Below are 72,089 nucleotides of genomic sequence, written 5' to 3'. Positions count from 1 at the left end.
AGTCCTCTGCCATGCGCTGCGTTTTAGGAGGAAGGAATATTGCGCTTTTGGTCCCCCAGAGTTTCCCGCGTGTTCATTTTGGTCCTTTGCCCTTTATTTCTTTTTAAATTTGCCCCAAAATTCTGTTCTTAGTTCGATTTAGTCCTTTTCCGTTTATTTTCATTTTTTTACATATTATTAATATTATTACGATTATTTTATTTCTATTATTATCTTTATTATTACTGTTAGTATTATTTTCATTACTATTATTTTTATTAACATATTAATTATTTTCTAACGTATTATTATTACTAATTATTATTTTTCTAGTTTTATTATTATTAATATTAGTGTATGTATATTATATATGTATGTATATATATTTACATATAGTACTATTTTAATTACTTTATTTTAATATTACTATTATATTATATTTACTTTTTATATACTTCATTATTATTTCTAATATTATTATTATTAGTCGTTATTTATTTCTAATATGTATATATTATGTAAATGTTTAAATATTATATTATATATATTCTTCATGTATGTTATGTATATATGTTTTCAATATTATATTTTAATATTATTAGTTATATATTTTTAATACTATTATATGTATATTTCTAATATTATATTGTATATTTCTAATACTATTATTTATATATATATATGTGCGTGTGTATATATTTGTGTAGTGTACAAAGTAGTTTATTATTATTATTATCATTTCTAAGGTATGTATATATTGTATATGTTTTATATATGTTATGTATATATTTTTAATATTACTAATTATATATATTTCTTATACATTTCCATGTACATATTTTTATACCATCTTATGTATATATTTTTAAATACTATATTGTATATATATATATATTCTTAATACCATATTGTGTATATATCATTATTACATTTATTTTACTCCTACTATGTTTGTTATTAATATCAAGACATATATTTTATTATACTTGTATGCATATTTTATATATAGTATTATTTTCGTATATCATTATAATTATTATACCCATTAGTTTCACTATCATCACTTATTATTTTATATTACTATGTATATATTTTTCATATACGTCATGTGCACACATTTGTCTTTATGTATACATGTATATATCATGTATATATTTTAACATTATTAGTTATATTCTCACTATCAAACATTATATATAGTTTACATACATACTCTTAATATCATGTATCTATATTTATTATTTCCATTTCATATTTAATTATAGTATCATATATATCTTTATTGTTTATAATATTATTGTCACATTTATATTCGCTTCAATGTACCTCTAGATTTGTCTTTTATTTATTTTTATTTATTAATTTGCTTTGCATTACTTCGAAAACCATATTCTTGTCTTCTAATTAACTTCAATAATCAAGGCAACGTACCGATTTAACGTTAAGCCATCGATTTCATCGCTATGTTGGGTAAATATCAATCGACTCGTGTTAAAACGGTATATCCTTCTCAAAAGAAAACGAAACTTGAAATTTCTCGTGTTTTACTTGGTCACGATTCAATGTTACTTTGAACTTGCAATTTTGAAAATTAAGACAACACTTGTTTATAAGATACCAATTTTGGGCGTCGCGAGGGTGCTAATACCTTCCTCGCGCGTAACTGACTCCCGAACCCTAAATTTTCTCTGGATTTTAACGTAGACCTAAACTCAGCCTTTTATTTGTTTTAATAAGAGATCTAATAGGTGTCCGATCACACCTAGGAAAAAGGATCGGTGGCGACTCCCTGTTTATTTCAAAAATCAAACGTCAAATTTCAAACTTTTTTTCAATAAATTGCCACAATTAGCGACCAAGCTAAGCTAAAATTTTTACGTCGCTACAAATAAATTTGAACAAGATTAGGATATGCTAGCATGAGGACGTCAAAATCCAATGGATCCGGCGTTCAAACAACATGGAAGCTCATAAACTTGTTAAATGTTCTTTGTCTTTTGATTATGCTAAGATTTGGGATGTTGAACCAAATTATCTTTTTTATTAGTGATTAATAAAACCGTGTTGCTCTTATAATTATCCTTATTTAATCTTTTTTTCAAAAATTAAATTAAATTTAAAAAATTGATTGTAGTACTATTTATTCACGTGAATTTTTAAGAATTAAAAATATAATATGCTTTATTACTGCACCTAAAATTTATTGATATTAAAAATATATTATAGGAATATATTGTTTTTTATTTAAATTTAGTTGTAAAATATTTTAAATAAAAAAAAGGATTTAAACCCTTAAATAGGTGTACTCGAAAAAAATGGACTCTCCGTGTGAAAACGTTGGTCTTGGAATAGCCATTATGGAGGATTTGATTCCTAAGAAGGTTAGATTTCGGGATAAGGAGGAGGAGGCGGGCAATGGCATGATGATCGATACACCCTCAGGTCAATCCACTTTTTGGAGAGAGAAGCTCATCAGACACTCGTCAAAAGATGTCTACAACAACTTGGATGATAAAGATGCTATTGATATTTTGGAAGGGGACATTCAGAAGTCTATTGTGAATGGTGTGCCCTCTATAACCTTCTCGGGCAGGATCCACCAAATTCTCATACAGGGTATGGATAATACTATGATATTAAAACTTCTAGGTCGTAATGTTGGATTTTTGGTTTTGCAGAACAAAATTTACAGCATGTGGAGATCCATAGCACCCATTCACATGATGGATATTGAAAATGGCTACTTCATAATCAAATTTCAAAATAAGAGGGATTGCGAAACGGCTCTATCTGAAGGGCCATGGATCATATTTGGTCAGTATTTGACTGTTCAGCCATGGACGATGGCTTTTGACACTTCACAGGCTTATCCAAATGTTGTGATGGCATGGATCAGATTCTCTGGCTTGACCTAGTTTCTTGTATAATCGCAAAATCATTACAGAAATCGGGGAATTGGTTGGTAAAGTGGTTAAGTTAGATATGGCACTGACTGTAACACCCCTAACCCATAATCGTCACCGGACTAGGGTTAAAGGCGTTACCGGACTAATCGGAACATTTTACAAACAATTCAATAACTTCATCCACAAACATAGTCAAACATCATTATAGAGTCCCTTATATAGGTCATCAAGACCTTAATCATGCTTTAGAAAGGGGTCGAGACTAGACCAAGCTCATACAAAATTTTTCAAAACTTAAACATTTTACAAAGTTGTACAGGTCACACGCCCGTGTGAACTGGCCGTGTGCCTCACACGGCTTTAGACACGCCCATGTGTCTAGGCTATGTCAAAATAGGGCATACATACTGACTTGTCCACACGGCCATAAGATACGCCCGTGTGCCAGGCCATGTGAAAATTAGGGAGGCTACTGACTTGGGTTACACGGCCAATCACACGCTCGTGTGTCTAACCTGTGGTTGAAACTGACTTGGCCATATGGCCTAGCACATGCCTGTGTGTGCGACCGTGTGGTCTGCCCAGGCTCATTTCGAAATGGCCCTCGAGCAACATGGCTGAGACACACACCCGTGTCTCTGCCCGTGTGGACAAAAATAGGCCATGTACAAGGCCAACTTGCCACCCATTAAGGGTCCTCCCTACAATCATCAAATAGGCACAAATTGCACATCAAATTTCAACCATTTCACAACCAAAACATACACCATTTATACCAATTCATTATCCATATATTTCATGATTGAAACACATGCCAAATCATATCATTCCATAAGCCAAATACATACCAAAACATATGATTTATAACCTTAATATCCATCATTCAATCTCATGCCATAACCTTACTCTTTTTTTTCAAATAAGCACAATTCAAAAACTTACCAATTTGACCACTTTCTTTGGCCATTCATGAACACATCAAACATACCATTATTGCATCACATATTATATACCAAAATCAAACCATAAGTTCAACCATAATTAAGCCATACCACATGGCTAAATATACACTTCACAAAACATATTCAACTACCTCTAGCCTATATATGCCATACTTTAATATATACATTTTCAAAAGGTACCATAATATAGTTTGATAGTGTGGTGACGATCCTCGACGATCCCCGAGCTCCCGATAGCTACGATATCTATAAAATAATGCAAACACACACAAAGTAAGATTTCAAAAGCTTAGTAAGACATATACAAATAAACTTAATAATATAAACATATAAGCATCATAATGTACATATAATCTTTAACCACATGCTATCACAAAACACATAGCTCAAGTACATTTCACATATTCTCCATTCATTTGCACATAATGCATATTTTCTTATACTTTTGTCACATATAATCACTTGATCATAAAGATACATATACTTACCTTTCAACATCAAATATGATATACAACTTCAAACGTACCTGAATCGGATACACATTTCATATTATCATTCATTTCTCAGAATGCCCGTTGAACCGTTTGGAATCATAAGGATACGCAGATAACTCGGAAAGCTCGTACAATACCAATGTCTCAGACGTGGTCTTACATGTAATGAAATATCGATGCCACTGTCCCAGACAAGGTCTTACACGAAATTAAGTACGATTCCAACATCCCAGACGTGGTCTTACACGATAACACATATCGGATCCTATGTCATGGCATATGTATTCTAACTATTCCTAAGGTTCGTACGGGGCTTTTCGGACGTCGGAACTTTGTCGATACTTTCTCGGATGTCTCATATTCAAAGCATAAAGCCATTCATCATTGTTCAATAACATATAAGCATAAATAAACCATTTCAAATACATATAAATGTATATAGACTTACCTCGTACGGATTCGGATAGACAGAATCGGCTACTCGATGACTTTCGACTTTCCCTGATCTATTTCTGTTTTCTTTAATTCTTGATCTATATAAATTTAAATTTAACTCTTTTATTTACCAAATCATTCAAATCAATCCACAAACACACATTTAGGGCATTTTAAAAATTATCCATCATACTTTCATAGTTTGACACTTTAGTCCTTAATTCACAAAATCACAAAATACACAAAATTTCCTTTTACACAAGCTTAGCTGAATATACATAGTATTCATACAAACCTACATATTTCATTTATTTCACATTTTAGTCCCTCAATTTACAAATCTCACAATTTAGCCTATTTTACTCAAATTCATCAAAAATTCAAAGACAAAACTTAGTAATCTAACACATATCTTTCATTTACTATTATCAAACTTCATAAAGCTCACATTATCAACAATGGCATAACTCAAAATCATCAACAAAATTAGAAATTAGGGTATGGGCTTAATATATTACTAAGCAACGATTACAAAAACGTAAAAATTATCAAAAACCGAACAAAATCCATACCTTAATCACCAATCAAAGTGTCGAAACCTAACTTGTGTTTTTCTATCTTATTTTCTTTGATATATTCGACCATATGATGAAAGAATGAAACAAATATCATGTTTTGTTTAATTAATAAACATTAATACTTAGTTTACCATTTTGCCCTTACATTAAAACATTAATAAACATTAATATCAAGGCCATTAATGTCCACTCATATGTTCAATGGTCAAATAAAAACATAAGGACCTCTTAATTATAAAGACATATCAAATAAGCACTTTAACAATTAGAAGGCCACTTTTACATTTTACGCGATTAGGTTCTTTTTCAAAATTAAACACACAAACAATCAAATTTTTATACGAAACTTTCACGGACATAAATTCACATATTGTAAGCACGAAAAATACTATTAAAATATTTTTCTAACTTGGATTTATGGTCTTGAAACCACTATTCTGACTAGGGTCTAAACTAGACTGTTACACCGACAGCAGGGCAAGGGGACATTTTGCTAGATTGGCGGTGTATGTTAATCTAGAAAAGCCTTTGGCCTCCCAAATATTAATCAATGGTCGATTGCAAAAGGTGGAATATGAATTCTTATCTACTATCTGCTTTCATTGTGGGAGGTATGGCCATGTGGAAAATCTTTGTAATTTTAGAAGTCCTAGACCCAAGGTTGAGGTGAACCTCTATTCGTCTTCTACATCACCGAAAAATTAAAACTTGGCCGTGGATGGTTCAGAGAGGAAAGACAATAGCTACAGTTCATGGATGATCATTGAGAGAAAATTAAGGCATAAATTTAGAGATAATATTTTGAAATTTTCTAGTAATCAAGAAAGGGATAAGGAAGGCTCCCATTTTAATAACCTGAATAATAGGGATTTAAAAAATGAAATTCATAATAGAGATTTGGCTGATTTTCGAAGCTCTAGAGGGAAATAAATTGATTATGGGGTCAGCATAAAAAGGATTCTGGTCTACATCCTAACAGTCTGAATGAATTAAATAGGAAAAATTATAAAGGCAACCATAAGGCAGCAGGCCCTAAACCTAGTCTAGGCCTGGTTATCAAAGAGAATGTTGGGCTTTTATTGAGGACCAACCTGGGCACTAATGGGGGTAATGAGAATGAGTCGGCTTATGGACTTACCTCGGGATTGGGCTTTGAACAGGCCCAGATGCTGATGGACCAAGGCGACCAAGAAGTAGGGCGAAAGAAGTCTGCTGCTCCTGGAAATTGTAGTCGATCTCTTACAGCAAAACGAATGCTTAGAGATACTATCAATGCGATGGTCCTTCCGAATAGGGGGAGTCTTAAACAAGCCATCAAATTTAAAATCATAAAAGGAATGACAGAGAAGCAGAAGTGGTGGAAGTAGGTAGTCTTGACTCCGACAAGCACTCGGTGGTGACTTTTCCTGGGGACAAAAATGGCCAAAATAATGTGCTTCCTTTGAATAATTCGCTGGTGTCGGTCCCGGTGGGTTTTTTCAGATCGGCAAACGGGAACAAGTTTATGGGCCGAAATTCTATTAATAGGCATAATAAAATTTTGCATGGTAGCAATGTTCGTTTCAAATCTGCTGGTTCTCAACGAGTTTCGCTTGAAAAAATCCATGAAACTTTTGGCAGAAAGTATCTCAGCTCTATCTAAGGACAGTCTTGATTCTAGCAAAATTACCAGTAATAATAAGTAGAAGTAAGGAGATAACCTCTATGGACAGTAAGGCTATTGGTGTTTGGCTGTTTGTTACGAGTTTTATTATTGATATTTGGGTTTGTTTTATTTTATTTTATTTTATTTTATTTGCCTTCTAAATTATTTTATGGCTTCAAATTTAAATTTTTTTTCATGAAATTGTCAAGGGAGTGCTAGCAGGAATTTCATTCGAGACTTTTGGGAATATAACGGGGATCATAGTCTGGATATTGTTTGCTTGGTTGAACCGAGAGTGAGAGGGAGAAAAGCCAATTTTATTATTGAGCAATTGGGGTTTAATTATTCTCATCGGGTTGAAGCTGCTGGATTTTCAAGTGGCATCTAGGTGGGATGGAAGGATTCTATTCGAATTCAAATTATTAAAAATCATCCCCAATTTATTCTTCTTTGTGTTGAAAATTTTATTCCTAATAAATTTGTTCTCACTTCTTTTATGTATGGTAGCCCTGACAGGTTGAAACGAAAGTCGCTTTGGGAGGGCCTAAATTCTATCTCCCCAACTTATAATATCCCTTGGTTAATTATGGGGGACTTCAATGTCATTTTATCGCTTGTGAATAAGATAAGTCCATTTACCGTAGGTAAGTGCTGTGAATTATTTGGTAATTTTGTTGAGTCTTGTGCTTTGCAGGATTTAGGATTTAGCAGGCCCTCTTACACTTGGCAACGAGGTGGGACTTTTGTCAAATTAGATCGGGCTTTAGCAAATGACGAATGGATGTAAACGTTCCCGCAGTGTTTAGTTCAACATCTTACACGTATTAAGTCTGACCACTGGCCTCTTTTACTCTCTACTAGACCGAACCTTGACACACCTAAAGAAAGACCTTTTCCTTTTTTAGCAGGATGGATGTAACATAATACATTTCCCACTTTTGTCAAGGAAAAGTGGAATTTTGCAGGTAATATGGTTGATTCCCTGTCTAATTTTACTTATGATATTAAAGCCTAGAACAAGAATGTGTATGGATTTTTGGGTACTCGCAAACGTCATCTTATGAGACCGTTGGGCAATATTCAAAAGGTCATTGATCATTTTCCCTCTAGTTAGTTAGTCTAAAAAGAGTTGGAAATTTGGGATAAGTTGGAGAACGTGCTTGATCATGAAGACTTACTTTGGAGACAAAAGGCTCATTGTGACTGGCTTCAACTAGGTGATAGAAACATGAAATTTTATCATAGTCAGACGATTAAGAGAAGGAAATTCAACCGTATTACAACTCTTCGTATTGACAATGGGAAATGGTGTACTGATAAAGATATTTTGTGAAATAAGGCGGTGGAGTTCTTTGAAAGGCTCTATGGTAAGGTTCCCTTTACTATTGGAACTAGACTTACCTTTGATTTTCCAAGACTTAATTCTTCGGAGATTACTATTTTAGAAGTTGATATCACAAGTGAGGAAATCAAAAAGGCGTTATTTGATATGGCACATCTGAAAGCGCCTGGTAGTGATGGTTATCATGTTCATTTTTTTCCAAAGTCAGTAGGACACCTTAGATGGTGATGTGTGCCAGTGGGTTAAAGGTGTCTTTTTTAGAAGGCCTATCAAGCAAGAGTTAAATAACATGCTGATTGTTCTTATTCCTAAAAAAAAAAGAGTCTTGAAGACTTTAGCCAATTTTGGCCCATAAGTTTGTGTTCTGTGCTATACAAGTTGGTGATGAAAGAATTGCAAATCGGTTTAAGGTGATCTTTCTTAAGCTAATTTCTCAGAAACAAGCTGGTTTTATAGCTGGTTGTAACATTTTTGATAACACCATCCTTGTGCAAAAAGTAATTCATTCTATGCGATGTGCAAGCGAAAAGGGAGAAATTGGATGGCTGTTAAGCTAGACTTGGAGAAAGCTTATGACAGAGTTAGTTGTGATTTTATTTCTATCTTGTTGAATGCGGCAGGGATTCCTTTCTTTTTATGAAGAGTGATTATGTCCGCTATTTATTCCTCTTCTATGCAAGTCCTGTGAAATGGTGTGTCTACTCAAAGGTTTAAACTAGTTAGAGGAATTCATCAAGGATATCCTCTATCGCCTTACCTTTTTGTCCTTTGCATGGAATGGTTGGGGCATATCATTCAGACTGAGACTGATATTGGTAAATGGAAGCCAATTCGGCTATCTTGTACTAGCCTTCCAATTTCACATTTATTTTTTGTTGATGACTTGGTGATCTTCTGTAATGCCCATTTGGAGCAGGCCCAGTTGTTAGAAGCCATCCTTAACCAATTTTACGAGACCTCGGGGCACAGAGCTAGTGTTAGGAAAAGTAACATATTCTTTTCCAAGGCTACTGAAGATGCTAATCGTAATCAAATTGCTCAAATATTCGGATTCCAGGAAGTTCAGAACCTTGGTAACTACTTAGGTGTTCCCCTTCTCCATGAAAGGGTTACCAATAACACTTTGAGTTTTGTTGTTGATAAAGTTAGGCAAAAATTACAAAATAGGGATGTGAGGAAGCTTTCAATGGCCAAAATGATCACATTGGCGCAATCAGTTCCCTTCTCCATTCCTAATTATTTTATGCAATCATTAATTATTCAGAAAGGGGTGTGCTCGGATATTGAAAAATTGCTCAAACATTTTATTTGGGGACATGCTGAGGGTCACCCTAAAATGTCATTAATAGGGTGGGACTCTATATGTCAGCCACGGGCTTGGGGTTGTAACATTTCGATTTTGGGCCTAGGCGGAATAGTAGTTTCGGGACCACAAATTCAATGAGGAAAATTTTATTTCTATTATATTTTTATGGTCTAAAATTTCACGGAATGATTTTGTGAAAATTTTGTTTGAAAATTTTGACATTTGGGCACTCAATTTAGTTAAAAGGACTAAATCGTAAAAAGTACAAAAGTTGAGTTCTACATGCTAGAGGTGTCCAATTGTTATGAAATTTTAAATTGGAGGTCCTTATATGGTAATTAGACCATTGGTTAAGTTGATGGACAAAAATGGACGTGGTTAGGCATGTTTCCAAAAAGTTTTTCATTAAGCGTATTTTGGTCATTTGGTTATTAAAATGAATAAAAAACAAAATTAAAAGCCAATTTTTGTCCATCTTCAACCTCTTGGCTGAAACTTGTATGGAGAAACCATGGATAGGGTTTTTCAAGCTTCTAAGCTCGATTGCAAGTCCGTTCTAGCCCTATTTTTAATGATTTTTACATTTTTACAATCCCTGTAACAAGATCTATCTATTTCTACCATTAATTTGAGCTAGGGTTCATGTTTAAAAATTGACTCATGTGTGACATGCATGCATTTTGATGTCTAATGGTAGAAAATGACTATTAGTGTAATACCCCGAAAATTTTTACAGTAAGATATTATCCTCGATATAATAAAATAAGAAAATAAAGTAACAAAAAAAGAAAATTTTGAGTTGTGTCAACCTTGGGAAGTATATTATGATATATTAACTCAAGAAATGACTAAATTGTAAAGATGAGAAAAGTCATGTTGCATAAGAATAAATACTCAAATTTTGAGGGGTTAAAGTGTAAATATGAAAATGTTGAAGGACCAATAGTGCAAATATTTTAAGGGTAGAATGATCTAGAAACTAAGGAAAATGGATGAATTAGGACCAAATTGAATAGGTGAAAAATTATTAGGGACTAAATGGAAATTTTATCAAATTAAGTGATAACTCAAGGATGGAATTCTAAAAGATCATGAAGGGCAAAATGGTCAATTAGTAAGAGAGAGAATTCTAGAATGTAATGATTATGTTGATGATATTTTAAATTAATTAATTAGATAAATATTATTTTATTAATATTTTAATGAGATATTTATTCTTATTTTATTCTTATTTATTTAGTATATAAGGAAGGAAAGATGAAGAATTCTCATCATCTTTCCATGCATGCAAACGTTAGAAGAGAAGAAAAGAAAGAATGTTTTCTTTTCTTTTCTTTACAATTTGGTCATTCCACCAAAAATTCATTATTTTCACCTAGAAATCAAAAGAATTTCCATAGCTACCAAGAGAGAAAAATGTTAAGAAGACTATGGGGAGTTAGAATGTCAAATTGGATTCAAGGAATAGAAGTTGGAGGACAGAGAAAATCAAATTAAAGATTGGAATCAATAAAACAAGGTAAGTACATCAAGATTTTAATATATTTTTAAGTTGTTATTATTGAGAAAGCATGGAAATAATGTTATAGTATAGTTTTCTTACATAAGGTCCTATGTCCTTGATATGTTAGTGAAGAGAAAATAAGAGAAAGTGATGAGAAATATTGTAGAAAAAGAAAATAAGGGTGTTATAAACATGGTAATTAATATCTTGCACTAAAACAGTTTTGGACAGTAGCAGTAGTCTAATTTTGAAAAATCACCATAAATTGTAGAAATCGAATTAGAAGATGAAAAAAATATGAAATTAAATCTTTTTGAGTCTAGTTTCTCATAGAAGAATCAATGTAAGCAATGGATTTGTAAATCATGAGATGTAATGAATTTTGTGAGACAAGGTCAGAATGATTTCGAGTTCCCCTATTCTGACTTCAGAAAATCATCAAAAATTGGATAAAAATAATTATGAGCTTAAATTTATATTTTTAGAATATTTAATGAGTCTATTTTAAATAGAAATCAACAGGAACATCATTTGAATTCTGTACAAGGAGATAATTAATTTTTAGTGAAGAAGGGACAGAATTGTCAGACAGCAGAACATGGGTAAATTTAAAGAATAAACTATACTTATTGGCTAAACCAAAAATTCTGAAAATTTTATGGTAAGAATATATATGAGTCTAGTTTCAGGGAAAATTATCAGATATTAAATTGGAGTTCTATAACTCCAGATATAAATAATTTAGTGACTATGACACAGATGGACAACTTGAATATTCATAAAAGTAAATAATAAAAATTATAGATAATGTTACTTACAAGTGTGTTTTATACACTAAGGATGTGGAATGGAGAGGAGGAGGAGGAAAATATGTTTGAATATTCATCTAGCATGACTAATTTGTATGTTTTAGTCTCAGGGACTAAATTGAATAAAAGTAAAACTTTATGGGCAATTTTGTAAAAATGTCAAAAATGACTAAATTGCATGAAATGGATTAATTTTATTATTTAAATTACAAAATTGAATGAAATTATTAATTTAGTTCAAGATAGGGGGAAAACATGTTTTAGGGATTAAATTGAAAAGTGTTGAAATTATGGAAAAATTCTGATATTTTATAGAATTCATGGATTGTTATCAATATGTATGAGAATAATAGCTGGAAATAAGGATTAAATTGCAAGAATTTTATTTTCCTGCCCCTAAGGATGAAATCGTCATTAATTAAAAGTTTAGGGGCAAAATGGTAACTTTTCCTAGAGCATTAATTAAATGCATTAGAATATGAAATGAATGAAAATGATGATCAAATTTATTTATAAAGATCCAGACAACTCAAATACGAGACTTGATCGTGGAAAAGAAAAGATATCAGATTAATGAAATTATAAACACAAACAAGCAATGAGGTAAGTTCGTGTAACTTGAATTATATTCTTAAATGCTTGAAATGTATGTTATTAATGTGAATATGATTTGAATGTTCATTGTATGAAAATTGATGAAACATTGATATATTTGATAAAGAGGAAGAAATCCCGGTTAAATGAAAGGAAAATTTGATAGATCTCTAAGAAGGAATTGACGGTGAAAAGGATCTAGCCCGGACGGGTGATCCTATCCTGATATAGCCCTCCCGAAGAATATGTGGAAAATGGATTTAGCTCGGACGGGTAATCCGAATTAGGGTCTGAATTTAGCCTGGACTTGTAATTCAGATCCAAGCTCATTAGAGTAATTGTCGTTGCAGGGAATTTAGCCTGGACTGGTAATCCCACTGTAAAGATGAGGTTCGCGGGAGTGTGCTCTCTGATATGAAATGTGTAAGACCATGGTTGAAAGATATCATGGCAACCTGATATGAAATGTGTAAGACCATGGTTGAAAGATACCATGGCAACATGACATGAAAAGTGTAAGACCATGGTTGAAAGATACCATGGCAACATGACAGAAAATGAGTAAGACCATAGTTGAAAGACACTATGGCATCATGTCAAAGATAAATAAGACCGTGGATGGGAGACGCTATGGTATCTATTGAACAATTGATATTCAGGTAATACGTATTAGATGACGAATGGTTACATGAAATGGTTGTGTGAAATGTTTACAAGAACTGGTCATATGGAAATATATGTACAAAATAGTTGTATGAAATAATTATGAAGATAGATAAACGAAATAAGTATAAGTACATGGAATATAATTTATGTTAAGTTTGATATAAACTATTATCGGAATAAATATACATAAAATATATGGAAATGATGGAGCATGAAATATTGATATAATGAAATGAATGGTATATGTTTATGAAGAAACGGTAAGAGAATGGTATGTTTCATGACATGTACATATATGATTATCTTTGATATATTGATACAAGGAAATTATGAAAGTTGAGACTATTATTAAACTCAAGTGCGATATGTCGAGAAAATAAGTATACTAATGTTGAATTTAGATGAAATATGTGCAAGTATACTAATAATGATGTTGTTTGACGCTTAGTCAAGTGCCAAGCTATTGATTGAATGGTAACATGTTTAATTATAAAGAGCATTGAAATAGTAAGTACTTAGATGAAAATAAAATTTAAGATTTTGCAAAATTTTTTTTGATGATCCCGATTTAATTTCGATTGGTTTCTAATGTATGTTTGGGGCTTCGTGGGCCCAATAGAGAGACGTTATGATTATTTTCAAAATATTAATAATAAATGACTCGGAATTATCTGAAAATGTTCAGTAAACTCCAGTAATGCCTCGTACCCTATTTCGGCAATGGATACGGGTAGGGGGTGTTACAGTTAGGTGTTAAATAAAGACTTTTACTAAGCGATTTTCGATGAAAAGTCCAAAAGGATCATTTTGTAAAACTTGTAAAAATGGAATAAAAGTGTGTTTTTATGAGAATTGTGGTTTGCTATAGTTATGAAAATGGTTCGACTAGGCTTAAAGAGTGAGGAAATTGAATAAAAATTATTTTACAAGCCTAGCGACAAAAGTGTAATTTTGACAAAGTTTAGGGGCAAAAATATAATTTTACCAAAATATTATTTTTGGATCACATTAAATAATGTGAGTAATAATTAGACTAAATGTGATATTATAGATCAAGGAAAACAAGGATTGGACCTAGATTGGGTGAAAAATGGAAAATCGACGGTTAGATTCTTTTTTACTATTTTGGTGCCGAGGTAAGTTCGTGTGTCAATAATATTGCAATGCTATATTTGATTTTAAAATTTTATATTATTATTGCATGAATGGCATGATTTAATATATTGAAAGGTGATGAAAGAATGGTATATAAAATTTGTGAGAACAATGATATGACTAGTAGCACATGAAATGTTTGATGGTTCAATCATTGATGGCTTGCTATATAATAGCTGAATATATTGAGAATTTGATATAAAATGATGTTTTATTAAGCTGGATAACTTGTGAAAGAGTGAAAAGGAAGGTAAGACCATTTGCAAGTAAATACGATATGTGAGGTATGTTAATTGCTTAAATGACAATTATATGATAAATGTACGCTCTTGACAAGGATATGATTTGAATGCTCAATGTTTGAAAATTTATGAAACATTGACATGATTGATAATAAGAGGAAGATAAATCTCGGTTGAATGAAATAAGATATTCAATGGATTCTTGAAAATGAATTGATGGTAAAAAGGATCTAGCCTAGACGGGTGTTCCAGTCCCTATATAGCCCTCCCGAAGAAAATGTGTAAACGAATTTAGCCCGGACGGGTAATCCGATTAGGATATGAATTTAGCCTGGACTGGTAATTCAGATCCGAGCTCATTAGAGTATATGTCGTTGTAGGGGATTTAGCTTGGACTGATAATCCCGACGATACTCTATGAGTTTATATTACGGGGGATTTAGCCTGGACTGGTAATCCTGCTGTAAGAAAGGAGGTTCACAGGAGTGTGCTTTTTAGAAAGGGAAAATACGAATTGACGGACATGAACTTGTAAAGTGATCTAGCCTCCCGAAGAATATGTGTGCTAAAATGGATTTAACCCGGACGGGTAATCTGATTAGGATCTAAATTTAGCCTGAATTGGTAATTCAGATCCGAGCTCATTAGAGTATATGTCGTTGCAGGGGATTTAACCTGGACTGGTAATCCCGACGATACTCTATGAGTTTATATTACGAGGGATTTAGCCTGGACTAGTAATCCCGTCGTAAAAGCGAGGTTCGCGGGAGTGCATACTTGAAATGATCACTTGTATGAGTTGACGGTGAATGAGGTATCCATCGAGATTCCGAGAAATTTAACGAGATTAATATGAGAAATGAAATAAAATGGTTCTTGCCATGATAAACTTATTTATGTTATATGATACTATTATGATACATATGAATTGTCATGTTTGGACGAGTGTTGTGCTAAGTGACAGCACGGGTAAGTACTCGAAACCCATGAACTTGTGATAAGAATGAAAAGGAATGAGTGATACTTATGAGAGTAATTTCATGAAAATCTTGTGATGGTATCATTATATTGTACTAAAACAGTTTGGATAGCCGCAATAGTCCTACTTTGAAAATCCACCAAAAATTGTGGAAATCGAATTAGAGACTGAATAAGATATGAAATTAAATCTTATTGAGCCTAATTTTACATAGAGAAAATGATCTAAGTAAAAGAATTTTATATTATGAGATATTTAAATTTTTGTGAGTCAGGGTCAGAGTGATTTCAGGCTCCCCTGTATTAACTTTGGAAAATCATTAAAAATTTTATGAAAATAATCATGGGTTATAAATTATTACATTTTTAAAATCCTTAATGAGTCTATTTTCAAGGGAAATAGACGAGAGCATCATCCGAGTCCCGTACTATGAGATAAATAAATTTTAGTGAAGAAAGGTTGAAACTGTCAAACAGCAAAATATGGGAGAATTTTAATAATAAACTGTACTTATTGGCTTGACCAAAAATTATGAAAATTTTATGGTAAAAATATATGTGAGTATAGTTTCTGGGGAAATTATCGGTTCTCAATTTGGAGTCTCGTAGCTCCGGATATAAATAATTTAGTGACCGTGACTCAAGAAAACAGCTTAATTGGACTTTGAATAAATAGAGAGGAATTGAAAATAGCATGTTAATACATTGCTTATTATTTTCATGCGAGCTTACTAAGCGTAAAGCTTAATCCCTCATTTTCATTTCTTTTAGTGTCGTCAGGTCGGCTCGGTGTTGGAGATCGTCGAAGGCAGCATCACACTATCAAGCCAATACCTTTGGAATATTGTTACATATGTTAAAATTATCAAGTGAGTGGCATGTATAGGGACCTAGTTCTATGACATGTGTTATTATGATTTGGCCAAATGCGTTGGCCCATTTTGAGCTATTGTATATGGCCATGAGATGTGGCTCATATTGATTATGGCTTGTAAGTCTAGCTAGTCATGTTATGAATATTGCTTATGATGTGAAGATATGATTATGTTTATTTGTCATGCATGGTTGGCAATATGTCATGTGTGTTGAATGCATGTTTTATGACCATGAATTAAATGTGTAATATGGAGATAAAATAATAATGCTTTGAACATGGAAGTTTGATGATAAGTTGAAATAAATTAACACAAAGATAACTATGGTATGACTAGTCTTGGTTTAATGTGGGGATATGTAACACTTGCATGTTGATAGGTAAATGATATGTTTGTATCATAATTGAGGATGTTGAATGCCATTGGATCCATGTATATGTGTGTACATGTAAGGGTAATAAAAAGGATTGGAAAATAACCTAAGCGTTAACTACACGGGATGAGACACGACCTTGTGTCTCCACCGTGCGAGGGATATGGCCTGGGGACACGGGCATATGGCCTGGCCGTGTGATTCAATTTATTTGCTGACGTCATAAACAGAGAGTTACACGGCCTGAGAACACGGGCGTGTTGATGGCACACAGGTGTGTGACCCTGTTTCATGAGAAAAATATCTAAGTTTTTCCCAAAGCTTTCCAAAGTTCTCGGTTTAGTCCCGAACCCTTTCTAAAGTATGTTTTAGGCTTCATAAACCCAAATAAGGGATTATGTGCATGTGATAGAATGATTTAAAATATGAATGAAATTTTATGGCCCGGTTTTCATGATTGTTTGTGTTTAAGTCCGGTAATGCCTTGTACCCTGTCCCGGCGTAGGACACGGATAAGGGTTGTTATAGGGGTGGACTTGGTTTTGACATCTGAATGATCAGAACAAGTCTTTTCTCATGAAGATTGCTTTCAACCTTGTTTCTAAGAGTGACGCACTCTGGGTTCGTATCATTCGCTCTAAGTATGGATGGAAGGATCAGTTTCTTGACTCTATCAGTAGAAACCACTGCTCCCACTTATGAAGATGTCTTTCTACAATATGGTCGTCTCTTCGTGAGAATCTTATTTGGTCTCTTGGAGATGGTTCTACTGTCTGTTGTTAGAAAGACCCTTGGATTCCAAGTATGGGCTCTTTAATCTCAAAATTCCCTTTTCTTACTAACATTGATTTGAATTGTTGTGTTAGGGAGTTTGTCAACTCGGATGGGAGTTGGAATCTGGACATGTTTCGTGGATGGCTACTCGATGATGTGATTTGTAGGATCACTAGTATCCCTCCCCCACATCTTGAATCTGAGTCTGATAGGGTGTTTTGGGCTCGGTCAACTTTAGGGGCCTTTTTGATTCGTAGTGCTTGTTGGCCTTTAAAAGAAACCACTTGGAATTCTAGAAATAAGGCTTGAAAGTCTATTTGGAAATATTCGGAACCTCAGTGAGTAAGAATCTTTCTTTGGCTAGCCTTTAAACAAATACTCCTCACTAATTCAGAATGTGTAAGAAGGGGAATCGGTCACAATACTTCCTGCACCTTATGTGGACATGTCTTTGAGGATTTGGCTCATGTCTTATTTGGTCTCTTGGAGATGGTTCTACTGTCTGTTGTTAGAAAGACCCTTGGATTCCAAGTATGGGCTCTTTAATCTCAAAATTCCCTTTTCTTACTAACATTGATTTGAATTGTTGTGTTAGGGAGTTTGTCAACTCGGATGGGAGTTGGAATCTGGACATGTTTCGTGGATGGCTACTCGATGATGTGATTTGTAGGATCACTAGTATCCCTCCCCCACATCTTGAATCTGAGTCTGATAGGGTGTTTTGGGCTCGGTCAACTTTAGGGGCCTTTTTGATTCGTAGTGCTTGTTGGCCTTTAAAAGAAACCACTTGGAATTCTAGAAATAAGGCTTGAAAGTCTATTTGGAAATATTCGGAACCTCAGTGAGTAAGAATCTTTCTTTGGCTAGCCTTTAAACAAATACTCCTCACTAATTCAGAATGTGTAAGAAGGGGAATCGGTCACAATACTTCCTGCACCTTATGTGGACATGTCTTTGAGGATTTGGCTCATGTCCTTCGTAATTGCCCGTCTGCGAAGGATGTGTGGAATCTCGTGCTTCCTGAACAATTAAAACAAAGGTTATTTTCTACATCATTTTCAGATTGGTTATTACTTAACCTTTGCTTTTATGATAGAATGCAGGGTAGTGGTTTCACTTGGTCGTGCTTATTTGGATTAATTGCTTGGCGCTTCTGGAAGAATAGAAACCTTTTTATATTTCAGAATATTTCTTGGACTGCTTCTGAAGTACTTAAGGTCTCTAGTTGCTAGGCTCGAGAGTATGGATCACATATTGGTGGATGCAAAAAGACTAGCCCCAGCTCGAATCCAACTTTTATCTCGGATGATACATGGGTCTTTTTATCCACTGATGGAGCTGTGGCTAGAGATTCCAGATACGGTGCTACAGGAGGTGTGGTGAGAGATCATGATGGAAATTGGATAGTGGGCTTCCCCCGCTTCTTAGGAGTTTGTATGCCATTTGAAGCTGAAGTTTGGAGCATCCTTGATGGAATTCTTATTCTTTTGAACAAGGGATATAGACGAGCCATTATCTTGACTGATAATCTTGAAGTCTCCCAAATCTTGACCGACTTGATTATGGAAGACTTCGGGATTACTGTGCTTAGAAGGACTCAACGCACCATGAGGGCGGAAGAGGTATGGAAGATCAAGCACATTCCAAGAAGCCAAAACTTGGTAGCAGATTGTCTTGCTAAACTTAGTTTAAGCTGGAAATCTAGTCTACAAGTCCTCGATGAGGCCTCTAAGGAAGAAATAGATTTCTTACAGAAAGATAAAAACAATTTGTCTTATGTAATTGATGTTATTCATCTTTTTTTCACCAAAAAAATGATTTTAAGGTTAGATCACGTCAAATTATGTTTGATTTGATTGCATAATCATTATATTGGATGTGATTGTTAAGTTTGAGATAAATGTATAAATGCATTAATACTCTTTGTAAAGGGTTTAGTACTCAATTTGGTGTGGTTTGATTCGATGAAAAAATTATTATATTAAAGCACTTTATTGAAATTAGCTATTATCAAAGTTGTAGTTCAGTAACGTAATTACTTTAATATCCTTTCACATTTAAAATCAATTATATTATTTGAGGATATTTTAATATTTTATTTAAGAGAACCAATAATATATATATAATGAGATTTGAACTCATACCAATTAAGTTGGTAAAGCTTCAAATTTACCACTTAATTAATGTTTTATTTTAATAATTTTTTATATTTTAATTTATTATGCACACTTTATTACTTCCATCAATTGTATATATCTATATTATTATTTAAGCTTCTAGCTAAGTTGGTGTCACGAGTCTACTAGGCACCAATTTGATCAGGCAATTTATGGAAATATCCTTATATAATTAAAATAAGTTATATTATTCGAGTGTACTTTAGTTTTTTAATTAAAAAGTAAATAAAAATATGCATATGATGAGATTTGAATCCACACCAATTGCATTAATAAGACCTTAATTTACCACTAAACTGAAGCTTTATTTTGATATATTTATACATTTTAATTTTATTATGCACACTTTATTTATTGCATATTATTTTTACACACAAATTTATATTCTAAATACATAGTTTCCACACGAATACGTGTGTGATAAAGTTTCTAGTACTAATAATGTTATTGATTGAGTTGGTGTCACAAGTTAACTTGACACTGACTCAAGATGATGACAATACCATGATAAACAATTGTATTCATTTAGTATTCTTAACTTGATGTATTTATGTGCCTAAATTTCATTTTACTCAAAATTTAATAAAATTTTTTCATTTTAATATGTATATATTTTATGTGTTATTATTATTTAGTTTCAAACCATACATTTCATTATTTATTGTATGTTATTTTTTAACACATCTTTTTGTTTTAAATTTATAGTTTTCACGTGTGTACGTGTGTGATAAGATTTCTAATTTATTTTATTTGTGAAGGAGGTATTGACTTAATGATATCAACCTACTAGTGAAATATACATTTATCAAATAAAAAGAAAACCCACTAATATATGTTATCTATAATCTATACTATTAATAAAATCTTAATTGATAAGTTAATCGAGCACCAACTTAATTATGAAATGACGAATATACATTTTATTTTTTAATATTTTTATTTAAAAATTTAATTAATTGCTAATGTGGCATGCAACGCAGATGCCACGTCAACAAAGTTAATATATATTAATTTTCTATTCATTTTGAAGTAATTTAACAAACAAAACAAGTTTAAAAACTAAAAATATGAAAAATTAAATGAGGAACTAAAATAATTTTTTTTTTGTAAATTAACCAATTAAATAAATTTAAAATTTAAAATTAGGTGAGGTTAAATTTTGAACAAATACAAATTTTACTTTGATAGGAATAAATATAGACACGAGTACTTTAGTGGTTTCCAAAATAAAATAGATAATTTTATCTGAAAGCCAGCAAATAAATTATTTAGTTAGGGCAAAGTGAGCAAATAAGTATAGTGTTAATTATTTACATTCCTAAAAGGTGATTTTATCATAATCAAATTGTGAGACAAATGGACGGTTGATTTTTTGAATTAAAAACTATATTATTCCAAAGCTCTAAAAATACTTTTTTTTTTCAGATAATTAACGAAATGAAAAGAAAAGCTCTTCCAAAACATTTATTTCCCTAGGGTATTTTGATTTTTGAAACAAAAAAATATTTGTTTTCAATAGATATACTGTTACAAATATTACTTTTGATGGATATTTCGTCAAAAAAAAATCAATTTAAAATTTTTTTATATTTTTTATATCCATTTTATAGTCAATGTTTAAGGTTTGTGATTATCTCTTCTATTATCTCAAAGATTTGAGTTTACTTTCTTAAAAGTATAATTTATTTTACCATTTAAAAATACGATGTATTTTACTATTACATTCAATATAAAAAATTTAAAATTTAGATTTGATTTCGATAAGATTTGCAAGGAAAATTTCTTCAATTTCCTCTGTGAGAATTGTTTAAAATTTTGGAATTTTTTTGAAACTTTGAAATTAAAGTCAACTTCAGTTCAATTTTGGCTAAATTGGTTTGTTTATTTTTGAGAAACACTACATTACTCCTTCTTGTATATGGTTTATAACTACCTCTGTCTTCAATTATCCTTATTTATTTGCTTTTGAACTTATAGCATAATATCCTCCTCAATATTTACTCCTTTTTTATACATTTGTTTGTAATAATTTTTATTTATTTATACAAACTATAGTTAATATCACGAGTTAATTAAGTATTAATTTAATTAAAAAATTATCAAATTATCACACTTTTTAAATAAAAGTCACATATTCAAAGTAGTTTTTAAAAAAAAAAACTGAAATTGAATTAAAAATTTATATGAGAGTCAAAATATAAGTCTTTTTCATTGTAAATTTAAAATTTTATAATATTTAAAAAGACTAAATCATTGTAGAATATAAAATACAATTTTATTATGCATTAATTTTAAAGGAGTTAAAACACAATTTTTATTTTAGGAAGGGTAGTGCCAGCCTTGATTAAAAAAGAATATATAGGTAATTTATTTTATTTTAGATATAAAATGAAAAATCCTTTAAACTAACCCACAAAATTCTAAGTTTCCAACTTTATCGAAACAATTAAAATCTAATTAACAAAATCAATAATTGATTTAATTTCATGGATTTTTTTTTTCATTGTGTTCAACCAAATACAGAGAGTTTAGTGAAGATAAGATTTCCTTCATTTTATGTTAAAAAATTACTTTTAAAACATAAATTAGGAGATTATATTGTATGAAGAAGTTGAAATAGTGCATCATAATGCTTTCTTTTCTTATATCAAAAAAAAAAAAAAAAACAATTCATCCATATACGCCGCCTAGGCGTAGTCTTTAACATCGGAAAGCCATAATTAGGTGTGAAACAAATGGATGCTTGCATTCATGTTTTAAATTTTGTAGAGTTCGCCGTGAATTTACTCCATTTATATCGATATAAAATTTAAATAATTTTATACATTTATATTTTAACAATTTACTTATTATACTTTATGATCTTTTAATGTAAATCATGCACAGGGGTGGGTGTTTGATAAAATCAGGTGAAAATATTTTAAGTTAATCAAGTTGACGAGTCTTATTTTATCATTCTAATTTAATTTAAATTTTTTTCGATTCGAGTTGACTGAAATTATTCAAATTAAATTAGAAAAAAATATTAAACATATCAAATTAAATTTTTGTTACAATATAACTAATTCCATGTTAGAGCATGTAAAAATGAAATCATATATATTTGGATTTTTTTTAAAAAAAAGATGCTTTAATATGATAAATTTGAATTGATAATTTACTTGTATAGGTCCTCAAAATTATTATTTTGAATTTTTTTAATTTTTTTTCCTTTTTTTATATTCTTTAAAATTTGTTTAGAATTTTTATTTTTTATATAATTTTTTGAAAAGTATGATTTTTAATTTTTAATAAATTTTTATTAAATTTACGAAAAATAAAAAAATTTAAAAATATTTTTACCAGATAAATATACATCTTTCGAAAAAATAATGAAATATAATAATATTATATGTATCAAATGAGCTCTGAAAAAGGGTGAAATGGAAGAGGAATACGACCAATCCAAAGGTAATACTTCAACCCAATTTTTTAATTTGAGTAATCCAATTTAAATTATAATTCATGATTAAAAAAGTTAATTATAAATTATAGAAATATTGATATATTTCTTAAACACACTACAGCAAAATTAGTTTTTAGTGGCATTTGGACCAAAAACGCCGCAAAAGTTATACATTAGTGGCGCTAATAGGTAAACGCTACAAAAGGTTAGAGCTATAGCGGCGTTTGCAAAAGGTCAAGCATTAGCAACATTTATGATAAAAACACCGCAAAAGGTCAAACATTGGCAGCGTTTACGAAAAAAATGCCACAAAGGTCAAACATTAGCGGCGTTTATGAAAAAAACGCCGCAAAAGATCAAGCAAACGCTAAAAAAATCATTTTTTTTACTGTTTAGGATTTAGAATTTAATGTTTAAAGTCTATAGTTTAGGGTTTAATGTTTATTATTTTGGGTTTATGGGTTTGTGTTTTAAAGTTTATGATTTGGGGTTTAGTATTTTATAGTTAGGGTTTTAGTGTTTAGGATTTTAGGGGTTAGGATATTAGGGTTTAAGGGTAATTAATTTTGATAAGAATAACAAAAAATTAAATTATTTTAGGTTTTAGGGTTGAGGATTTTTGAGTTAGATTTTAGGGTTTAAGGTTTAGAGTTTAAGCTTTAGGGTTTAAGGATAAAATTTGAAAAGTTAAATTTTATCAAAATCAATTTGGATAAATTCTATCAGTTGCACAAAAAATTAAACTCTTCGTAAGGAAGTTTGGTTTCATTTTTTAAAATTATTTTCATACACAATTATAAAATTTTACAAATTAAATATATTGTTTGAAACAAAACAAACTTAATCTAAAGGAATTTATGAAATAATTAAACTATAAAAATTTATTACTATCAAAGGTGTTGCAAAAAAGAAATTCAATTGAATGGAAACGACGTCATTTTAAGTGTGGGTTTAGTGGAATTAGCGACGCTAGATTATAAATGCCGAAATAGATCAGTATTAGCGGCGCTTTCTGTAAAACACCTAAAAAAATTTTAACTGAATGAAAAGGACGCTGTTTTAATGCTTCGTGAAATTAGCGACGCTAGCTAATAAACGCCGCAATATATAAGAACTAGCGGCGCTTTTTATAAAAAAGCCGTAGTATTTTTGTAATTGAATGGAAACGTCGCCATTTTAATGCTTTGTGGAATTAGCGGCCCTAGCTAATAAACGCCGCAATAGATAAGAATTAGCAGCGCTTTTTAAAAAACACCGTATTTTTTTAATTGAATGGAAACATCGTCATTTTAGCTGTGGATTTAGTGGAATTAGCGGCGCTATGTTATAAATGCCGCAAAAAAAATTTAATTGAATGAAAACGACGTCGTTTTAATGCTTTAAGTGGAGTTAGCGGCGCTAGCAAATAAACACCACAATAGATCAGCTTTAGCGACGCTTTTTAAAAAACGCAACGTCGCAAAAAGATTTAATTGAATTTAAATGTCGTCGTTTCAAGGTGTGGCTTTAGTGGAATTAGCGGCACTTTGTTATAAACGCCGCTATAGAACATCATTAGCGGCGCTTTTGAAGGAACATCGCAATCGTCATTTTTTTATACCAAAACTGCGTCGTTTTAGTTTCATCCAATTTATCCCAAGTGCTCCCCTGATAGCTATTCTTTTTCCCTTTAACAAAATTTCCCCAATACCCTCTCTTCTCCCTTAATCCCTAAATTTTCCCTAAATCAAATTCCCAACCCATTTGCCGCTGAAGACACCGACCGGACCACTTGCTGCATCACCCTCGACTAACCCCTCTGTTGCGTCGCCATCGCCATCGGTCTCTGCTATCGCAGCCAATTAGTAAATGTCACTCCTGTAATAACTCAAATTTTACGGTTATCGAAAAAAGTATTTTTTCGAGTCTCCGTTATTGAAAAATGGATCCGTAAATAATTAAAAAAAATTTAAAAAGTTAATTGAGTGGTTAATTAGAGTTTAATTAAGTGAATTTAGCTTAATTAAGGATAATTGATAAAAGGATTAAATTGAATAAAGTGTGAAAGTTTAATTATAGATTAAAAGAAAATAAAATGGACCAAAATTCAAATTATGTTAATTATAGATTAAAAGAAAATAAAATGGACCAAAATTCAAATTATGCCATTTAGCATAAGTGAGACGGCATATATAGTAAAAATGTAAGATTTTTACGTAGATTTCAAATTATAAAATATATATATTTATTAGTAATAAATAATATTAAATTAATTTATTATAATTATATTATAAGATATTTATATGATAAATAAATTAGTACAAAGACAAATGTATAGTAAATAAAATATACAAGTGTATGGATAAAAATACATACATTTGTAAAACATGTATTAGATATTAAATAGATATTTATTATTTTATAAAAGATATTTATTAATTAAATAATTATATTATAAGGCTTTATATGATAAATATATTAAATAATGACAAATGTATGGTTATAAATGAATACAAATGTACTAATAATATACACATGAATAAATAAATAATACTTATTATTTAAGTATAAATACATATGTGTATATATATATATGAAAAGAAAGAAAAAAAGATAGGAATGAAGAAAACAAAGCAAACGAAACAGAGAGCAGGGGAAGGAAAGAAAGAAAAAGAGAAAAGAAAGAAGAAAAGGGAAAATTGAAGGTGTGATGCTTGGAAGTTTAATAGGTAAGTCAATTCAGCCCTTTTTACTTAATTTTGATGTTTTAGAAGCTTTGTAACAAGATTTTGATAAAATAAAGTTGATATTTTGAAAGTTAATAGATTTCTAGATAATGTTCATGTTGAGTAAAATGATGAAATAAGGGTTTAATTGATAGAAATTCAAGTTAGAAATAAAATAAGGATTGAATTGTAAAGTAATTCATAAGTTTTATGTTGAAGGACTAATTTTTAAAGTTATTATGGATGAGTGCTGGAAGTATATGATGAATAAACATAGAATTGAAGCTTTAATTTTGATATATGATAATTTTTTCAAGTAAAATTAATGGAAATTGATTTTAGGACCTAATTGTGAAAATGTTTGGAATTAAAGTCTAGTGCTGAAATTATGATTTCCAAAAGTTGTAAAGTAGTTTAAAGTGATATAATGAAGTTGAGAAAAATCAGCTCAATTGATAGGCTAATTGAGTGGGGACGAAATTGTTATTTATTAAAGCTTAAGGGAAAAAAATGGTAATAAACAGCTTGCACTAAAACAATATTGGACAGCAGCAGTAGAGTAACTTTGAAAAATCACCATAAATTGTAGAAATATAATTAGAAGATGAAAAAAACATTAAATTAAAGCTTATTGAGTCTATTTTCTCATAGAAGAAACGGTGTAAGCAATGGATTTGTAAATCATGAGATATAATAAATTTTGTGAGACAAAGTCAGAATGAATTAGGGTTCCCCTGTTCTGACTTTGGAAAATCATAAAAAATTGGATAGAAATATTTATGGGCTTAAATTTATATGTTTAGAATCCTTAATGAGTCTATTTTCAATAAAAATAAACATAAATATCAATCTAATTCTGTACAAGGAGATAATTAGTTTTTAGTGAAGAAGAGTCAGAACTGTCAGACAGCAGAACATGGGTAACTTTAAAGAATAAACTGTACTTATTGGCTAAACCAAAAATTCTGAAAATATTATGATAATAATATATATAAGTCTAGTTTCATAAAAAATTATCGGATCTTAATTTGGAGTTCTATAGCTCCAGATATAAATAATTTAGTGACTATGACACAGATGGACAGCTTGAATATTCATAAAAGTAAATAATAAAAATTATAGATGATGTAACTTACAAGTGTGTTATATACATTAAGGATGTGGAATGGAGAGGAGGAGGAAAATATATATGAATATCCAGCTAGCATGGCTAATTTGCATGTTTTAGGCTTAAGGACTAAATTGAATAAAAGTAAAACTTCAGGGGCAATTTTGTAAAAATGTCAAATTGACCAAATTGAAGGGAATGAATTGTTTTATTATCCAAATTAATAAATTGAATGAAATTTTCAATTTAAGATCGAGTGAAAATCGGGAAAATGGTAAATTACCAAAATGCCCCTGAATCTTGATATTTTTGCAATTTCGCTAGGTAAGTTCGTGTAACTTGAATTATATTCTTAAATGCTTGAAATGTATGTTTTTGATATGAATATGATTTGAATGTTTATTATATGAAAATTGATAAAACATTGATATATTTGATAAAAAAAGGGGGAAAAAATCCCGGTTGAATGAAGGGAAAATTCGATGGATCTCTGAAAAGGAATTGACGGTAAAAAGGATCTAGCCCGGACGGGTGATCCTATCCTGATATAGCCCTCCCGAAGAATATGTGGAAAATGGATTTAGCCCGGACGGGTAATCCGAATTAGGGTCTGAATTTAGCCTGGACTGGTAATTCAGATCCAAGCTCATTAGGGTAATTGTCGTTGCAGGGGATTTAGCCTGGACTGATAATCCCACTGTAAGGATGAGGTTCGCGGGAGTGTGCTCTCTGATATGAAATGTGTAAGACCATGGTTGAAAGATATCACGGCAACCTGATATGAAATGTGTAAGACCATGGTTGAAACATACCATGGCAACCTGATATGAAATGTGTAAGACAATGGTTGAAAGATACCATGGCAACGTGACATGAAAAGAATAAGACTATGGTTGAAAGATACCATGGCAACATGACAGAAAATGAGTAAGACCATAGTTGAAAGACACTATGGCATCATGTCAAAGATAAATAAGACCGTGGATGGGATACGCTATGTAACGCCCCAATTTTTGGGAATCCTGTGAATGTTGGCATAGGTTTAATTATGTTAGTGGGCCTCTAGAAGGCCCAAGCTTAAGATAGAACCCGATAATTTTAGTTAATTTTTGTTCCATAAGAAAAAGGGAGTGAAATTATGAAATAGGACCTATGTGAAAATGTTTGAAAATGCTATAGGCTAAATTGAAGTGGCCAAATAAATAGGAGTGCAAAATAGGAGGATTTGCATGACAAACCTCCAATTTTACATGAAGTGGCCAGCCATCATGTTGTTGTAGACAAAATGTACACTTGATATCCATAATTTATGGTACAAATTGATAATAGGTTAAGTAAATGCTTAATGATAATAGGTTAGGTAAATGTTCCATGATAAAGGGTTAGGTAAATGTTTCATGATAATGGGTTAGGTAAATGTTTCATGATAAGAATTTCATGTATTTTGTATTAAAGAATTAAATGGATGAAATATGAAGTTTTATTAAAATAAAAAGGGGTGAAAAGAACAAAGTTTTGTCCATCTTTGTTCATCATAGCTGAAAGTTAGAGAAGAGAAAGGAGAGGAGAAAGCTTTTGAATGCTCGGTCACTTGGGGAAGAAAATTGAAGGTAAGTTCATGGTAGTTTGCTTCTATCTTGATGTTCATGAGTTCTTCTTGATTCTACCTTAACTCTTGAAGCATATTTTGGTTTTTGGTTGTGTTGTGAGCATTTGGTCATGAATTAAAATGAAGGAAATGGTTGTTGTTTCATGTTCTTTTGATGAAAAATGGAAGATAGGTGAAGTTGAGCCAAACAAATGAACATGCATGTGCCTTAGATGCTAAAGGGAAAAATCGGCTAACATGTTGTGCTTTAAAATGATGAAATGGAGATTATACTTAAGTAAAATCATAGATATGTGATGATTGATTGGTGATATACATGTTTAAATAACATGCATGCAAGTTATGTGTGAAAGAGTGATTTGGTAATAAATCTGCTTGGGACAGCAGCAGTAACGTGACTTTGGAAAATCACCATAAATTGTGGGAGATGAGTTAGAAGCTACATAAATTATGTAATTAAAGCTTAATGAGTCTAGTTTCAAATGGAATAAACGAGAACATATTTTGAATTTTGTACAATGAGAAATTTGATTCGTAATGAAGAGTGGTCAGATTAGTCAAATAGTGAAACATGAGAAAGTTTGAGAAAAATCTGGTATTGATTGGCTAAACCAAAAATTCTGAAAATTTTATGGATAGAAGATATATGAGTCTATTTTCAGGGAAAATTAACGGCACTTGATTTGGAGTTTCGTAGCTCCAGTTATAAATGATTTAGTGACTGTTGCTCAGGAAGACAGCTTGCAGTGAAATTTTGATTATGTGGTAAACATTGACAAAAAAATTGTTAATGAGTTGCTTATTGATTTCTTATAAGCTTACTATGATCTGTAGGTGTGGTTGGCCGAATATTGTAAGGGGTTAATACGTAGTTTGTATTTGAATAGTTAGATTAACGTGTTAGTAATCCAATTGTAGGCGGTTCGTGTGTGGATCTCGTCAGCATATCGTCGCAAACAGGTGTGTAACTGACACCCTCTCATAGACTAGATTGGCAAAAGTCGAAAAGCCGAAATGTCGAAATGTCGGTATTTTGGGAATTTGCGAGTGTGCGAATGCTCGTAAAATAGTTGGGTTTGTATATTTGGTAATCTAAAGTAATAAACTGCAGTACGCGCGATTTCGTACATTTTGATAATTTGGGCTTAATGGGCCAAAGATCGGGTTCATGGGCCAACGGGCCCAATTCGGTAAGTATGCGCGGTAAGTGTTCTGATAGTACGTAAATAGTTAGGATATGCATGAAAACGCTAAAAGTAGCTAAATTACTATAATACCCCTATGTATGGAAAATTACTGTTATACCCCTAGGTGTAAAATTATCGTTATACCCCTAGGGTTAATTTTGACTGAAAAGCATGACGATCTGATTCTGTATGATGTATGACATGATTATATATCTGTTGCATGGGGACATGGGTTATATTATGGAGGAAGCGTTCTGGTGGCTATGCCACAAATATCTGATTTGGTGGCTCTGCCACATATATCTGTTCTGGTGGCTCTGCCACGATTATTTGTATCTAGTGACTCTGACACATTATCTGTTCTGGCAGTCATGCTGCAAATTTTGTGGTGTGTAGCGGTTGGGTGGGTCGAGTTGTCTCCCCACACGGTGTAAGGTTGGTACGGGGGTGTATACGGTTGGATATGGTTGGGTTTCTGCATAAACATGTAATATCTGTTCTGTTCTGTTGTGGGCCTATGGGCTTTATTTTGAATTCTGTTCTGGGCTAAGGCCAACTTATTCTATTTCTGTGGTTTAAGCTGATATAGGCTATGGTTGGGTTAATTTACACACTGAGTTTCCCCAAACTCACCCCTTTTATTTTCATCCACGCAGGTAATCCCCAACCATAGTGGGCTTGGAGCTGTGAGGGAATTCGGAGTGGCCACCTGTTCTGAAAGTTTGATTTTCTTCTGGTGAACTGAACATCCTTTTATTTACGTTTGAAGTTTTGGATTTTTAAATGTAATAAGGCCGCTTAATTATTTTTGATGGTTTTAATATGTATTACTAAGATAGGTATTACTTATTTTAACTGTTGAAATTAGATAGCTTTAGGGCGCATTTTCAAAACAACAATTGATTTCAAAATAACACGACAATAAACAAAGCTTCCGCAAAGAAAGTATTTTCCAAAATTAATCACTTTTCCTAAAAATGACTTAATCAAATCGGTTTCCTAGAAATATCCATGACGTTAAGGTGTGGCAATGGCGGTATGCATGTCTAGGATTGGATCCGAAGGGAGCTTGGTACTTAAGCAGTCCGATAGACTCACCACCTCTTTTCCGGTTTCCTACCTGGTGCACAGCTTCCATTCACTTTAATTGTGACAGCCGTAAATTGACCCTAGTCGGAAAGTGGTTTCGGGACCACTAAACCGAGTCATAAAAAATAATTAACCGTCCTAGTTGATGCTCATTATATGTACTTATGCATGTGTGAAAATTTCATGTTTGAATTTTGTTAATTGTAAGTGAATTTTAGTAAATAGGACTTATGTGAGAAAATTTAGAAATGTGCTAGGCAAATGTAAAGTGGCCTATTAATGCATGTTATAGAAATGGTGGGTTTGCATGTCAAATTGCCCAATATTTGAGCTAGTGGCCGGCCATGCTATGAGTGGAAACATGTCACAAACATGTTATGTTAGTGATGTATGTTAGGAACAATAAAATAAGGAGTATGGGTAATAAAGAAATGGAAAAAGGAAAGAATGTGTGTGATTGTTTCTCCCCCACCCCATTGCCGTGAATGTAAGAAAGAAAACAAAAAAAAAAGTGTCCATCTTTTTTTCATTTCTCTTGGCCGAATGTTCTAAGGAAGAAAGAAAAACAAGTTGTGTTCTTTGGTTCTTCTTGGCCGAATTGAAAGGAAGAAGAAGGGAGTGAAGCAATCGGTCATCTTAGGTCACTATTAAGGTAAGGAAGTTTGTACTAGCTCTTGAAATTTTAGTTGATATTGAGTGAGATATCAAGTGATTTTTGTAAACCATGTTGAAATTTTGATTTTTGGGTGAGTATGGTTTTCGGCTATAAAAGATTAATAAGGGTGATGGTTGTGTTTCATGCTAAACTTAGATGAATAATGGTAGTTTGCTTACATCTTGATATCTATGAGTTCCTTTCTTGGTTCTACCATAGACCCACGAAGTATATGTTTATTTGGTGTTGTTGGAGGTTTATGATAGAAACTAATGAGTGAGAGTTTGATAGATACTATGAGGTTAAACTTCATGAGATTGTAAGCTTGTAAGTTGGATGATGAAATTCATGCTTTGTGAAGGTAAGTGGTGTAGAAGGAGCATTCGGCCATGAAAAAAAAAAAGAAAATTTATGATGAATTAAGTTGGAAGCTATTATAATGTACTTGTGCATTCGGGTATGGGATGAAAATATATGAGATGGTTATAATCAGCCTTGTGATTCGGCTCTTGCATATATATATATTTGCACATGATGTATTGGTATGGCATATATATATCATCTCAAGGTATATGTTTATATATGGTGGTGTTTTAGTTATGGAGTAAATGATGGATGCGTATTGAGTTATAATATGTAATGCATTAGTTAGTAAAATGTATGTCATTTATATGTGGTACTAAGTATATAATTGGCCTCAACGTAGACATGCATATTCGGCCACATGAGATGGATTGGCGTTGCATGTATTCGGTTAGAGGCAAGCATATTGATGCTTTTATCTTGGCTTAGACAATCGGCTAAAAGGAAGTGTGGGATAATATGTCGAGTTGATTCATGATTTCATGTGTATGTGACTTTAATGTCTAATGAATATATATGGGCTAAGTACCTTGAGTTCCTCTTTTCGATGCTCAAATGATTAAATCAATTTATTTGTTAAATTAAGCTCAAGAGCAAAGGGGAACTAGATCCGATAAAGGGAAGGAAAAAGTGGTCGAATAGCCATCGAAATCGTTCGACGACATCCGAGGTAAGTTTTTGAGTAATAGAACTTAGATTATGATTTGATTAGATCATGTTTTAAGCAAATCAAAATCATGCTCTTTGTATGTGGCTATTGAGCCGAAATTGCAAGTGTTATAAGTGTCTTGTGTTTGAGCTTTGGTAATGAAAATGAAATACGGATGTGTCATGATTTATTGATATATGTGCTTGGTTATTCGAATGATATCCGGGCTAAGTCCCGAAGGCTTTTGTGCTAAGTGACTATAACCGGACTAAGATCCGAAGGCATTTGTGCGAGTTACTAATTCCGGGCTAAGCCCGAAGGCATTGGTGCGAGTTACTAAATCCGGGTTAAGTCCCGAAGGCATTTGTGCGAGTTACTATAATCGGGCTATGTCCCGAAGGCATTTGAGCGAGTAGCTATATCCGGTTAAATTCCGAAGGTATGTGATTCGGGAATGAGCGATCTTGCTATAAAAATTTCAGTTAATACGCTTGTAAAATCCCAACAATGAGGTATGTTTCGTATGTGCATTGGAATAGTTGATTCCCTTCGAATAATATTCGCTTAGTCGAGTAATGAGCTTCCGGTATTTGGCTAAGATGATCCCTTATGTATGAATATAGGGGTTGGAATGTGAAGTAGGAATGATTTGAGAATATGTATATATGGGATTATCCGTTTAGTTATATGAATGCTATACTTCAGTTGTGCTTAAATTCTTTGCTCAAGACTTACTAAGCATTTAATGCTTACTCCGTTTCTTTAATCCTCTGTTTTATAGATTTTGGTTCGTCAGCTATCGGACTCGGGAATTTTGAAGTCGAAGTCGCCCACACTATCAAAGCCCCTTTCGGTATACTTTTGGTTGAACTTTGAAATGGTATGTATAGGACTACCCTTTTTGTTATTGGTCATGTACCCTTCGGTTTTGTGTAAATTTGGATAGCCATGCGAAAATGGCTTAAATATACTTTGATCATAGCATTATAATCGTTTTGTATGTTGTTCGTCGAGAGGTATGGAAATGTTGGTAACGGTTAGCCATGGGAATGGTCATTCAGGATCACTTTTGGTATATGTATGACAAACTCTAGTTGATCCATGGAGGATCATGAAATAGGTAAAGTTTACCTTAAAAATAGATGCTGGCAGCAGCAGTGATGTGGATGTGAAAAAATCACTAAAAATAGTAGGAATGGAATTAAATAGTGAATAAATTATGTAATCGAACCTTGATGAATCTATTTTCATAGGAAAGTAACGAAACGTTCATATGAACAGTATATTATGAGATGTTAAAGTTTTCGTGAGACAGGGCCAGAACAGTTTCTGGATCCCCTGATCTGAATTTGGAAATTCTCTATAAATTAACCAGAGACAATTAGAAGTCATACCATATATTTATAGATTCCTTTTTGAGTCTAGTTTCATTAGAAACAAATGGCATAAGTATTAAAGCCCTGTACAAGGAGTTATCTAAGTCGCAATGCAAGAAGGTCAGTGTAGTCGAACCCTGTAACAGGGGAGACTTTAACTAATAAACTATACAAATTGGCCCGGCCAAAAATTCTAGAAAAAAATCTGTAAATGGACATATGAGTCTAGTTTCAGGGAAAAATTACGAAACTGATTTTCGAGTTTTGGAACTCAAGATATGATTTTTAAGGTGACAGTGATGCAGTTAGCCAACTGCCTGGAAAAATTTAAAATGGACTGTGCAAATAAGTGATTTAAGTCTGCGAACCCCTCGTGTCTGACTCCGACGACGGTCTCGGGTACGGGGTGTTACATTAGCCCTTAATGAATTAATCTTTTGAACATCAAGTACAATTTTCTGGACTTAGAATGGAAATTTTTTTTACGTTTTTGATGTGGCATGCCGGATCCGGCCATAACTTCTGGGCCGGGTTTGGGGTGTTACACGCTATGACATCAATTGAACAATTGATATTCAGGTAATATGTACCGGATGAAGAATGGTTATATGAAATGGTTGTGTGAAATGCTTACAAGAACTAGTCATATGAAAATATATATACAAAATAGTTGTATGAAATAATTATGAAGATAGATAAACGAAATAAGAATAAGTACATGGAATATAATTTATGTTAAGTTTGATATAAACTTTACCGGAATAAATATACATAAAATATATGGAAATGATGGAGCATGAAATATTGATATAATGAAATGATTGATATATACTTATGAAAAAAAAAACGGTAAGAGAATGATATGTTTCATGACATGTACATATATGATTGTCTTTGATATGTTGATACAAGGAAATTATGTAAATAAAGACAATTATTAAACTCAAGTGTGACATGTCGAGAAAATAAGTATATCAATGTTGAATTTATATGAAATATGTGCAAGTATACTAACAATGATGTTGTTTGACGCTTAGACAAGTACCAAGCTATTGATTGAATGGTAACATATTTAATTTTAAGGAGCATTAAAATGGTAAGTACTTAGATGAAAATAAAATTTAAGATTTTGCAAAAAAAATTTCTATAATCCCAATTTAATTCCAGTTGGTTTCTAGTGTATGTTTGGGGCTTTGAGGGCCCAATAGAGAGACGTTATGATTATTTTCAAAATCTGAATAATAAATGACTCAGAATTATCTGAAAATGTTCAGTAAACTCCAGTAATGCCTCGTACCTTATTCCGGCAATGGATACGGGTAGGGGGTGTTACAACTCCTTTGTCGATAATTTTTCGAGTTTAAACATGGCTAGGTTTAACATTTGGGTTTTAATAATTGCTGGTTTTTGTAATATCCTAAAAATTTTTACAGTAAAATATTATCCGTGATATAGTAAAATAAGGAAATAAAGTGACAAAAAGGGAAATTTTGAGTTATGTCAATATTGGGAAGTATATTATGATATATTAATTCAAGAAATGACTAAATTGTAAAAGTGAGAAAAGTTTTGTTGCACAAGAGTAAATACTCAAAATTTGAGGGGTTAAAGTGTAAATATGAAAAAGTTGAAGGACCAATAGTGTAAATATTTTAAGGGTGGAATGATCTAGAAACTAAGGAAAATGGATGAATTAGGACCAAATTGAATAGATGAAGAACTATGAGGGACTAAACTAAAATTTTACCAAATTAAATGATGACTCAAGGATGGAATTTTAAAAGATAATGAAGGGCAAAATGGTCAATTGGAAGAGAGAGAAATCTAGAAAGTAATAATGATGCTAGAGATGTTTTGATATTTTATAATTATTTAATTAGATAAATATTATTTTATTAATATTTTAATAATATATTTTATTATTATTTTATTAGTATATAAAGAAAGAAATATGAGAAATTCTCATCCATATTTCTCATGCACTAACGTGAGAGAAAGAGAGAAAGAAAGAAAGAAAATTTTACTTTCTTTACAATTTGGTCCTTTTACCAAAAATTCACCATTTTTACCCAAAAATCAAAAGAATTTCCATAGCTACCAAGAGAGAAAAATGTTAAGGAGACCATGGGGAGTTAGAATATCAAGTTGGATTCAAGAAATAGAAGCTGGAGGAAAGAGAAAATGAAGTTATAGATTAGTATCAATAGAACAAGGTAAGTATCTTAAGATTTCAATATGTTTTTAAGTTTGTTATTATTGACAAAGCATGGAAATAACGTTATAGTAGAGTTTTCTTACATAAGGTCCTATGTTCTTGATATGTTAGTAAAGAGAAAATAAGAGAAAGTGATGAGAAATGGTGTAGAAAAAGAAAATAAGGGTGTTATAACATGGTAATTAATATCTTGTACTAAAACAGTTTTGGACAGCAGCAGTAGTCTAACTTTGAAAAATCATCAAAAATTTTAGAAATATAATTATAGGATGAATAAAATATGAAATTAAATCTTATTAAGTCTAGTTTCTTATAGAAGAAATGATGCAAGCAATGGAATTGTAAATCATGAGATATAATAAATTTTGTGAGACAAGGTCAGAATGATTTTGGGTTCCCCTATTCTGACTTTGGAAAATCATCAAAAATTGGAGGAAAATAATTATGAGCTTAAATTTATATTTTTAGAATCATAAATTAGTCTATTTTCAATATAAATAAACGGAAATATCATTTGAATTCTGTACGAAGAGATAATTAATTTTTAGTGCAGAAGGTTCAGAACTGTCAGACAGCAGAACAAGGGTAACTTTAAAGAATAAACTGTACTTATTGGCTAAACTAAAAATTCTTAAAATTTTATGGTAAGAATATATATGAGTCTAGTTTCAGGGAAAATTAGCGGATCTTAATTTGGAGTTCTATAGCTCCAGATATGAATAATTTAGTGACTATGACACAGATGGACAGCTTGAATATTCATAAAAGTAAATAATAAAAAAATATAGATAATGTTACTTACAAGTGTGTTATATACATTAAGGGTGTAGAATGGAGTGTAGGAGGAGGAAAACATATATGAATATTCATTTAGCATGGCTAATTTCCATATTTTAGGCTCAGGGACTAAATTGAATAAAAGTAAAACTTTATGGGAAATTTTGTAAAAATGTCAGAAATGACCAAATTGCATGAAATGGATTAATTTTATTATTTAAATTACAAAATTGAATGAAATTATTAATTTAGTTCAAGATAGGGGGAAAACATGTTTTAGGGATTAAATTGAAAAGTGTTAAAATTATGGAAAATTCTGATATTTTATAGAATTCATGGATTGTTATCAATATGTATGAGAATAATAGCTGGAAATTAGGATTAAATTGCAAGAATTTTATTTTCCTGACCCTAAGGATGAAATCGTCATTAATTAAAAGTTTAGGGGCAAAATGGTAATTTTTCCTAGAGCATTAATTAAATGCATTAGAATATTAAATGAATGAAAATGATGATCAAATTTATTTATAAAGATCCAGACGACTCAAATATGAGACTTGATCGTGGAAAAGAAAAGATATCGGATTAATGAAATTATAAACACAAACAAGTAATGAGGTAAGTTTGTGTAACCTGAATTGTATTTTAAATACTTGAAAAATGTGGTTATGTGATAAAAATATGATTTTAATGTTCAATTCATGATAATTGATGAAATATTGCTAATACTCGATATAAATTGAAAATAAATCTCGGTTGAATGAAAGGAAAATTCGATGGATCTCTGAAAAAGAATTGACGGTAAAAAGGATCTAGCCCGGACGGGTGATCCTATTCTGATATAGCCCTCCTGAAGAATATGTATAAAATAGATTTAGCTTGGACGGGTAATCTGAATTAGGGTCTGAATTTAGCCTGGACTGGTAATTCAGACCAAGCTCATTAGAGTAATTGTGGTTGCAGGGGATTTAGCCTGGATTGGTAATCCCGATAATACTCTATGAGTTTATATTACAGGGGATTTAGCCTGGACTGGTAATCCCACTGTAAGGATGAGGTTCGCGGGAGTGTACTCTCTGATATGAAATGTGTAAGACCATGGTTGAAAGATACCATGGCAACCTGATATGAAATGTGTAAGACCATGGTTGAAAGATACCATGGCAAGCTGATATGAAATGTGTAAGACAATGGTTGAAAGATACCATGGCAACGTGACATGAAAATAATAAGACCATGGTTGAAAGATACCATGGCAACATGACAGAAAATGAGTAAGACCATAGTTGAAAGACACTATGGCATCATGTCAAAGATAAATAAGACCGTGGATGGAAGACGCTATGACATCTATTGAACAATTGATATTCAGGTAATACGTATCAGATGACGAATGGTTATATGAAATGGTTGTGTGAAATGTTTACAAGAACTGGTCATATGGAAATATATGTACAAAATAGTTGTATGAAATAATTATGATGATAGATAAACGAAATAAGTATAAGTACATGGAATATAATTTATGTTAAGTTTGATATAAACTATTACCGGAATAAATATACATAAAATTTATGGAAATGATGGAGCATGAAATATTGATATAATGGAATGAATGATATATGCTTATGAAGAAACGATAAGAGCATGATATGTTTCATGACATATATGATTATCTTTGATATGTTGATACAAGGAAATTATGTAAGTTGAGACTATTATTAAACTCAAGTGCGATATGTCGAGAAAATAAGTATATCAATGTTGAATTTAGATGAAATATGTGCAAGTATACTAACAATAATGTTGTTTGACGCTTAGACAAGTGCCAAGCTATTGATTGAATGGTAACATGTTTAATTATAAGGAGCATTGAAATAGTAAGTACTTAGATGAAAATAAAATTTAAGATTTTGCAAAAAAAATTTTCTATGATCCCGATTTAATTCCGGTTGGTTTCTAATGTATGTTTGGGGCTTCGAGGGCCCAATAGAGAGACGTTGTGATTATTTTCAAAATATGAATAATAAATGACTCAGAATTATCTGAAAATGTTCAGTAAACTCCGGTAATGCCTCGTACCCTATTCCGGCAATCGATACGGGTGGGGAGTGTTACAGTTTTGCATTAACTTTTTATCATGGAAAATGACCTGCTCAGTCTCCCAATAAAATGACCTGCTACATTGTCTTTCTTTTCAATTTTTATTAACCTTTTTGGGTTCTCTATAGAGAGATTATTCATATTATTATTCCTTTCTTCTTCTTTCATTCTCAACAATCTCTTCCCCCTTCTTCTTCCATAATACTCTTTCTTTCTCTTCATATATAATATTTACTTTCAAACACCCTAAATTTACAACCACATATTCCAGAGAGGATTTAAAAAAAAATGGTGATGAAGTTACCTTATCTGGGTTTATGTTTGTTTTTGGTTTTTTCTAGTTTGGTTTCTATGGTTGCTTCTGGGTCTAGAAAAGGGTTCCCAATTCTTTCATTCGATGAATGTTATAATTAGTTGTTTGGAGATGATAATCTAGTTATCCATAGAGATGGTAAACTGTTCACTTGTCTTTGAACGAAAGAACAGGTTTGTTTCTTTTTTGCTGATTTGGGTTCTTCTTTTTTTCTTTGTTGTTTCATTAAAAAGGAAACATTTTTTGCTTTTGATGGTGGTGAAAAACAGGGTCGGGGTTTGTGTCATAAGATGTAACACCCCTATCCCGTAACCGTCACCGGAATAGGACGAGACGTTACCAGAAATTAGGAATCGGATCAGAACAGTAAAATTTTGAACCTTTTCTTAAATATAAGATCATTTATTTATATAACTAATAGACACAAACAAAGATCGAATTTAAAACTTATAAAAGTAAACTTCTATAAGATGTCATATTCGCATGGCTTATATACAATAGTCAAAATATCATTCTACTTATAGTCTATCCTATACATGCCATAAGCTAAGTCCAAATCACATGATTACTACAATAGTAGATAGTGTGACGAAGTGCTGACGATCCCCGAGCTAATAGTAAGAGTCAACGATCTACAAAAATAAACAGAGAAACATAACATTCAAAGTAAGCTTTCATAAGCTTAGTAAGTCTTAAGCAATTTAAATAGTTGAACTTAAAAACAAACCAAATGTTCGAAATCACATAACACTTTCTGAGTACAATACTATTTGGCCGATTATGCACAACACATATCATTTTACTCCGTTTATACTCAAACTCATATAAACATGGTATTTACAAGCTTCCGGATTAACTTTAATTCTTTCAAATTTCACTAGTGTATCATTTCTTACCGACACTTACTTTCAACATTCATAGTTAAATAGCATATCGAAAACTATCTTGTAACTTTGCATAATAACTGAATGCACACATATACAAATATACATATGAATTTACAACATCTTTTCATATGCTTCTCAATACACATTCTTAATTCCCGTCAGATTAATCTCACATATAATATATATATCACATACCTGAATCACTTAATGTGTAATACGAGTTCAATTTATCATCTTAGCATAGGATCTCGTAGTCATATACTTTATCAAATTCACTAACACTTGGCCTGCGAGGTATAAAACCCGAACATAACACCAGCACGAAGCCTACAGGACTTTAAACTCGGATATAATACCAGCACTAGGCCTGCGGGATTTAACCCGGATATAATACCAGCACGAAGCTTGCGGGATTTAACCCGGATATAATACCAGCACGAAGCCTGCGGGATTTAACCCGGATATAATTCCAGCATAAAGCCTGCGGGCCTTTAAGCCCGGATACACATCAAATATCATGCATATTTAATCATATATTAACACATCTCATTCAACATATCACATTAGTAGTCATTTGCTACATTCGGATATAAGCTCCATATGAACACCATCATTTACATTTCGGTTCAAAAGTCATACATAAATATCACATATCCATTTCACCATTCAAACTTAACCCATAGTGACCAATGGGCTATAAGTCATATACATAAATTATTTATCCCACAACTTAATTCAAGTAGAACCAAAAGGTCACAATTCACCTAATATATACATATTGCTCACCGATTCGCACACAACCTTTCAAATTAGCAATTATAAGTTGGCTCCGCACATAGCCCATCCTTATCAATAATTTACGATGGTTTTACCCTTACTCACATATATGACATAGGCATTTTTACCTATTCTTCTCAATTCACATTCATGATTCAATTCCAATCGATTTAACATGCATAAGTACATATCGCATACCTGACCAACTTAATGTATTGAACGAAATCGATTGTCGATTTAACACAAGGTCTCATAGTTGAACATAAACATGAACCCATTTCTTATATTTTTGATTCACATCAATCATCAAATTCATTTAATTCACATGTACTTAATTAGGTTATTCGTATCTGAATAATTTACTTTACGGAACGAATCCACATATCGTATTAGCCCATAGTCTTAAAGCACCGCACTTTTAGTAGTTTACCTCATCGAAGTTCACATTTAATCACTTTAGTGCCAAGCCATATTTGGCTACCACAAAGGACTAATAATAATAATTTTATACACATCATGGTTTCCTTTAGATATTTAATAATCACAAATCATGATATCTCTACCAACACATATACAGCATAGTTTACTCATTGTAACACTCATTTAGTGCATCAAATTTCCAAATCCAATTCAACTTAAGCATAATAGCCATAATCGGGTTATAGCCTTAAATCATTACATATTCGGCACATTAACTAAATAAAATTTACATTCTCTTTGCCATATTAATTTAACTCTTAGGCATATAAAAAGGAATCAAGCTTAAACACTTAAGAACTTACCTCGAATGTTGCTGAACGATTACAACGGCTATTCGATTACTTTCTCTTTTCCCTTATCCGAATTTGTCCCTCTATGCTCTTGAGCTTAAATTCAAAGATTTTAAACTAGTCATTATTCGACTATTCAAGCATCACTTTATAAATATAATATATATATTTGACTTTCACACTTACTGATCATAGTAAGCTTATAAGAAATCAATAAGCAACTCATTAATAAATTTTTGTCAATGTTTACCACATAATCATAATTTCACTGCAAGCTGTCTTCCTGAGCAACAGTCACTAAATCATTTATAACTGGAGCTACGAAACTCCAAAATCAAGTGCCGTTAATTTTCCCTGAAAATAAACTCATATATATTTTATCCATAAAATTTTCATAATTTTTGGTTTGGCAAATCAATACCAGATTTTTCTTAAAGTTTTCCATTGTTTCACTGTTTGACTAATCTGACCACTCTTCACTACGAATCAAAATTCTCATTGTACAGAATTCAAAATATGTTCTCGTTTATTTCATTTGAAACTAGACTCATTAAGGAGTCTAAGAATATAAACTTCATCTTATAACATTTTTGTACAATTTATAATGATTTTATAAAAACAGAACAGGGGATCTAGAATTCATTTTGACCCTATCCCACATCACTTCAAATATCTTATTATCGGCAATTCTTTTGCTTACACGGTTTCTTTTATAAAAAACTAGACTCATTAAGCTTTAATTAAATAATTTATTCAGTTTCTAAATCATCTCCCACAATTTATGGTGATTTTCCAAAATCACGTTACTGCTGCTGTCCCAAGCAGATTTATTACCAATTCACTCTTTCACACATAACTTGCATTCATATTATTTAAACATGTATATCACCAATCAATTTCATCACAATTTCACTTAAGCATAATCTCAATACAATACATCGTGCTCAAATCATTATTCAAGTTCAAATTTGGCTAGCACACATATACATACTAGCAACTAAGTATTAACATTGCATTTCATACTATAACCGAATGTATAGCTCATCGAAATATATTTTTTCATGTTCCCTTAACACATATTTGTCAACTAGATCATGCATTATTCTTTGGCACATTTGGTCATTAAAGCAATCACCTATTTAACTTTCAAGCATTTTTATACTAACATTTCTCCAAAGGCTGAATTCATATACAACCTTTAGTACTCATTTAAAGTTTATATTTTAAGTAATTTATATAAACAACAATAACCAAATATCCATTTACTAAGCATTTTAACAAATTTTTCTTCAACTATCCACAAATTCGGCAATCACATAATCAAACACTAAACCTTAACTTCCAAGCCAAAACAACTAGCAAACTCAACACATCCAACATAAATTTCCATGCTAATGACATCAAAACAACTACTAAGAATTTCAAGCTCCTTGGCTGAATTTCAATCTTCCAAAATAACAAAAATTTGAACCATGAAATAGGTAGAATTCAAACTAACCATTCAATTTATGCATGAATTTCCAAGAGTAGCATTGTACATACCTTAATCTAGCAATCTCCTTAGCCGAAAATTTTAACAACAAAAGGAAATTTCTTCTCCCCCCTTTCCTAGCTACGGCAATGGAGGAATAAACCAACTTTGGTTTCTCCTCCCACTAACACCTTATTTTTATTACCCATACTCTTTTATTCATCTTTAATTCATTTAATACATTTTTTATTACATATTTCTCACCACTAATAAATATAATAATATTAAACCATGCATATAATGCCCATACTTATGAGCTTGGCCGGCCACTAGCATTAAAAGTGGCAAATTGGCATGCAAACCCACTTATTTGCATCATTCAATAATTAATCACTTAAAATAAGCCACACATATATTCAAAGCTTCTCACATAAGTCCTTTTTATTTAGAAACACATTCAAATTGACAAAAATCAAAGCATTCAAATTTCACACATGCATGATCACATATTTTAGATATAAAATATTATATTCAATTATTTCTGCGACTCGGTTTAGCGGTCCCAAAACCACTTCCCGACTAGGGTCAGAATAGGGCTGTCACACAAGACCTTTACTTGCATGGTTACTTCAGTGCTTCAATAAAGTTATCTGCTTATTACACTGCTGGAGTTGTGGTTGCTTTCTATGTGAGTTTATCTATGTTCCGCATTAATCTCTTTCCCTTTTTTTTATATTAAAATCTATTTATCTAACAGTTAATTATTTTAGAAGCTCTCTCAACAGTCCTTTTAAGCTCATGGTTGCTGTTTAGTGTTAATTAATCTGATTTTTTTTAAATTCTGATACTAATGAGACTCAGATAAGTTTGCCACTGTTTTCTTCTTCACTTTCCTCTCATGGTTCAACTTGGAGTTTGAATAGGGTCATGAATGAAGACTTTGGTTTTTCTTTTCAAGTTACAAAAATTTCAAATTTTTATTCAAGAATCTGATCAAAATACACATGGATATGACTATGTTAAACTTATCTCAGGTTGATTACAATTTCCAAATGGTTTTTTCATTTGAAGGAGATGGCTTCTTTCATAAATGAAATTCATTTTCCTGAATATGGATTTAATTTATGTGATAAATAAGCAAGTGGATTTAAACATGTTAATTTATAATTGTTTTCAACTTACATGCATTTAAATTTTGGATTTTTTAAATAATATTATTTTTAAAAAATGCATATTAAGTTATGAATGACTCATAATATATTTATAAATTTAATATGTTGCAATCAAATAATAATACATGGATTAATATTTGAGAAAGTAGTAATGGCTTTTTTCATGGAAAATGTTAGGTATATGCTTGAAGCTAGAGAAAAGAACAAGGGTGAAGCAAGATTTAACGTCTGGATTAAAAAAAATCAGAAATTTGCTCTCCCCTTTCTCTCTCAACCTCAAATCTGGCCATGGCCTCTCGTCATCGGACCGCCGCGACGACTGCCGGCCACGGGAACGGCGCCGCCGTCCAGGGTGGTCAAAAAATCGCCTGAGACCCTTTTTTTTCTCAACCCCTAGACTCGGGATCTAGGGTTAGTTTTTTTAGAAAATGGCTAAAGAATGCCGAAATGCGTGAAGACTTTTCGGTGGCCGACGATGGAAAGACTCAAGTGAGCTTCACTTCCTTTTTTATTTTTCTTCTATTTCGTATGTAAAAAAGAAAAGAAAAGAAAGGATTTGGGAAGAAAAATATAAAGAAATAACCTTTAAACTTTTTTGTATTTGATTTTTTTCTTTGTGAAAAATTTCGATTTCAATCTCCTCCCTCTTACAATCGATTTTCTCTCCTGGCTTTATAGCCGATTACATGTGATTTAATCTGCTACTGTCCTTTTTTGTTTTCGTTACTGTTTTCTGCTCTGTTGTTTCTGCTTTGCTTTCTTTTTGTTCTTGTTTTGCAGGCCTACGGGGGAGTCAACGGTTGAGGAAACCTACCATTTTGGTGCAAGAGAGGCCACCTTGGACAGCGAGTGCGCCGACTTGGCATGTGGAGGCAGCGGCACACATCGGAGGCACGACACGAGGGCAAAAGGCTAGGGTTTCAGCTTTGCTGAAACTAGTTTAGGTGCTGGGCCTATCAGGCCATTAGGGTTTAGGTTAATTTTAGGACTTTTGGGCTGAATATAACTTGGGCTTTGAATTTTGTAAAAAATACTAGACTGTTTAATTTTTGTTTATTGGGCCCGGGCAAATTGGGCCTATTACAGTAAGAGTTTATCAATTCAACAATGATAGTAAAGTTAAAATTTGACATTAGAAAAGAAAGTATGAATAATGAAATTTTAGTATGGATTAAATTGAAAATTTGTGAAAGATGGACTAAAAGAGCAAATTTACCATTTTAGAAACAAAGGGAAAAATTTTAAGAAATTTTTTTATGAATGTCACGTGAATATGATTTGATAGGTAGGGTCCGAAAATTTAATTATGGTCTAGATTGAAAAGTAGTAAAAGTAAATGGCCTAAAGTACAATTTTCCATTTGTAGAGGAAGGACCCAAATGTAGTTTTCCCATTTTTAGTAGATATTTGGAGACATCATCATGAGATTAGAATATCTAAGTGTTGAGGTGTAAAAGAGAGAGAAAACTCGTGGAAATTAAGGAAGAACTGTGTTGAAATTTCATTGGTTGGTAATTAAAAGATTAATTGAAAAAAATGTGGATTTTTCTACATATCATAAGGGGCAAATGACAGCAACAACAAGCAACTAAAAAATAAAAATAAAAGAGGGAAAGAAAAAAAAGAAAAATCTAGAAGAAAAGTAGACAATTCTCCCATCATTATAAATAGGTCTCTTGGCTGAATTTTGGGGTAGGTTTTGCCATGGTTTTTTTCAAAATTATCTTTAGAAAAGGAAAGAAAATTTTTTCTATTTTATCCAATTTGGTCATTCTCTCCTTTTTAACCTAAAATCTTTGAAATTTTCATGAAATTAAAGTGAGATTTCAAAAGTCTAAGTGAAGAGTGTTCTTTCATATAAAACCAATCATGGAAACATGAAAAGGAAGGTGGAAGTGAGAGAAAACATGGGTAAATTGCTTAAATTATTATGTTATTTAATTAATTATATAATTTGATGTGAAATTGTAATAACTAAGTGTGCATAATTATTTTCTATGTTTAAAGCGATGAAAATATTATGTTTATGTATGAAGTGAATGAGGAATGATATTATGAATAATCTAGTGGATGTTTTTATATGATTAATTGAAAGTAAGAAAGTGTGTACAATTTTACTATGGATATTTGAAATTGGAAATGATTGTTTTGAATGATACAATTGTGTATTAATTATGCTGGAAGTGGTAAATATTTATTTTGTACATTGTTTGGATGAAAATATGTATGTTAAGTGGTGAATATAAGGACTAAGTTGTAAAAAAATGAAAAATTCATAATATGAGAATTGAGATGTGGAAATCTAGAATTTAGATGCATAAAATAATTTTTATGATTATGGGATACGAGAGTTTGATAAGATTCGAGGTTACAGGACCAAATTGTAAAAAAAATTGAAATTTTAAAATTTTGGTAAAAGGGATTGATTTTTAAAATATAGAAATTCTGGGATGTTTTTAGAAGGAATAAATTATGTTTAAGGCTTAAATTGTAGAATAGTGAAAATTTAGATTTCAATGACTAAATAGTAAAAACTATAAAATTAAAATTTTAGGGACTGTTTTGTAAAAATAGTACAAATTGAGGAATAGGGACTGTTTTGTCAATCCTAGAGTATTTAGTTATAAATTTGGGCATAATAATTACATACTGAATTCCATGAAATATTTGATATTTAAATAATAGAATAATTATGATTTGTATGTGATTTGGAATATTTGTTCAAATTGTTGATATGAATTTTTGATGAATTAGTGGAAAAAAATAAAAATTAAAGGCTATAAAATAAATTTGAACGGTGAATATATATGTATAAATTTGATATAAAATATCCAAAAATAATAAATTAAGTGTCTTACGGAAAGTTTTAAAAATTTGTAGATGACATTATTATCGAATAAGAGTTACAACAACGAAATCAAGATGAAAAAACCAAAGAGATAGCAGACAAGTAATCGAACAGAACCAAACCACTAATAACCTGGCTCTTGATGTCATATGAAGAAACCAGAAAGTATATTTATATATAGTCACCTAACTAATTACATTTAGCAACAGATTAATTAACTTGTTTTTCATAAAATATGCACACCTTATTTTTACTATTTGGTGAAACTGATATGGACAAATTTATTATAAATTTTGATGAAAAATACATCTTTATGGACCCGGGGTAGACAAAGTAAAACCCCTGAATTTCAACCAATATTTTCATTTATTAATTTCAACAATTTAATTTGACAATGTCAGCATCCGAAAGAGAAATTTATGTCCTTCACATGTAAGCTCCTACTACCTATTTCATCACCATATCATTTCAGTTGAATAAAAGATAATTTAATTTAAAGTAAAAATATTTCTTTTTATTTTTCTCATCCTCCCTTTCAATTTTTATCCATACTCTTTTAATTGTGTTTTTTTTTTCTTTTACATTTACAAATCGCTCATAACCCCATAAACAAGATTATTATTGTGATTCAAACTCACAAGTGAATTTTGGATTAATACGAATCATATTCGAATAAGGTTAATTTAGTATTGAATTAATTGATTTGGAAATCGATACAAACTGATTAAACTAATTAAAACTTAATTGAATCAATTAAATTAATTTTTTTAATATATATTTTTATTTTTTAAAATATTTAATAATTTTTAATTAAATCAATTAATCTAACAAGTAAATTGTCTGACTAATTCAAGTATTAATCTAATTTTAACAACAGAGAGTGCCACTAGACCAAGAGCCCCAGTATTGAATATAATCATTAATAAACATTTTTTTTCCATTTTTCACTATTTTTATTTTTTATTCACATGCGCATAGGAATAGTTTTATTATATCCCAAAGTAAAAGTTAATTGCAATTTGGTATTTTATTTTAAAAATAATGGCTGCTATATATATAGCTGTCGGTTGGTTCCAGTTTTCACCACGTTCCATCCTCTTCTTCCCTAGTCCCTACCACTAGCACCACAAAGAATGTATTCATGCATTCACTAAAAAAAAAAAAAAAAAACTTCCTATATATCGCAAGTTGCATGTGATTTGGATAAAATAAGATAAAAATAATTTGTCCTAAATATCTTTATGAAGCACCCATTTCTACACGTGGGGCCGTACTTAGCACCTTCTCTTTGACGTTGAAAAAAAAAAAAAAAAGAAAGCAAAACGCCTCCAAGCTTTTGATTTCCAACTTTCCTTGAACAATCCTTTTGGGGTTTCCTTTGATTTCACTTCCCCTATAAGATGGGTTGGTTTTTGTTATCTGAAATATAAAGCCAAAACCTTTGTTTTCCCCTGTTTCAAAGCTTTCTTTGATCTTAGATAGTTGAGTAGAGTCTTTGATTATTGCTGAGAACAAGGATGGACGGTGGTGATTACAGTGTTGCTGGTGGTGTGGAGGATGTGTACGGTGAGGATGCTGCCTCCATGGATCAGCCTGTCACTCCTTGGACTGTCTCTGTTGCTAGGTGATTTAATTGGATTTTCAGATATCTGCACTAATGTTGCCGATATTATCTTCCTTCACTTATCATTTTTATAGTATGGTGTGTATGTGTATGTATATATATACATGCATTATAACATAAACAGAAAAGCTACTGCTTATCTTTGAATTGGGTCAGATGATTCTGGGATTTGATTATTCATGTTTGCGTATGGATTCTCAAAGTCGAATTCAGATAATTTCTGATGATTATATTTTTGTTTTGTATGATTTTTTGGATATTGGATAATTTTTTTGCCTGGAGTTATTTTGGAATTAGGGACAGTGGGGAATCTAGAAGTGCTGGCATATGCTAAAATGTAAAATTATTATTTAAACACTTAAATTTTTTTAAAAATTTTAAATTAATAAAGGTAAAATTATACTTTTGCCTTCCTAAAATTATAAAAATTTAATTTAATTTTTTAAAAATTATAAAGATATAGCTATAAAAAATTAAAATTTTATTCGCCCCTTAAAAAGATTGTTCTAGCTTCGCAATTTTTTTATGATTAAATCATTTGAGTTAATAGGATTAAACTTTCGAGTTTCGATTATCTTATACAAAAAATATATTTTTTAATTATCTAATCAAGTTGGTGATATCTATTTTTATTAAAAGCTCACTATTGTCTGATTTTTCAAAATGTTTTTTTATTTTCATTTTTAAAACTAATTTTTGTTTTCAATTTTCATTTTTCAAGAAAACGAAAATAAAATAAAAAGGAAAATAGTATTTATTTCTTAAAGCTAAATGGAGCTTAGTTAAAAGAAAAAAACAAATATTACTTATAATTGTATTTTTGTACTTGTTTAACAAAAATATTATCTTCTTTGATATGCCAGCTTTACCACTTCAATGGAATGCTTATTTACTTTTTTTAAATATACTTGTTAGTTAAGTTTTTTCATCAACCGCATGAGTGAGCCATAATTTAGTATAGGTTTAATTTGGTATTATTGTTGTTGCAGTGGGTATTCGTTGATGCGTGACCCTCGCCACAACAAAGGGCTAGCCTTCACTGAGAAAGAGAGAGATGCCCATTACCTGCGTGGCCTTCTTCCCCCTGTTGTTCTCACTCAAGAGCTTCAAGAGAAGAAGCTCATGCATAACCTTCGCCAATACCAAGTTCCTTTGCAACGTTACATGGCCCTCATGGACCTTCAGGTACGTCGTCATTTCTTAAATTCCCCTTCAACATCACACTTCTTAATCAATCTACAGATACTGATGCGATGATGGTGGTTTCACTGCATTTTCGCAGGAGAGAAACGAACGCCTTTTCTACAAACTTCTCGTCGATAACGTGGAGGAACTGCTCCCGGTTGTATACACCCCAACTGTTGGTGAAGCTTGCCAAAAATATGGGAGCATTTTCAGGCGCCCTCAGGGTCTTTACGTCAGCTTGAAAGAGAAGTACGTAATTTGATGGTGTGCTGCCCTGTTTCCTTTTTTATGTATTGCATAACAAATACTAAGCACTGCAAATCCACCAGGGGGAAGATTCTTGAAGTGTTGAAAAACTGGCCTCAGAGGAGTGTTCAAGTTATTGTTGTCACTGATGGTGAGAGAATTTTGGGACTTGGAGATCTCGGTTGCCAGGTAAGCTGCTCTAGCATGCATACATGATTTCGAGCTAAGCCATGTATGCTTGGGACAACTTTATCATAAAAATTACTTAAATGAAGTTAGCATAAGTGACTTAATTAAGGGATCTAACATGTAAATTTACTGCAACTTAATGTTTTTAATATATGGTCTGTTTTCAGGGAATGGGGATACCTGTAGGAAAACTTTCTTTATACACAGCTCTTGGTGGAGTCCGCCCCTCAGCAGTAAGCATTATCGAAACCATTTCTATTTCATGATTGGTTTTGCTTTGTTTTTTTGTCCTTCAATGGACGAGTTTGTAGTTAAAATTTGTGTTGGATATATGATGTTGGTTCAAAATTCTTTCATGGTATTTGATTGTTTACAATTTTCACTCAATAATTTGCAGTGCTTGCCTATCACTATTGATGTTGGGACAAACAATGAGAAGTTGTTAAATGACGAGTTTTACATTGGTCTTAGACAAAGGAGGGCAACTGGACAGGTTTGATGATTTTCCTTTACGTCTTTATAATTATTCATAAATGTATTTACTTTCTAAAAAAACTGAATTACGTGGATTTCCTGTGGTTTAGGAATACGCAGAACTTCTTCATGAGTTCATGTCTGCAGTTAAGCAGAATTACGGAGAGAAAGTTCTAATACAGGTAACATCATCAGTTCAATTTCATTTTTTGGCCTTTACATTTGGATTTTTGCATGCACTGTTCTCTGAATGTATATGCTTTGCTTGGCTTTCAGTTTGAAGATTTTGCGAACCACAACGCATTCGAGTTGTTGGCGAGATACAGTTCATCTCATCTTGTTTTCAATGACGACATACAGGTAATACATTCTAAGTCAATGCCGTCATATTTTTTTTTTTTCATTCATGGTGGTTACATTGTTTTAGTTTCAAGAAATATTCTTTTGTTAAATGGAAGCTCTTTCATAATGGCAGGGAACAGCATCTGTGGTACTGGCCGGGCTACTTGCAGCCCTGAGATTACTCGGTGGAACTCTTGCAGACCATAGGTTCTTGTTTCTTGGTGCCGGTGAGGTAAGGCTTCAACTAACACAATGCCAACAAAAATTTTTCTAGATGTGTTTCAAGCCTTAATTTTTTTTTACATTTTGGGTATATAGGCTGGAACCGGTATAGCTGAGCTCATAGCTCTTGAAATGTCAAAGCAGGTAACAAGTTTAAGCATTTTCTGATGCTAAATGTTTTTTTTTTTCTGTTTCTTAAGTAAAAGGTTTAAGGCTAAACATTTAATTTCTCATGACAGACTGGAAATCCAATTGAAGAGAACCGGAAGAAGATATGGCTTGTAGACTCAAGGGGATTGATTGTTGACTCGCGCAAGGAGTCACTTCAACACTTCAAGAAACCTTGGGCTCATGAACATGAACCTGTCAAGGAACTCGTTGATGCTGTGAAGGTGTGTATATCTTTTGTTGGATTCTATCTATATTGATGCATTTCTGAGGTAGTAGACCGGACTGGACCTGGTAGAGTTGAGGTACTGCCTGCTAGGTAAGGGTGAGCTAAGGGACTGTCAAAGCTTGTGCTTTGAGACACTTTAGGCTGCCCGGTTCATGCACATTGGTTACTAAGTTGCTCAGGGTACTTGACAATGAAATTGGTCTCTGATAGCTACTTGCCGTGTCAGGTCTCTGGTTGACAGCTAGAATGTGGTGTTTTTGCCTTCGTGAGCTTAAGCTTTCTTTAGCTATGACCTGCTCATATATTAGTATAATAGTATAATATTATATGTGTGTATATATATATATATTCTTTCTCACCTTTGTTTAAATTAATCAGGCAATCAAGCCAACAGTCCTGATCGGAACATCTGGTGTTGGAAAACAATTCACAAAGGAAGTCGTTGAGGCCATGGCAGCCTTGAATGAGGTTCTTTATCTCTCTCTGTCTCACTCAAACTACATATCTCTCTATGCATGTTGACACCATCTCAGTCTCAACCGAAGACCTTTGTTCTAATCCTAATGTTTGACCAAACTTGCAGAAACCTCTTATCATGGCTCTATCTAACCCTACCTCACAAGCTGAGTGTACAGCAGAAGAAGCATATACATGGAGCGAGGTATATATATGACATGCAATTTTCTTTTATTTTAGTTAAAATTATCTACATCTAATCTTTACCCCCTTTTTTTTATTTGAAGGGTCGTGCAATCTTTGCGAGTGGAAGCCCATTTGACCCCTTTGAATATGATGGCAAAGTCTTCGTGCCTGGCCAGGTTCTATCTGTAACCTTGAAAAGTATTTCTTAATGTTGAAGTTTGCTTACACCCAGATTTTCTTACACTAGTTATCTCTTTGTTTGATGTTAATTCAGGCAAACAATGCATATATTTTCCCTGGATTTGGCTTGGGTGTCATAATTTCCGGTGCGATTCGTGTTCACGATGACATGCTTTTAGCAGCCTGTAAGTGCATCAAACCACCCAAATCCTTCTACAACAACCCCTCTTATCAAAATTAGACTCTAATTGCAACCCTTTTTGTTATGCAGCGGAAGCTTTGGCTTTGCAAGTGACGGAGGAACACTACGAGAAGGGATTGATCTACCCACCATTTTCCGATATCAGAAAGATATCAGCCAATATCGCAGCTAAGGTTGCCGCCAAGGCATATGAACTCGGTGAGTGACCCTTCTATATAATTCGTTAAACTCTTATATTCACTGCCCTCGTGGTATATATATATATATATAAGCATCCATTGATATTTTGTTTGATTGGTGTAGGTCTGGCTTCTCACCTTCCTCAGCCGAAGGATCTGGTTAAATATGCAGAGAGCTGCATGTACAGTCCAAAATACAGAACCTACCGTTAGAAACTTGAAATTGGAGTAGACTCGTGCTAAATAGTCCAATGCTTTGTATGTTTGTCTGCTATTTGCAAAGCCTAAGCTTCACTTGGTTTTGCTCTTGTCATAGCACCAAGTTATGGGCTATTCATTGTTTTCTTTTTCTTCAATTATAAATCTTGAGAGAGTACTCTTTAATGTAATTTCAATCCTGTTTTGAAATGAATCACAATATTGCTTTTCTTTTTGTGGGGGTTATTTTCAATTCAATGTTTGTGTATAAAATATCAATCAATTTTAACTTTGTTTTTCAAGGCATAATAACTAAATCACGAAAATAACAAAATTACTAAATATAAGTTAAAAGGATACTTTTGTTTATTTAGTCTTAATTTATTTTTTTTTGTTGATTTTATTTCAATTTAAAACTTGTGAATTCCATTATACTTAACTACTCTATCATTCTATTTATTTAATTTAAGGTTTTAGACAATTATAAATAATTTAACAAATCTATAAAAAAATATCTCCCTCTATAACTAATAACCGTATATTAATTATAGAGAAAACTACATCATTAGCCATTAAATTATGAATATATTTTTTGTTTTGGTCATTTAATTAAAAAAATTACACTTTGGTCATTGAATTGTTCAAAAGTTTTCATTTAAGTCACTGAGACTGTTAAAATTGATGTTATATATAGCTTTCTTTGTTCACACTGCCAGCGAACCAAAATTCAAATAACTTTTTTCTTCGATATTCGACACTGACTGTCAGATTTGCTTTGATCTAAGGTATATTTTTTTACTTGTCGATGAGTATTGATTGATCATACCGATCGTCCAATCGTTACTTGGAGCTCACTGGCGAAACTCTTTTTTAAAAAAATAAATAAATTAACAACCCAGTGACTTAAATAAAAGCTTTTAAATAGTTCGGTGACCGAATTGTAAGTTTTTTAATTAAGTGACCAAAACGAAAATTTACTCATAATTTAATGACTAATGGTGAAATTTACCTTAATTATAATGATTATCATGAAATGAAATAAAAAGTAAAAATAAAGTCAAATCATCCATTTAACCAACAAATTGAAAAAAAAAATTAAAGAATGTACTATGTATAAAAAAGGACTAATGATAAATTTAACTTTTAATGTTTATATTTTTTATCAATTTGAGTTTTATTTTTTTTATTTAAATTTGACCTCAAAAGTCGAAATCATCTACCTTTAAAAAGGGTCAAATTGTTGTTTTTAATGGAGATATTAACTAAAATGTTAAAATTTCAAACATGGTAACCTACATTCATGCTAACTTTTCTTTTATGAACTTTTTATATTATTTTTTTCTAAATTTTGAATTTTTTTGAATATTTTTTATAAATTATAAATTATTTGTTAATGTTACATGTAAAACAAATAGTATCATATTAATATAAGGTACATGTAGACTGTCATGTGGGTTGCCACACTAACATTGTTAAAAATTATTTAATTAGCATTTCCTTAATAAAATGATTTGACTCAATTTAAAAGGTCAATGAGTAATTTAACTAAAAAAAGAATACAAAAAATATAAACTTGAGAGCTAAATTTATTATAATAAAAAAATTGATAATAAAAAAAATCAGTTAAAACTAATAAAATTCAACTCTTTTAAATAACTTTGGATGTTTATAGAAAAAAATAAGAATTTTAAGGGGTAATTTTCCTCCTTATTTTTTAATAGGAGAAACTATAAAAACGGTCGCTAAATTTTGGTAAATTTTTTTTGTTATTAAATTATGAAAAATTATATTTTGATCATTAAAATTATTGACTTATAATGTTTTGGTCACTCGTCTGTTAATGGTGGTTATAGGCTTAATTGAAAAGTGAGGTGGCACAATTTTAAAAGTTAATATCTAATTTAATCCCTAAACTGTAACTAAATATTCAATTTGGAACTTTTACAACATTTTTAACAATAATTCTAAAAAAATGTTATAAATTCTAGAAGTTATCAAAAAAATCTTTAAAAAAATCTGAAATTTCATTATTTATTTTTGAAATTATAAAAACATTTTTAAAAATTATAATTATGTAAAAAAATAAAAATTCATAAAAAATATATAATAAACAAAACCCATAGTACCTGAGAAAAACCACCTTCATCAAATAAAGCCGATAGGAAATACATATCGCTTTCCATTAAACCCTATGCGAGCTTTGCTATTTGTTCCTCTAATAATGAAACCATGCTTCCAAACGAAACATAAACCACTGAGTTTGATGGCTTTGTTTCAAGCCATTCCATGCACTCTTCGTGTCTTCGCTTAGTGGTTTCCAAAAACTTGAACCATACCCTGTATCACCTTGGCTGGCCAAATCTCTAATACCCCTATTGCTTCTTATATGATTTTTTAAATTTTATTTACATAATTATAATTTCAAAAATATTTTTATAATTTCAAAAAATAAATACTGATTTTTTAGATTTTTAAAAGATTTTTTCATATGTTTTTTAGAATTTTTAATAACATTTCAATTTATTGTTAAAAATATTGTAAAAATACCAAATTGAATGTTTTAACTATATTTTAGGGATCGAATTAGATATTATCCCTTGAATTAATGTGTCATTTCATTTTTCCATTAAGGATGTAACGAACATTAACGGATGAATGATCAAACTATATAAATCGATAATTTTAATGAGAAAGATGTAACTTTTCATAATTCATTAGTAAATTTTCTTTTTACTAAAGTTTAGTGACTATTTACTTTTTTAAATATATATATATATATTGGAATGCAATATATTAAAATTTTTTAAGGTCAATATATTAATTTTTTTTATCTTCTTTTAATTTCTAATTATTATTAATTTATATTATTATTTTTTGAATTCGATTGCTCATTGGATCGGTTTTTTGAACCGGTCCGATCTTCATCCACTCCGTCATCTCGCGGACTTAGTTTCTCCCTCGTTATCGCTCGATATATCTTTTCCCAAAATCACAGTTTGAAAAAAAAAAAAAAAAGGAAAAAAATGGGACGCGCAGTTCTCTCTCAATTTCTCACCCTTTCTAATTCCACTCCTCGCCTCTCATCTTCACTGTACGTACTCTATCCTTCTCGCTTCATACTTAGATCCATGAAAATTTCATTTTCAAACTATTTACATTCTTGTTTGGCATTTTCTTTTTTGTACTAAAGCAGGTTTTGCGGCAGGCTTGGAGGTAAATACTTGAAAAGGCCTGGATCCATCCGTCATAACCGTACTATAAATGGATACAATGGCGCTGGTTTCCGTTGCTGCTGCAGTGTCTCGCTCTCGCAGCCAGCTGTTCCCGAGACTTCTTCTATTCCGGTGAGGTAAAATCTCTATTTGCATAGTTATTTCCTTATCTTGTTTCTAATCTAATCAGTGAAGTAAAACTTTAGGACTTAGTAATTTATTTATTGTCGATGTACATAAGCTTGTTTTCATTTGTTAAATCGAAGTGTTGAAAAGCGAGGATGTAATTGTTAATCTAGAATAGCTTTGCTTATTTCCTGTTTGGAGCCAAATTAAAGTTGAATCCATTGCATTGGAGAATGAATTTGGAGGAAGATTTGCTCTCATATGATTTTTTAGATCAAAAAAAAAAAAAAACAGTTTACTGCATCCAGACTAAGTAAATTATAGATTTAAAATATACAAGCTTGTTCTGAATTGTCAAATCGAATTGTTGAAAAGCGAGAATGTGATTGTTAATCTACAATAACTTTGCTTTTAATCTGTCTGGAAGCAAATTAAAGTTGAATTCATTGCATTAGAGAATAGATTTTAAGAAAGATTTGCTCACATATGAATTTTTTTTTATTCAAAAAAGAAAGTTCATTGCATCAGGACTAAGCGAATTATAGATTTCAAATGACCTTAAATTTTTATTTCATTACATTAATTCCAAAAGCAATGCAGTGGTATATAAGCTTGTTCTGAATTGTAAAATTGAATTGTTGAAAAGCACAGAATACTAATCTAGAATAACTTTGTTTATAGCCTGTTCGGAACGAAACTAGAGTTGAATTCATTGAATTAGAGAATGAATTTTAAGGAAGATTTGCTCATATTTGATTTTATTGATTTTGAAAATTGAAACCGTTTTATTGCTTTTTAGACTAAGCGAATCCAAATTATCTTAGTTTTTATTTTTTTACTTAATTCTCAAAGCACAAACATGGCTTAATAAGCATATATTGAATTGCTTCCAGGAAGAGGATAGTGTCTGGAGTCCAGCCAACAGGAGCTATCCACCTTGGGAATTATCTTGGAGCCATAAAGACTTGGATTGAGCTTCAGGTTCTTCTGACTTTCTTTGTTATATCCTCAAGGTCAAACATGTTAAGTAATATGAATAATATGGTTTATGACATCAGCAATGTAGCTACTTCTGATGAAGTGAATGGAATAAATATCTTTGTTTCCTTTTTGATCAACTTTAGTTGCTTTTGAAATTAGTGTGAGACTGATGTTTGTCCTTGTGCAGTGTACCTTTTCTAGATTTTCATTGTGAAAATGGCACGTGCTATCTTTTTTTGTTGTTGCTGTCTTCTCAATATACTCATTCTTGTTAGACTTTGAAAATATCCCCAAGGTTGGGATTTATAGCAGGTTCTAGATGACAGGTCCTTTCTGGATTAATGGACCTGACCTAATGAATGCTTCCAATTTCTTGGTTTCAATGAGAATAAGATTTAACATGTTTAAGCTAGTGTCTGTCCTTGTTATTTTGATACTTACAAGGAACTTTACCATTATGTTTAATTTCTTGCATGATTAAGTGTTTCTTGATGTGGTTCTATTTTGCAGAACTCATATGACACACTCTTTTTCATTGTGGACCTCCATGCGGTATGTTTAAAATATTATCTATGTGCAAATTTCTCATTGATATTGCTGCCTTGCAGTCATCTTTTATGTTGGACTGCTTTTTGAAAGCAAGATTTTCTTGATTCTGGATGACTATTTACCTATTTTCAATTGATTCATTTTCTCAACGTGCAGATTACACTACCATATGATACACAGCAACTATCTAAGGCAACAAGGAATACAGCAGCTATTTATTTGGCATGTGGTGTGGACACCTCAAAGGTTTGTTGCTACCTTTTTTTTCCTATATGATATTTTCATGAGTCATTTTACTGGATGTTTGAATTCTGGTTGCTTAGAATTTTCTTTGTCCTTGCAGGCTTCTGTCTTTGTGCAGTCACATGTTCGTGCTGATGTAGAATTGATGTGGCTACTGAGTTCTGCCACACCAATTGGTTGGCTAAATAGAATGATTCAGTTTAAAGAGAAATCTCGCAAGGCGGTGCGTTTTTAGCTGTATGACAGCTCCAGCTCCTTATTATTGATGTTATTTTCACTATTATTATTAGCTTTAACTTTCTTTGGATTCTGTAATATTACCTCTTATTAGTGAAGTTTTTGTCCCAGTGAATTTGCAGTCTGTCAAAATGGGAGTGCTTTAGATGTAATTATTGAATATAAATGTTTGGAGAAGAATTCAGCCGGTTTGATGACCTCCTTTGGTCTATTAATCATCATTGAGCATTACCCACTATACTTACGTGCCCTAAATGTGTAGGCATCGTTGCATCAATCTCAATGATGCAGAAATAGTTTAGCTAAAGCAAATATCATACTACTGGATATCATTTCCCAGAAATGCCCTTCTACCTCTGGTGCTTTCACCATTTATCGTAACAAAGAAGTTTGTAGGACTTGTGACATTATGTAAGATGTTCTTCTAATATCAGGGTAAAAGAGGATTGGCATTCTTTCCAGTAGAGTCATTATTTCATTTCATCTTGTTTCTCTTACCAAATTTATGCTTTTTGTCTGTTTAAATTAATTTCCTTCCTCTGTTATGGTTTTGCAGGGAGATGAAAATGTTGGAGTTGCTTTATTGACCTATCCTGTTCTGATGGCTTCTGATATTCTTTTGTATCAGGTGGTTCTGGAAGCATAAGTAGCATTGATTTTTTTAGCATGCTTAACAACTTTGATAGTTTGAGTATCTTATCTGAAAAATGTTGATGTTCTGATTAAGTGCCCTGAAGATGCATGACTCTTACACACTTGCAGCATGCTTCTGCAGTCTGATTTAGTTCCAGTAGGTGAAGATCAGAAGCAGCATTTGGAGTTGACTCGTGAGTTGGCTGAGCGTGTTAACTATTTATATGGAGGAAGGAAGTGGAAAAAGTTGGGAGGGTGAGAATCTATTATACTTTATAATATTGATTTAAATAGTTGATTCATCATTGTATCTGTGCTTTGCTTCCGGTTGCTGCTCGTTATCATCATTAAAGCTTTGACTCTTAATATTTTATTTTGGTCACAGGCGTGGTGGTGCTATTTTTAAGGTGATTTTCTATACCAACACTTGGTTTAGACCTTGCATCGAAGCTCATGAACCATCAAAACTTATGGAGGGTCCTTATTTAAGTTTGTTTGCTTCTGTAGGTTCCTGAGCCCCTTATACCGCCAGCTGGAGCACGAGTCATGTCCCTAACAGATGGTCTTTCAAAGGTTTCCAGCAGTCGATAATTTGATATGTTAAACTTGCTGCTGGTAGATGAATTGCTGCTGGTAGATGAATATAAGAGTTTCTGACCTTCCCACCGCCTATATAGTGCAATTTCCTCTTTGATGAATTGCGTACAGATCAGGGGTGGATCTTTGGGGGGGGCGGGGGTGGCAGGGGCCCCGGCTCCCCTAAAATGGAAAAATTTTCATTTAGGTGCTTTTTAATTTATAATATTTAAAATTAGTAATTAGTAATGGTAAAATTGCACTCCCCCCCCCCCAAAAAAAGGATAAAAAATTGATCCACCACTGGTGCAGATGATCATGTTGGGAACTTTTAGGATTTTAAGAATCAAGTTTATCTTCTGCATTTTTATTTCTCTGCAGCTATCATTCTCAGTGATTAATACCATCAAGTAATTGTTAAATCAAACTATCATGATTACCTAATACAGATAGACCAAACTGTCTTAAGACGGCTTCATGAATCTCACTAAATTTAACTTCGTTGTCACTTATTCAATTAGCATAAGGCCTTCTATTTCCTACATTCTCACTTCCATTGCATAATGAAGGTCTTAAGAAAGCTTTCTTCAAACTTTAACCTAGTTACTTGTTCATAGAAGTAATCATATTGAATCATATTTAGCTAAGCTTCGCTGTTTGTAACTGGGGATATTTGATCTTTGTTCTTGAACGTCATTTTACAGATTGGAAAATAATAGGAAATATGAAGTCACCTTTCAACCTTTTTCATCTCTTAGTTCTCGCTCTGTAACTACTAAAGAGGAAATAAGTAATAGCCGATGAAACTGTTATAACCTATTTGTTTGTATTTTTCTGACACTGACTGATTTATTTCTGGGGCTCAATCTTATAGATGTCCAAATCTGCACCTTCTGATCAGTCTCGCATCAATCTTCTTGACCCCAAGGATGTGAGTGGTTTAATCCATTTTCTGCCTTGTTTATCCCTGCCTTGTGCGTGTTTGTTTGAAAATGATAATAGGTTTTATTAATACATGCTTACTACAGTTGAATTTATGGGCTTCAAAAACTAATTGTAAGTTACAGTATTATTTGGTGGGGGGGGGGGGAGGAAAGGATTCTTGTGGACCATCTTACAAAGTTTTCCCTCCTCTTGTAAGTTTATCTATAAAGTTAATACCAGCTTTTTAATTAAAGAATACATGCTTTTATGACTTAATACACTCAATTATTGATGCTATGAAGAAATTATGGAGATTAGCTGGTTTCAGAGGTCTGTTTTTACCCATATTTCACTTCAATCAAAATTAATCTCATTTTTATTTGGTGGTAAGGTGATAGCAAACAAGATAAAGCGTTGCAAGACTGACTCATTTTCAGGGTAAATTCCTCGTCTATACTGCTAATTTAAAGTTTCCTTTATATTTCGATTTTCTTTTTACATGTTTCTTTTTATGACAATAGCATCTGATATGAAGTTTTCCAACTTATTGTCTTGTTTTTCTTCTGGCAATTCTTATAGCATGGAATTTGACAGTCCTGAACGTCCTGAATGCAACAATCTTCTTTCGATATATCAGCTAATTTCGGGCAAGACAAAAGAGGTTTGATAGCTGTTATGTTTTTCTCCTTATTTCAGGAAATTATGGGATCATTGATCTGAGGCTTGATAGCTTAGAAGAGATTCAACACCAGATAACTGTTATGTTTTTCTCCTTATTTCAGGAAGTTGCACAGGAATGCCAAGATATGAACTGGGGCACATTTAAAACCCTCCTGACAGATGCATTGGTTGATCATTTACATCCTATACAGGTTCTCAGCACTATATGCAACATTATTTTTATATTTTTATCGTGCATGATAGGAACATATACATGGTATTCTTTTTATCTTATTGTGATTAGGCATTTTATTACCCCAAGTGGACTTAAGGTGTTTACTTTTGTATTAATACTTTATCCTAGAAATGTATTTCACCTTAAGATTAATCATGTTAAATCACATGCTGGCTTACAAATAATTCTTACCATACAGTCATGTTTATGGGGAAGAAATATATATTTATGGATCTTTTTTGACTAATTATTTTTGCTTTCAAATGATTATAATATAGTAGTAAAAGCATTCTTGATATAATTCAGGTCTTCTTCATTTTTCTTTTTAATGAAAGATGTAATTGAGGATCTAGTGTCTCCTGGTTATCTTATTTCATCTGTTTGGTCAACCTTAGTTTCAATAAATGATTCCCGGCAATTGCTATGAAGCTGTCTACTGCAGTCTAGCAAAACATAAAATCTAGTCATATCCATGTTGCTGCTTCAGTGTTGAACCTGCATTGCTGCCAAGATGGTACCAATGTTTGATTAGATTATATCTTTGACGGTAGTGGTAGGTGTTCCTTTTCATGAATAAATTGCATGTGCATGAATATTTTCTTCTGGTTGATGTGCATGAAGTTGTTTTCAGCCAATGTTGTGACCACATTGGGTCCAATCATTTTGTTCATTTTCCCTACTTTGGTATGGCATTGGTTTTGCATGTCCACTGAGGTGTCCCCATCATTAGTTTGGTTTTCAACTTTTTCAGGTTCGGCATGAGGAAATTATTTCTGATCCAGCTTATTTGGACGGAGTCTTGGGAGAAGGGGCTACTAAAGCTGCAGCTATAGCTGATGCTACTCTTAGTAATGTCTACCAGGCAATGGGCTTCTTGTATAGATGAGTGAATTGGTTTGCGTACAAACCTTAATTTGACTTTTAGATGATTTATCATCGCCCACCATTTTTTGGAGTATATACCCATTGAAATGGTCTAAATGAGTGCAAAGGTTATTTCTTTGAAGGCCCACAAATTGTTTGATGGAGTTTCGTCTACCTCAAATTTCCAGATAGGTGCCATTATATCCCTTAATGCTCTTTAAAGATGGGGCTTTCTTACTATTTTTTTACCAAGACAATTTTATTTGTATAAAATACAGCGATCCTAATTAAAATTTAAACTCTTTCATGTTTTGCATGGGAACAAATTACCAATCTTATATAAACTGTCATTTTTTCCCTCTGAAGGCTTGTGCTCATTGATTTATTGATTTATTTAGTGCAAAAAAAGCATTCTTTTGTTATCGAGGTGAACTGTAGTTTCCAGTGATTGGTCTGATTAAGTGCTTTTTCTGCATCGGCTTACGAATACTTATAAGGTATTATTGTTTGTTTTGGTTAGACAACTTAGAAAGTACATTCCAAAGTTTCCAAGTCTTTTCAAGGATATTTCTTTGAATGATTTGAATGGGGACAAAGGTTCATCTAGCATTCTAGCTTATCACAACTGGTTTGAATTAAGGCTTAGTTAAGCTTTGGAAAGTTTAGAATTTGGGTAGTGTTTATCGCGTCCATGGTGGGATTCTCATCAGCATAGACGGTGATAGAAGAGCGAATATTGTTCCTTCGGGTGAAAACCAAAGTCAGCAATTCGTATTCTCATCAAACTCCGCGTGTCCTCCGCCTTTTCTTTAATGAAGGAGAGCATGTGATCAAGCATCTATGAAAGACCATGTGAGGAAGACATTGAGATCAATGGCAATGTAAAATCCCCTTTACCCTCTGTCTCTTCCACTCTCTCTTCAATGTGTGGCAAAGGAATAAAGGAGGCATCCTTCTCACCTCTTCCTTTTTTAACTTTTGGCTGAGAGTTCCATGGGAGGGACGGACAGAGACTTGACAAGGACCACTGTCTGCTTATGTAAAGGTAATGTTCTCATTCCAATCATTAACATACTTTTGGGCTTTCTATTGCCTTGTTTTGTTAGCCTCTTGAATCATGATCCTTTCAGCCTCCTTTTGACATTTTAATTTTCTCTTCTTACAAGGTTTTCCCGCTTAGAACAGCCTTTTTTTTTTATTTATTAGAACAGATTATAGCCTAAAGTTTTTAGGAAATCGCGGTTTTGCTAATACAATTTCATTGCCATAGGCGCTTTATGCTTTTAGGAAACTGTAGTATGTACTCCTTTCAGTTGATGATTTCCAATCAGATGGCAGCCATGCGTATTAATGATTTATTTGAAGGCGTTCTAGTTCTAGGTTAGCCAATGACCTTGTTTGTTTAAACATTTGTTCAAAAATTGCTGTCTGCAAGTGGTTGGTCAATATTTGATTAATCTTTCTAGAGTATGATATTTGCCACCCTTGGCTGGGTGAAAAAGTTAGAATGCTAAGAGGAAAGAAAATTAGAAGAATGTATGTTACTTCAAAACTGTTCATTTTTTTAAAAATATTTTATTTTCAGTTCATTTTTAAATTTTTAAAATTTTCCTATTAAGCATACCATTGAAAAAAATAAATATATTTTCTATCTTTCTATTCCAACTTTTCAATTTTCACTTTTACCAAGCAAATTTTAAAAGATTTATTTGAATCAGTGGCTTGAAATGTTTTTGATATTTGATATCACCTTTTTGAAATTGTTTATTCTAGTTCTTGATCGGTGACAATGATTTTCTTGAACAATCTTATTATAGATCTTGATTATAGCCTAGAACTGCTAATAGTGTTTCTCCCACTCATAAATAGAAGGATAATACGTTTCAGCGCATTAAACTCATGTCTTTTCGTATTGGCAACAATATTCATACCAATTGAATTAAGATTCAACGACAACAATGATTAATTGTTTCTACTTTTATCTTTTATAATTCTTAATCAACAAATCTTTTATAATAAATCGAATATAATTAAAATAAATGACCAATTGTTTCATAATAAATCAATTAGCAATATTATATGTAATTGGACCGATCACTCTCAAGTATCGTAACTAATGCTGTGGCTTACTGAATCTGTTATTGGTTTATCACTAGCAGGGGATAAAACCATTTTCTTTTACGTATCTTTACATTGTAGCTTTAGTTTTGTGATTGTTAGTATTAGTAGATTTCTTGAAAGATTAACAGAGGAGCTAATATTTTCTTCATGTGGAAATGTTTGACTGAACTTGGGTTGTTCGATAGTGGACATGTTATAATGTAACCTTTGGCGGTATAGATGGTTATGGATAGTGCGCATTAAGAAATTTGTGGATATTTAATTTGTTTTTATGCATATTTAGATGTTATAGATTGGATAATATTTTATTTTGTATATTTTATTTACTATCCGCAATGGAATTAGAATAGATGTGGATATTAGCTTTTGGATATCTATTATTTGGATGCAGACAATTTGACTTTTTTTTTTTAGTTAATTTGAAAATTTTAAATTTAGGTAATATTTTGATTCGGATATTTTAATTGCTATCTATAATGGATTTAGAATGAATGTAGATATTAACAAGACGGGTAATTATTTAATATACAATTTGTGGAGATATTGAAAATTATATGTACCTCATCTATTAATATATTTTATAAAAAATATATGTATTTGTGAATATTCAATTAATAAGTTAATTAATTTAAATTCAGATGTGGGTAAATTTGATTTAATGCGAATAATAAATGAATATGAAATTTTTTAAGGAAAATAATATGAATTTTAGACTTTCTGATTTTGAATTTAAATTTTATAAAAGTTAATAGATATTCAGCTTAGAGAATGAAACTGATGTTGGACCGATGGAATTATGGTAACAAGGATCCCACTTTCGGCCAATTTTGGTTAGCCACGTTCTCTATATCAAAAGGTTTCTTCGGCTTTAGTACGAGTAGAGTCAATTCCTAAAGAATATGAGGAAAAACAACTTTTTGCCAAAAGTAATTTTCTCGCTAATGTTTTTCTTTTTTTCATTTTTTGCAAGTTGTCATATTCTTGCAGGAAGGTAGAATTAATGTATTTACAGATGGATGATAAAATATAAGTTCTTTATAATAGTAATAATCGAAAATTATATAGCATCTCTCAAATTTTAATAAAATTAATTTAATTTTATTCCTAAATGAAATAAAATTAATAAATTTTAGTTAGTATATTAATTTAATAAAGTATTTAACTTTCACATAAAAATCTATTAATCATATTTTATTAATGAAAACCAATATTTAACAAATAAAATTATGTAATAAATTGTATTAAAGATATAATTTAAATCTTACTAATTAATATTATTAATAAGAGAAAGATCCATTTACACCAATTTAAAACTAGACTAGACTGGTTTATACCATTCCATAACTTTCTATAGGATTAATATTTTAACAATCTAACTGTCATATTTCATACTCCATTCATTGTAGATCATGCATGTCAAGTTAGGCTTAAATTAAAATTTTCTAACTATTTGTTTTATGTAATAGAAAACTTTCAACCATTAAATATATATTAATATAGACAATTTTTTAGACCGATATGATAAAGATTTTAGAGCGATTTAAAATTTTACATAAATGACAAGTGTAAATGTTTTGATAAATTAAACAATTGGATTGTTAAAATATTAATCGTATAGAAAATTACAAAAATGTATAAAACCACTTTAATTTTACATTAGTATAACTGGATCCCTCCACTAATTAATATATTATACTTTTTAACTGGAAAATTATTTTAAAATGTCAAATATTAACTAAATCTCAAATGTTACCATAAGTATATAACAACTAACTTTCTATTGTAACTAAAATCTTGGAAAACAAATGAAACTATTATAAAAAAAAAAGTTAGACCGTAGTATATTTGAGGGTGAATATACGTAAGAGATTCATTTAATGTAGGGAGTTGATTAAATTAGTCTCTCTACTATTAAATGGATTAAGTTAGTTCACATAATGTTAAAAAGAATCAATTAAGGTCATATTGGGATAGAGTTAGCCTTTACTATTTAACATAGTTAATATTTTTAAACTTTTTATGGTTACCTAAATGAAATCTTTTGTTTGAAATTGAACTATAATTGAAAAAAAAATTCAAGATAACTTTTATACAATACACCTTAACTCTATTACAAAATGAACTTATTTAATTATTTTTAATAATTTAAAAACTAAATTAATCTATTTAGTAATAGAAGAATTAATTTAATCAAATCCCTTTTAAAATTTTTATTATTTTAATAGTCTAACATTTATAATTTTTAAAGGGTTAAATTAAAAATTTATCACTTTTAAGGTTAAAGTGTAATTTTATCATTACTAATTTAAAATTTTATAAATTATAGAAGACCTAAATTAAAAATTTACCATTTTAGGAGGATCATCAACACCTACTAAGCTCCGCCACTTGGTGAAGAGTTATTATTATTAGGCTAAACTATATTAGTAGTCATCCAATTATAATTTTTTTATCACTCAATAATGAAATGTTACAAAATGATCACTCAATTTTTTAATTTTATCTTTTTCAATTATCTAATTATATTAGATTTTGAGTATTTCCATTTCTATATTAATCGATTGATGACTAAAAAAGACAATAAATTAAATAGTTGGGTTACAATAAATTATTATTATTATTATTATTTAGGGTGCACTCATAAAATTGTCCATAGGCTTTGATTTGGCCCGAAAGCAAAATTTCAACTTAAAATAAAGGCAAGCTCTTTTAGCCATTGAAAATGTAAGTGGTGGTGCTAGTTTGACTTGCTTTTGAAAAATTAGGGAAATGTTAAATGAACTATTTATGTACTTGGGGATTTTTTTTTCTCAAAAGAGATTGTAGTACGAGCTAAAAAGAAACACATATTTTTAGAATTTAAATTTGATGAATTAGAATTTAAATTGAAAATTTAGTAGCGATATTATTAAAAAGAGTAGTATCTATAAACATTAAAAAAATTAATTTTTATAAATTGTAAAATAGATACGGAAGATATTTTGATTTTGCTAAAAAAAATCATAACTTGTTAGATATTATTTTCCTAAAATAATTACATGAACTAATTGTGGATAAAAGATTTAGGGTTAAATTACAAGTTTGGCATAATATTATATGTGAATATTAAAATTTATCATTATATTTTATTTTAATTGATGCTTGTCATTATAATTTAAGAATATAGATAAATTTGTCTATTAATTATTTTTTTATGATTGAATTTTTACCATTAAACTTCAAATTTGATTGAATTTTGACATCAACTTTAATTTTAATAATTTGGAAACAAAATTTAACAAAAAAAAAAATCGTTCAAATATTTCATTTTAATAATTAACGATAAGTTAATTTATAACATATTGAAAACTAATAAATCAACTTGAAATTTTTATTTAATAAAAATAAAGACATGAGAAACTAAAAAATATATATGTATCAAGAAGAAAAAAACTGAAGTTTGTTTTCTTTGAGAGAGATTTTATAAAGTTTTATTATTTTTTTAAGATTATATTTGATTTATTATTGTTGACTATTAAAAATACTTTTTAAGTCTTCAAAAATTTTGAATTAAATTTGAATAGTAAAATTCAATAAAAAAATTTTAAACTCTAGTAATAAAATTCAATATAAAGTTAAACTATAATAAATTTATATTTAATTTTTTAAAAAAAAGAACAAATTTTAAGTTTTACCTAAAGCTAGAAAAAGCATGATAGGATGGTTGAAATAAAAAGTGAATTGATTCCCTTGGGTTAGGTTACTCTATAGTTAGCGAGGGTGAGTAGTTTAATTTATTTTTGGTACACTCATAGAATTTGTCCATGCCCTATTTGAGGCGAAGTTATAACTGCTCCTACTACTTTGATATTCTTTTGTAATACTTTTAATTCGTAATAAAAATGAAAAAAATTATATTTTTTTAGTCCTTATTTCTTCAACAATTTCTTTTCTTTTTCAGTCGAAAAAAAAAATCAAAATCTAAAGGGATATACCAAATTGATAATCGTTTGACACGTAAAAAATTTGGCTTTGATTCTCCCTTTAGTCATTTTTGGCCTATGATTCTTCATCTTTTTTCATACATACCATTAGGGTTTAGCCGTATACTATAAATACAAAGGTGTGGAGCTACCAATTATTGACATACCCCATTTTTTTACCACTTTGTTTACAAAGGGAAAAAAAAAAGAAAAAGAAAAAAAGCAAAGATGGATAGGAATCGCCTGCACAACCAAGTTGCCTCCATGAGAAGGTCCCTCTTTGATCAGGTCCATTCTCTCTCATTCTTTAGTATGAAGTCAATATATATTACAAACATATGAGTAGTTATTTATTTTAAAATTATCATATATTCCATTTAACAAAAACATAAATATATTTAAATTTTAGTTAACGTGGATTGGAACTCAAATTATCCTTAAGAAATGTGAACATCTTGTTAATGGGTCATAATTTGGGATTCTTTTAATTATGTTTTGAATAGGAATATGTTAAAAGAATAAAAAAAATGAATAATATATGGTTATATTTAAAAAAAAAAACCTTACCAACTTTTCTTTTCCTTAACTTCCTCTATTTGGAAATTACTTATGTTTAATTTCATTTCCAAATCAAGTAAAATTTACAAAATGAAGCATTATTGCAGGGTTACCTTGACGATCAATTCATTCAGCTGGAGGAGTTACAAGATGATACCAACCCTAATTTTGTTCAAGAGGTTGTCACCTTATTTTACAATGATTCCGCAAGGTTAATTCAGAACATCGAACAAGCACTGTAAGTGGAGAACAACATATTTATTCTCTCATATTAATCTTCAATGTGATTAAATATTTAAGATCACTGTAAGAATTTTTCTCATATATCATGCAGGAACAGTGGCCCTATTGACTTTTGTAAACTGGATGATTACATGCACCAGTTCAAGGGAAGCAGCTCCAGGTGCCCTCCCCCCCCCCCCCAAAAAAAAGAAAAAACAAAAAAAAAGTAAAAAAAAGTGAATTGATGTTACTCTTGTTTATCTGAGTCATTTGATTATATTGATTTTCTTGAAGCATTGGGGCTAAGAAGGTTACCAATGAATGCACAGCTTTCAGAGAATACTGCAATGCTGAAAATGCTGAAGGGTAATTTTCTTGTCTACTTCCTCTTTTTCTTTTTTCCTTTCATCAATTAAGTTCCATTAGCACACGTTAAAAGACTCTTTAACTCGTGATCTGTTTTTCATTTTTTTTTTTGGTGGTGAAGTGGGTTTGGAGGTATTTTTCTGGGAAGTTAAGCTGGGTTTGGAGAGTTTAGGTTCCAACAAAATTAGCGTGAGGTGAGAGATATTGGAGCTTGTATTTTGAGACATTCTCTAATACTTACGTTAGCGAAAGGTATTATCGGAAGAATAAAGAAATGGAAGCTTTAAACACGTAGAAGAGATAGTTTGAGACTCATATCTTAGGTATTTATACCTAACCTTTGGTTGCTTAGTTCCTTTTTGACTAGTAACAAGTGGCTTACTCTCTAATCAAGAGTTGCTCATGTTGAGTGTTCGGACGTTTATGGGTTGTATCTTTCTTTGGGTTATAGTATTACTCATATTTTGGTATAACTTTCTTTAGAGCCGTATTCAAAGTAGAATCGGATATGAGTATATGTTGAATACAAATATATTTAACCTTTTCAAAGTTCTTTCATGTAGTTGAAGAGGATTATACTCATTCATATTTGAATATATGTTGAGTAAAGATACTAAAGTGAACTCAAGGTGTTGATTTTATAGATGCATTAGGAGTTTTCAACAAGTGAAGCAAGAGTATGCAATCTTAAAGAGGAAGCTCGAAGTTTATCTTCAGGTCTCGCATTTTTTTATCATTATATTGCTACTTACAATTAATTGAGCACTAACATTTTACAGTAATTGCTTTTGTCTGGTCTTTTATTCAGACGGTGAGACAAGCTTCTCAAACAGCATGAGTTGCATGGAGACAATACTGTCATATATAGCTTACACAATAATCAGCTCATCACTATATATGGAAAACATGGATAAATATGGGAAGTTATTGAGTACAACTCCGCAAACAGAGTTAGAGTTAGAGTTAGGGAAAGTATCTTATGGCAATATAGTAAAATATTAAAAATAAATATTAAAAAAAAAGATACATGTTAACTTTCTAAAGGTTACTTGTAGAATAGAAAAAGTACAATTTCTCAAATATTCACTCTATATATATATGTTGTAATATATCTAAATGTTATAAATAACAATAACAATAACTTGCCACTTTCTGTTTCATATGGTCTTTTATCATGTTAAAATTTAGTGTTATTATATCATTTGATACTTGAATTTGATTTTAATGTTTAATTTGATATCTATGTTAAATAATATCATGTGGTCCCATGAATATTCGACACTTATACTCTAGTAAAAAAGTATAGGTACTTAATTGCAATAAAAAAAAATCATGCATCAAATTGAAACAAAACTTCCATGTTTAACAAAGAACAAAATTCAAATATCAAATTAAATATTGAAATGAAAGTTAAGTACGAAATTTATATAAGATATCAATAAATAAAGACATTAAAAGGGAGGAATAAAACCAAAAAGGTTCCTTTTAAAGTTGGGGAATCATGAGGACAGATACTACCAAGTGGGAAATGTTAGGCCTCTATCGTCGTTAATAGTTGATAACTGTAAAAGGTTAAACATTTCGACTTAAAATTTTTTTTGAATTATTCGGATTAAAGATTTAGATTTTTTAAATATGTCATTACGAGTTTGAATTATTTTGATTATGGTTATTTTAGATTCAAGTTATTTGTAGTGTTATCATGGGTTCGAATCATTATTAAGTTTGAGTTAATTTTGATTCGTGTCAATTCAAGTTCAAATTAATTTAAATTCAACTTGTCAATTTTTATCAGTATTATTAAAATTGTATCAAACCAACCGATTCACGATACGAGTAATTCAACCATCTATCCTATTTTAACCACCACTTACAATTGGTTGGTAGAGCATTTTCATTGCCTAGTTTGAAAAGAAGAAAAAAAGAAACATATATATTAACTTGAAAATAACCAATTGCAAAACCCATCGAAGCAAAGGTAGGGTTTTCCGCCTATCCATGAAAGCATGCTTGAATGAGTTTTAAGAGTATTCAACAATTTCAGAAAGTATAATTATTACTTTTATCTTTTCAATTAAAACCTAACTTGGATTCTAGTGTCTGAGTTCTCCTTCAACAATGTTTGAAATATCTCCTTGTTTTAGACTTCACATATGTGAGGATTAATTGACTAAGGTTTTATTTACATGTTAGTGGATAACTTGGGATAAAAGGTTGACTCAGATGT

The 72,089-nt window shown here is 31.3% G+C and overlaps 3 protein-coding genes across 5 annotated transcripts; all 3 read left to right on the top strand.

Moving 5' to 3' along the window:
- The first annotated feature begins 48,523 nt into the window (after positions 1-48,523).
- Positions 48,524-53,624, top strand: LOC107897092 (NADP-dependent malic enzyme). The gene is made up of 17 exons (XM_016822433.2): positions 48,524-48,937; positions 49,927-50,122; positions 50,220-50,371; positions 50,452-50,557; positions 50,725-50,790; positions 50,955-51,050; positions 51,142-51,213; positions 51,308-51,391; positions 51,507-51,605; positions 51,692-51,739; positions 51,835-51,987; positions 52,371-52,460; positions 52,576-52,653; positions 52,736-52,810; positions 52,909-52,999; positions 53,086-53,214; positions 53,320-53,624. The coding sequence occupies exons 1-17, from the start codon at positions 48,831-48,833 to the stop codon at positions 53,406-53,408; spliced, it is 1,731 nt and encodes a 576-aa protein (XP_016677922.1). The 5' UTR covers positions 48,524-48,830; the 3' UTR covers positions 53,409-53,624.
- A 2,665-nt stretch (positions 53,625-56,289) lies between these two features.
- On the top strand, positions 56,290-62,992 carry LOC107897091 (tryptophan--tRNA ligase, chloroplastic/mitochondrial). Of its 3 annotated transcripts, none has more exons than XM_041115749.1 (15): positions 56,290-56,484; positions 56,587-56,742; positions 57,625-57,712; positions 58,223-58,264; positions 58,418-58,507; positions 58,605-58,727; positions 59,298-59,369; positions 59,517-59,629; positions 59,760-59,781; positions 59,882-59,947; positions 60,825-60,881; positions 61,266-61,312; positions 61,454-61,535; positions 61,657-61,746; positions 62,521-62,992. In XM_041115749.1, the coding sequence occupies exons 1-15, from the start codon at positions 56,417-56,419 to the stop codon at positions 62,653-62,655; spliced, it is 1,251 nt and encodes a 416-aa protein (XP_040971683.1). In that variant the 5' UTR covers positions 56,290-56,416; the 3' UTR covers positions 62,656-62,992. The 3 variants fall into 3 exon arrangements, with proteins under 3 accessions (XP_040971683.1, XP_040971682.1, XP_040971684.1); XM_041115748.1 differs by having other exon boundaries at positions 56,305-56,484; positions 56,584-56,742; XM_041115750.1 differs by lacking the exon at positions 56,290-56,484 and having other exon boundaries at positions 56,588-56,737.
- A 5,890-nt stretch (positions 62,993-68,882) lies between these two features.
- On the top strand, positions 68,883-70,942 carry LOC107896056 (histidine-containing phosphotransfer protein 4). Its single transcript, XM_016821205.2, has 6 exons — positions 68,883-69,004; positions 69,382-69,512; positions 69,609-69,677; positions 69,791-69,862; positions 70,507-70,579; positions 70,671-70,942. The coding sequence occupies exons 1-6, from the start codon at positions 68,945-68,947 to the stop codon at positions 70,698-70,700; spliced, it is 435 nt and encodes a 144-aa protein (XP_016676694.1). The 5' UTR covers positions 68,883-68,944; the 3' UTR covers positions 70,701-70,942.
- Positions 70,943-72,089: the final 1,147 nt, after the last annotated feature.

The sequence above is a fragment of the Gossypium hirsutum genome, chromosome A06 (assembly GCF_007990345.1).
Source record: "Gossypium hirsutum isolate 1008001.06 chromosome A06, Gossypium_hirsutum_v2.1, whole genome shotgun sequence".
In the NCBI taxonomy this organism is placed as follows: Eukaryota; Viridiplantae; Streptophyta; class Magnoliopsida; order Malvales; family Malvaceae; genus Gossypium; species Gossypium hirsutum.
The sequence above is the reverse complement of the archived record's forward strand: the minus strand, read 5'-3'. Positions and strand labels throughout refer to the sequence as shown.

Bases quoted from the DNA above. Each gene is read 5' to 3' on its own strand.
- LOC107897092 (XM_016822433.2), top strand. From the start codon at position 48,831: ATGGACGGTGGTGATTACAGTGTTGCTGGTGGTGTGGAGGATGTGTAC. The intron at 48,938-49,926 runs GTGATTTAATTG...TTGTTGTTGCAG, and splicing joins TGGACTGTCTCTGTTGCTAG to TGGGTATTCGTTGATGCGTG. The intron at 51,214-51,307 runs GTAACATCATCA...CTTGGCTTTCAG, and splicing joins GAGAGAAAGTTCTAATACAG to TTTGAAGATTTTGCGAACCA.
- LOC107897091 (XM_041115748.1), top strand. From the start codon at position 56,417: ATGGGACGCGCAGTTCTCTCTCAATTTCTCACCCTTTCTAATTCCACT. The intron at 58,728-59,297 runs GTGCGTTTTTAG...ATGGTTTTGCAG, and splicing joins AAGAGAAATCTCGCAAGGCG to GGAGATGAAAATGTTGGAGT. The intron at 61,313-61,453 runs GTAAATTCCTCG...CAATTCTTATAG, and splicing joins AAGACTGACTCATTTTCAGG to CATGGAATTTGACAGTCCTG.
- LOC107896056 (XM_016821205.2), top strand. From the start codon at position 68,945: ATGGATAGGAATCGCCTGCACAACCAAGTTGCCTCCATGAGAAGGTCC. The intron at 69,513-69,608 runs GTAAGTGGAGAA...TATATCATGCAG, and splicing joins CAGAACATCGAACAAGCACT to GAACAGTGGCCCTATTGACT. The intron at 70,580-70,670 runs GTCTCGCATTTT...TCTTTTATTCAG, and splicing joins AGCTCGAAGTTTATCTTCAG to ACGGTGAGACAAGCTTCTCA.